At 39.4% G+C, this 71,377-nt stretch overlaps 4 protein-coding genes and 1 long non-coding RNA gene across 7 annotated transcripts; 2 read left to right on the forward strand and 3 right to left on the reverse strand.

Moving 5' to 3' along the window:
• Positions 1-2,724: 2,724 nt before the first annotated feature.
• LOC124858937 (follistatin-related protein 1-like) lies at positions 2,725-17,946 on the forward strand. 3 transcript variants are annotated; one of them, XM_047351279.1, is made up of 11 exons: positions 2,725-2,866; positions 3,018-3,089; positions 6,451-6,540; positions 10,056-10,185; positions 10,289-10,318; positions 10,433-10,473; positions 11,490-11,608; positions 11,720-11,832; positions 11,937-12,047; positions 12,131-12,225; positions 17,493-17,946. In XM_047351279.1, exons 2-11 carry the CDS (start codon positions 3,018-3,020, stop codon positions 17,514-17,516), a joined length of 825 nt encoding a protein of 274 aa, XP_047207235.1. In that variant the 5' UTR covers positions 2,725-2,866; the 3' UTR covers positions 17,517-17,946. The 3 variants fall into 3 exon arrangements, with proteins under 3 accessions (XP_047207235.1, XP_047207233.1, XP_047207234.1); XM_047351277.1 differs by having other exon boundaries at positions 10,433-10,572; positions 17,493-17,943; XM_047351278.1 differs by lacking the exon at positions 12,131-12,225 and having other exon boundaries at positions 10,433-10,572; positions 17,493-17,601.
• LOC124858939 (runt-related transcription factor 3-like) lies at positions 17,947-28,709 on the reverse strand. The gene is made up of 6 exons (XM_047351280.1): positions 26,087-28,709; positions 20,382-20,575; positions 20,089-20,248; positions 19,596-19,700; positions 19,429-19,500; positions 17,947-18,297 (listed from the first exon to the last, which is right to left on the reverse strand). The coding sequence occupies exons 1-6, from the start codon at positions 26,166-26,168 to the stop codon at positions 17,951-17,953; spliced, it is 960 nt and encodes a 319-aa protein (XP_047207236.1). The 5' UTR covers positions 26,169-28,709; the 3' UTR covers positions 17,947-17,950.
• On the forward strand, positions 22,257-34,939 carry supt3h (SPT3 homolog, SAGA and STAGA complex component). Its single transcript, XM_047351276.1, has 12 exons — positions 22,257-22,329; positions 25,933-26,029; positions 28,716-28,800; positions 28,904-28,990; positions 29,079-29,175; positions 29,263-29,399; positions 29,523-29,598; positions 30,261-30,373; positions 30,460-30,564; positions 32,232-32,357; positions 32,505-32,594; positions 34,826-34,939. The coding sequence occupies exons 2-12, from the start codon at positions 25,938-25,940 to the stop codon at positions 34,865-34,867; spliced, it is 1,050 nt and encodes a 349-aa protein (XP_047207232.1). The 5' UTR covers positions 22,257-22,329; positions 25,933-25,937; the 3' UTR covers positions 34,868-34,939.
• Positions 34,940-34,960: 21 nt separating this feature from the next.
• cdc5l (CDC5 cell division cycle 5-like (S. pombe)) lies at positions 34,961-48,693 on the reverse strand. Its single transcript, XM_047351275.1, has 19 exons — positions 48,479-48,693; positions 45,103-45,206; positions 44,813-44,974; positions 44,541-44,668; positions 44,253-44,352; positions 44,005-44,131; positions 43,805-43,896; positions 43,562-43,706; positions 42,863-43,054; positions 42,043-42,191; positions 40,028-40,190; positions 38,512-38,676; positions 38,311-38,391; positions 37,954-38,205; positions 37,715-37,822; positions 37,524-37,613; positions 37,285-37,416; positions 36,455-36,535; positions 34,961-35,328 (listed from the first exon to the last, which is right to left on the reverse strand). Exons 1-19 carry the CDS (start codon positions 48,521-48,523, stop codon positions 35,215-35,217), a joined length of 2,430 nt encoding a protein of 809 aa, XP_047207231.1. The 5' UTR covers positions 48,524-48,693; the 3' UTR covers positions 34,961-35,214.
• Positions 48,694-64,209: 15,516 nt separating this feature from the next.
• Positions 64,210-67,404, reverse strand: LOC124859352. The gene is made up of 3 exons (XR_007036071.1): positions 67,270-67,404; positions 65,038-65,276; positions 64,210-64,936 (listed from the first exon to the last, which is right to left on the reverse strand). It is a non-coding gene; the product is annotated as an uncharacterized LOC124859352 (long non-coding RNA).
• Positions 67,405-71,377: the final 3,973 nt, after the last annotated feature.

A 71,377-nucleotide genomic window follows, 5' to 3' on the forward strand; every position in this document is an offset into this window, starting at 1 on the left:
TTTCATATATCGGTATATAATACGTATTTGTTTGAAACAGTCATCATCATTTACAATAGTGTTGTTTGGCCCCCTGCTGCTCACATCATGATACTGCATTAAAATGTCTACAGCAGAAGAGAAAAGTGATAATCCTCATTGATGGGAGTAAAATCAATGGATCAAATTTAAAGTATCTTGTATTTTGTTTTGTTGTGTTTGTATTGAATACTATCAATGGGAGTGGAAAACCAGTTAGAAAGATATATTAATAAGGGTGGTTTAATACCCCTAACAGTACTACAACTACTATTAAAGAACATTTTGACAGTGCACATCGTGATGAAGGTGATGTCAATAGAAATAAATGTGCATACCATACAGGTGGACTCTGTTCACTAATTAGGTGACATCTAAATGCAGCTGCTTGGCTTTTATTTAGGGATGTCAGAGTAAAAAGGCCTCAATAAAATTGTTGAAAAAACAAAACTAATTGACAGACATGTATAATTTTCATTCCATTGCACAACTATGTGCTACTTTGTGTTGGTCCTCCACATAAAATCCCTAAAAAATGATAATAATGATAAATTATTTATTTATTTAAGAAGCACATTTAAAAACAGCTAATTTGCCAAAGTGTTGTGTACATACTAAAATAAATAAATAAAAGATAAAGCAAGACATCCAACAGACATTTAAAACACATAAAATACAATCGATACAATAGAACAGTTAACTCACAACTGGTCAAATGCTATTGAGAAAAGATGTTTTTAAAAGAGACTTAAAAAAAGGAATCCAAGGATTCCTGTCTGATGTTTAAAGGAAGCACATTCCAAAGTTTGGGAGCCACAACAGAAAAGGCTCGATCTCCACTGAATTTCTGCCTAGTTTTTGGGACAACTAAAAGCAGCTGGTCGGCTGATCTAAGCTCCCTCGAAGGAAGATAAGGCTGAAGTAGATCCGAAAGGAACAGAGGAGCAAGACCATTCAAGCATTTATAAGCTAAAAATAACGTTTTAAAATTAATTCTGTAATGCACAGGGACCCAGTGAAGAGAGGCAGGACAGGTGAGATGTGTTCATATGTCAGCATGCCAGTAAGAAGATGGGGAGCAGCATATTGAACAAGCTGAAGACGTGATAGAGATGCTTGAGTGACACCAGCATGAAGATCATTGCAGTGGTCAAGACGAGTTGAGATAAAAGCATGTATCATTTTCTCCAGGTCAAGCCTTGATAAAACTGGCTTAAGCTTTGCTACTTGTCTTAACTGAAAAAACATTTTTGCAAAACAGATCTGATTTGTTTATCAAATTTAAAATCTGAGTCCATAATTATTCCCAGATTTGTTACATGCTGTCTGAGATATGACTCAAGGAAACCAACTTTAATAGGCAGGTTGCGTGAGGTACTGTTAGGCCAGAACAAAATAATTTCTGTTTTGTGTTCATTGAAGTTTAAAACGTTCAGTGCCATCCGAGCTTTGACCACTTCAAGGCACTCACACAGGGGTTGGATGGAACATGGATTTTCAGGTGTTAGAGGTGGGTATATCTGGCAGTTATCTGCATAGCAATGAAGGAAGAGGCCATGATTTCTAAACATAGAGCCCAAGGGGAGCAGGTACAAAGAAAAGGTCCTGGAACTGAGCCCTGAGGAACCCCATAAGAAAGAGGGCAGAAGCAGACAGAAAATACTAACACCGAACCTTCTCTCATTCAAAAAGGAATGAAGCCAATCCAGTGCTGTACCTTTTATACCAACCCAGTGGTCCAAAAGGGAGAATGGGAACGGGAAGAATAGTGTGGCCCACAGTATCAAACACTGCTGTAAGATCTAAAAGCACAAGAATCACAGAGCTGCCAGAGTCATTTGCTAAAAGGATGTCATTAAAAATCCTTATCATCACTGTTTCCATGCAATGTAAATGTTTTAAACCAGACAGGAAAATCTCCCCAGAGTCATTAGTGCACACTAAAGCATTCAGTTAGGTAAAAACTATTTTCTCCAATATTTTTGAAACGAATGGAAGTTTTGAGATTGGTCTAAAGTGTTAACAGACTGATGGGTCAAGGCCAAGTTGTTTTTTGTTTTTTGTTTGTTTTTATTAAAAACATCAGGGACCACACTGGAAATGATGCTGCTATTTATAATAGCAAGAACTGAGGGTCCAATTAAGGGAAACATCTCTTTAAAAAGAGATGGAGGCTTAGCATCAGCAGGAGAACCTGAACGTTCTATTTATAAACCTCTTTTAGAAATGTCAACGAAACAGGTTCAAACTGATTTAGGACAGCCGAGCCAGGAATAAAAACTGACGGGTCATGAGTTGTGGTGATATCGCTGACTCAACTTTGTTGACAAAGAAACAAGGAAAATCATTACAAATGTCAGTAGAGGCTGTCAGGATGGCAGACCATCTTTGAACGCAAAGGGAACAAACAATGGAATCTGACATATCAAAGACAAATAAAACTGTTTTCAAAATATTCAGATATTTAGTTAATAAACTCCAGTTTATAATTAAAATTCAGGTTTCAAGTTGAAGTTGTGTTTTTTGTTCTTGAGTCATATAAGTGTCATTTTAAAACTGTCTGAACATGTCCGCCAGCTGTTTGCTTTAACATTCAGTCAGAAGATGGCTACATGTGTTGAAGGGGTGGGGGCAGCCTAACTCAGGACAGCTGCTCCTCTTTCTGTTCCTGAATCCCTCCTCCTCCATTCTTTTCTTTTACTCCATCTCAGATGTAGTTCATCTGCAAAGCCAGCAGCTTCACAGATCGCTGTCTGGGTAGGAATCCTCCATACACGGAAATCCACACAGATGGTTATTGGGTGTTGCTTACAGCCTCTTATATGTGTGTTTATAGTCCAGATTTAAGGTTTGTTATGATTTTTGTTAAAAATATTGATATTCACTTAAATTATTTACCAATAGCAGAGCTGATAATTGTGGTCATACTTTCATTGTTGTTAGTGATTTTGTAACTTTGATCATGTCTGATTAACATTTAGATGTTTTTTCTTTTCCAGATGAGAAGCATCTCTGCACTTGTGCTGCTTTTGATCCTCTTTTCCCCTACATCTTCATCTCCTCTTGCAAAGGTAAACATCAACTGTGAATGGCTGGACTTTTCTCAGTCTGATCAAACAGTGTAAATATTGGAACTATTATCACAATGAAATCCTGCAATAAACAGAGTGTTAATGATGACCACAGTGATTTGCTGAAATAGTTTACAGTGTTCAAAGACAGAGTTTTAGCAAGAAGGCAGAATTTCTCCGAGGTTATGTTAGTTGATTAGGTATTACCATGAGCTGTGCTTCATTAATATTTCAAGTCTAGATTTGAATAAGTCTGCAGTATTTCAAGTGCCTGTTCTCATAAGAAACACAATTTAAGAACGTGTTGACATGTAAAACACTGGTTTAATAGATATATTTTCTTCTGTTTGTATGTTACTGTTTTGGAAATAAACTAAAAATCTTTTCACAAACAAAGGAAACATTCAAAGACCATAAGTGGGTCCTTGGGTACGAATGTGAGATGCGTTTTCGGCAGTTATGAGGATTTAGCTCTGCGGCTGTAACTGTGGTTAATGTGCACTCTGCTTTGTACTCGCTACAAGCAACGCTTTCAACATAACACAGTGAGGCTTTTTTTTATATATACGTGTTGATTCGGACAAACGTTTTAGATCATTATCCTGCTGAAAGATCTAAAGACAAACTATTTTTAGTTTCCTGGTGAAGTCCTCCAGATTTTTATTTAAAGTCTTTTGGTTCTGGTAGAGTTCATGATACGGGGACTCTAACAAGGTTTACAGGGCTTTTGGAAGAGAAACAGGCCCAGATAATTACAGAGCTTTCACCATGCTTATTAGTGGGCATGATGATGCTTTCCATCTTAGTGAAAAATCTTAATGATCACAAGATGCCTCGCTCTGCACTAGTTCTCTAATTTGATTTAATTCAAATTCAATTCAAAAATACTTTATTAATCCCATAGGAAAATTAAATGTTGCTGTAGCTCATATTATGCAGGTTTCTTCGAAGATGCTGATGGCTGTGGGCAGGAAGGATCTCCTGTAGTGGTCTGTGAGATCTTTTGAGATTTTTTTTCTCCCCTTTTACACTCACATTCATAGTGAGTGGTGGCAAGATAAATATATTCTCTGTTCAGCTTAGGGGCCTGTGGCTAAAAGAAATGGGCATCTGTGTTAGGTCATATTTATTCCCCAGGGAAACAAAGTTATAGATTACTATTGCTATTTAAAAGTTCTCGAAGCTCTGAATAACTTTAAAAATAAACATTTTAATTGTATTTATTTTAAAAGGACTGTTTGTGGTACCAGTAACGTTAGCATTGGTGATTTTGTTAAAAACTAATATTTCTCATAAATTAATCCAAATTAAAGGTTGGGTGTTCCTAAATTATAGCTAAGTGCCTTGAGACAACATGTGTTGTGAATTGGCGCTATATAAATAAAACTGAATTGAATTGAATTGAAAAAATTGTGTAGTGTGAGATTATTCTGCTGTAGTAGAAGATACATTTATATTAGGGGCTATTTACACATCTATATCAGAAGTGTAAAAAAATTTGTCCACATCTGTACATAAATAAACAAAACAATTCATGAAACAAACTCTTTTAAAATACTCAACAACCGTGCACCTTTCAGTAAAAAGTTGATAATATGAACATTTCTGCAGGTGTTGAAGCAAGCAGGGTGTCATCTTGTCTTCTCTTCATCCTCCTTTCTTTCCTCCATTCTATTCTCCTTCTCTAACCTTTTCCTTTTTGCCCCCCTTTCTCTCTTTCGTGCTTCTTTTTTTTTCCTTTTCATTTCTGTCTTTGTGTCCGTAACAACTGAAATAATCCCAAAGCAGTTTCTAATAAAGTTTCTTTTTATAAATATCAAGCAGAGCTTTAAAGCGTTAGCTGTAATGTTCCACTTGTGAAAGTAAATCTGTTGGGCTTTTTCTTTTCACTCAGACAACAATTCTGAGCACTACTCTGACGGACAGGACACAGTTAAAAAAAAAAAAAAAACTCAACAAAATAACAATAATTTACATAAAATCTGTGAAAAATATTATTTAATGGATTTTTTGTTGTTGTTTGTTTTTTGAGCAAACCCCATTAATAAGGTAAGAAATTTGCTTTGTGTCAAAATGAAATAATGACTTATCTTTTTAATATTTTACTACAAGTAAAGGGGAAACAGCAAAAAAAAGTGCAGTATGAGGAGAACGAATATTTTTACAGCGACATAAAGGTAAGATATGAAGTAATAATTACAGCTGAAACTCGGCAGCAGTGTTGTGAGTCTGCTGGCTGATAACAGCAGGTCTTCAGCACAGCAGATGTCAGCTGGACAGCCACCAGCGACAGCTGTGTGTATTGTCTCAGTGTGTTTGAGTCAGATGCGGGATCTCTGCAAGGGAGGACATTAAAAAGACCATAAAGGTGACATAATTCTTTCTGCTCTTTTTTGAAGACCTTCACAATAGTTAGAGACCAAGCAGCACTCAGGGTCCTCAAGTAAAAGGGTGCGGCAGAGTTGGAGGTTTTATGGATGGCTCTAATTTAAATCTTGAGTGAGTTGTATATTGTACTAACAGCAGCCACTGTATTACCTCACTTAAATTCCTGAGAGCACTAATCTCTGAGAGCAAATAGAAATTCCAGCATCATCTCCTCATCCAATCCAGATTAAGGATTCATCACTGCATCTCACTTTCATCCAATCACCAACAGTCCATCGCCAACCCATTTTGGTTGTACTTGTTGCAGATTTCACACTGGAAACCAACCAACATCTTTTACCAGACCCAGTGTAGATTTACCTTCTTTTCCATTGTTACATGTAACAATCCTATTGTCGGGGTCATTTTTCAGGCACATACAAGTCAGCAAGCACAGTCTTTTAGCTGCATAACCATTTGCTGAATTGGGCTTGTCCAAGTGTTTGTTTTAGAAACACAAATTTCAGGCTGATTCCACAAATTTTTCTCAACTTGCAAAACATTTGCTATTATTATGGTTTTTTAATTTTGTTAGTATTTTGTAAATATGTTTTAAAAAGCCTTTAAATATGTTTTAAAAACCGCCTTTTAGCTGCATAACCAAATATATCCAGTACAAGTTGGTGGAGGACAAATAATATTTTTTTATATTCTCTATTCCCGACTATATTCTTCTATGCCTGACTTCGTTCTGATTTGGAGGTGTTTAAAAGCAACAAAGGAAAAGCGTAAATTAGACAGAATATTTTAATTAGCACTGCACCGCTATGCAGCTGTTTCTGTTGGAATTTGTCATTCTGTCATTCATGTGGGAGGTTAAAGGTCACCATCTGGAGAGTAAAAGAGAGTGAACCTCCCCCCCACACACACTCAAACACACTTTGAATTTCTTTGTACTGCTATGGAAATGTGTCTGTGTGTTTGCGTGCACTAGGATCGGTCTGTGTGTGCCAGGACTTTCTGTGGAGCAGGAAGAGAGTGTGTAGCGACAGACAGAGGACAACCAGAGTGTCATTGTTTACAGGTTGTGTTTTTATCAGCTTCTCGTCGTTTACTGATTCTATTCAGATCACTGACACAAGTCTTGTGTCCTACAGACTGCAACATTTATACGGGTTGGACAATGAAACTGAAACACCTGTCATTTTAGTGTGGGAGGTTTCATGGCTAAATTGGACCAGTCTGGTAGCCAGTCTTCATTGATTGCACATTGCACCAGTAAGAGCAGAGTGTGAAGGTTCAAGTAGCAGGGTAAGAGCACAGTTTTGCTCAAAATATTGAAATGCACACAACATTATGGGTGACATACCAGAGTTCAAAAGAGGACAAATTGTTGGTGCACGTCTTGCTGGCACATCCGTGACCAAGACAGCAAGTCTTTGTGATGTATCAAGAGCCACGGTATCCAGGGTAATGTCAGCATACCACCAAGAAGGACGAACCACATCCAACAGGATTAACTGTGGACGCAAGAGGAAGCTGTCTGAAAGGGATGTTCAGGTGCTAACCCGGATTGTATCCAAAAAACATAAAACCAGGGCAGCCCAAATCACGGCAGAATTAAATGTGCACCTCAACTCTCCTGTTTCTACCAGAACTGTCCGTCGGGAGCTCCACAGGGTCAATATACACGGCTGGGCTGCTATAGCCAAACCTTTGGTCACTCATGCCAATGCCAAACGTCAGTTTCAATGGTGTAAGGAGCGCAAATCTTGGGCTGTAGACAATGTGAAACATGTATTGTTCTCTGATGAGTCCACCTTTACTGTTTTCCCTACATCCGGGAGAGTTACGGTGTGGAGAAGCCCCAAAGAAGCGTACCACCCAGACTGTTGCATGCCCAGAGTGAAGCATGGAGGTAGATCAGTGATGGCTTGGGCTGCCATATCATGGCATTCCCTTGGCCCAATACTTGTGCTAGATGGGCGCGTCACTGCCAAGGACTACCGAACCATTCTTGAGGACCATGTGCATCCAATGGTTCAAACATTGTATCCTGAAGGCGGTGCCGTGTATCAGGATGACAATGCACCAATACACACAGCAAGACTGGTGAAAGATTGGTTTGATGAACATGAAAGTGAAGTTGAACATCTCCCATGGCCTGCACAGTCACCAGATCTAAATATTATTGAGCCACTTTGGGGTGTTTTGGAGGAGTGAGTCAGGAAACGTTTTCCTCCACCAGTATCACGTAGTGACCTGGCCTCTATCCTGCAAGAAGAATTGCTTAAAATCCCTCTGACCACTGTGCAGGACTTGTATATGTCATTCCCAAGACGAATTGACGCTGTATTGGCCGCAAAAGGAAGCTCTACACCATACAAATAAATTATTGTGGTCTAAAACTAGGTGTTTCAGTTTCATTGTCCAACCCCACCATCGTCATTTGTCATTAGGTTTTCTTTACTTCCTTTAAAGTATCATCATGTAATGCAACATCAAAACAGACTAAGAGAAATATGAACATATATTTATAAATTAGAACAAATACATTTAAGTAATAGAAAACCACATTTTTGGGCTATATTTTCTATTTCCTGTTATTGTTTTTATTAATATATATATATATATATATATATATATACAGGGGTTTGACAATGCAACTGAAACACCTGGTTTTAGACCACAATAATTTCGGATGTGGGGAAAACAGTAAAGGTGGACTCATCAGAGAACAATACATGTTTCACATTGTCCACAGCCCAAGATTTGCGCTCCTTGCACCATTGAAACCAACGTTTGGCATTGGCATGAGTGACCAAAGGTTCGGCTATAGCTCCCCGGCCGTGTATATTGACCCTGTGGAGCTCCCGACGGACAGTTCTGGTGGAAACAGGAGAGTTGAGGTGCACATTTAATTCTGCTGTGATTTGGACAGCCGTGGTTTTATGTTTTTTGGATACAATCTGGGTTAGCACCCGAACATCCCTTTCAGACAGCTTCCTCTTGCGTCCACAGTTAATCCTGTTGGATGTGGTTCGTCCTTCTTGGTGGTATGCTGACATTACCCTGGATACCGTGGCTCTTGATACATCACAAAGACTTGCTGTCTTGGTCACGGATGCGCCAGCAAGACGTGCACCAACAATTTGTCCTCTTTTGAACTCTGGTATGTCACCCATAATGTTGTGTGCATTTCAATATTTTGACCAAAACTGTGCTCTTACCCTGCTAATTGAACCTTCACACTGTGCTCTTACTGGTGCAATGTGCAATCAATGAAGACTGGCTACCAGGCGGGTCCAATTTAGCCATGAAACCTCCCACACTAAAATGACAGGTGTTTCAGTTTCATTGTCCAACCCTTGTATATATATATATATATATATATATATATGAACTAAGCACAAAAAAGGAGAAAATATGTTTGGTTAATTTTTTCTTTGTTGTAGCAATGCTTCTTGGCAATCAGTCTTATACAGTTGGAAGCTTGTTCATTTCCCCTTAAATGGTGCCACAGTTGCAAGGAAAATCCTGTCTACCGATACCAAACTACTTCTGGTGGAGGCAGTATAATGGTGTGTGGTAGCATCTTCCTCACTGGATGAATAAGGCTTGTCTTTACTGGAGGCAATTTCAATGCACAGAGATAACAAGATGAGATTCTGCAATCAGTGGGAGCTCTATATCACCACTCCTAGAAACTGAAAAAATGATTTTCTTTACAACTTTGCTACTATTTAAAGGGAAAGAAATAGGCTTTCCCTGGTATAAGATTTATCACCAAGAAACTTTGTTACAACAAAGAAATTATTAGAAATTAACCAAGCGCAAATTTTCTTACTTTTTCGTGCAAAGTTTGTGTATTGCAGTGCTAATGTATTGAAACATTCCTAATGTATTTAATTTTCGTTTCAATCAGACTTATTTGTAATCTTTTAAAATGATTATGATCAATATTTCTCTAGGTTTTCTGGAGGAGGCCTTATAAAATGTTGTACTGTTACTGTGTGGATAAGGACCAGCATGATACGCCATTATTACCAGATTGTTCAGTGTACAGTCTGGTTATCAGGCTCAAGTTCTTCACGTATCAGGGTTGGTCTCCAGTGTTCTAGATTTACCTTACTTGGTCTCGCAGCCACCTGCCTGCATCTCCACTCAGTGACCAACCTGTCCACCTTCCAGTGTGATCTTATGTACAGTGTGTGGTTGAGCCTGCGGTACTTGACAAAAAATAAGTAAAAAAGTAACAAAATTCTTAAGAAAAACTTTAAAGTCTCTTAGGAAATCTGAAAACTGTTAATCAATACTACTACAAAGAAAGGGCTGGTTGATTTCAAAATTGTAAATAAGGAAGGGCTTGATTAGGACTTTTACTCTGGATCAGTTCTTTTTCCTCATTTATGTGTGGTGTACCCCCAACAAGACATGCTGATTCGGCTCAGTCTGCATTGCTATGATGAGGTCTTGTTTATGTTCTTTAGAGATAAAATGTTTAACAATATAATATTTTGAAAATAACATATATTTTAGCTGCTTTTGTACATACTTCAGTTGATTATGTTTTTTTGACATTAGTCTTGTTGTTTGCAGCATTGTGGGGAATCTGAACACTGGGTGTGTGGCAGTAACAACAAATCTTACAGGAATCACTGTGAGCTGCACAGAGATGCTTGCATCACCAAGACTAAAATACATGTGGCTCACAGAGGACAGTGCGTGGGTAAGTACACACATTTATAAAATGCTGTTGTCACTCTGTACATGACATAAATTGTGACGTTATTTGGCTTGTTTATTTCTTTCTCTTGTCTTTTGCCTTGCAGGGAATCTGGGAAAGACAGATGTCGGCCCCAGTAAGTGTGACTATCATAACAGATTTAAAACGTGCATATCAAGCCATTTATGTTGTAAATTATGGTTTCAGATCTCATGTTGCATGTGGATATGTCTGCCTCTGCTGTTTTTAGTTGTGTGTTTCCTGTCTGAGCGTGATCGGCTGAGAGAGCAGGTGATCCAGTGGATTTACTCAGAGATGGCACAGGATCATCGGGCTTCAAATGCATCATCATCATTATCATCCAGTGATGTCTTGCAAATGTATTTTCAGGTCATACCATGTCTAAACATCTTAAAAACAGCACCTCAAACTTGTTTATGATCGATCATTTTGGCAAGAAAAAGAATAAGAAAAAGATTTTACAAGAAAATGATGCAGTGATCTGGTATCAAATTGACAAAGTTTGTAGATCACAAACTACTTTGTGGTTAGATCCATTGCTGAAATGAAAAAATGGTGACTATGTTGTAATATTAATAGGTATAAATTAGCAAAATACTGGTGAAACCAGATATTTACGCACACTGTTTGAAAAAGAGATGTAATCCTTGTATTCTCACTGTCTGACATTAAATCAGAGTACATGTTTCCATATTTAGGTCAGTTAGGATAAAAAAAATCAATTTGCTAAACCCAAATGAGGGAAATAAGATTTTAGAGAATTGTAATTTTCTTCAAATCTTAAAGTGACTGTTATAATTCCCTTTTAAACGGTATGTATCAGGTCAGATGTTTCGAGTATTCTTTCACTAACCTTCTCACAGTGGTTTGCAGAATTATGGCCCAATCCTCCTGACAGAACTGGTATAACTGAGTCAGGTTTGTAGACCCCTTTGCTTGCACACAGCTTTTTAGCTGTCAGCAAATTTTAAATGGGAGTAGGAGCAGGACTTTGTGATGGCCTCTCCAAAACATTAACTTTGTTATTCGTAAGCTATTTACAGTGTACTTATTTTTCTAAGATTGTATTATTGCTAAGAATAAATTCAACCAGTAAACATTTTTGGCACAGTATTTGACCAGCTGATGTTTTTGAATTGCACCAGTTCAGCAGTATGGCAAAAAAGGCTTCAGCTAGTCTACTAGGTTCATCAATCCTTTATAAATGATTAAACTGTTTCACATTGGTGCGATTACATATAATGACTCGAAGCGTCTGCTTGCTATTATTGTATTTTTTATTACAGACCTATGATGACGGTGATTCCCAGCTGGATTCCAAAGAGTTCCTGCGCTTCCTGAATCACAACGAGAGCGCTCTGAACCTCACATACTCCGATACTGAGGGGACTAACCAGCTACTAAGGTTTTTATTTTACTGATACTTCAGCTATACCCCAAACCCTGAACAGTGTTTTGTCCCCAACAATTGTAGTTGAAAAAAATGCAATTCCAGAAAATCCTTTGTCTCACTCAGGTCTTTTTGTGTTGATGCTTTAATCGAGCTGTCAGATGAAAATTTCGACTGGAAGCTAAGTGTAACTGAGTTTATCAACTGTCTGACCCCCACCTACAACCCACAGGAGAGAAGTAGGGAATAAATGAAAATTTTTAGAGTAGATGTTTAGATACTGTAGAAATAGTGGAAGATGTGTTGTTTAACTTGTTGCTCTTGTTTGTATTTCACTGTGCAGAGTGTGCATTGGAGGATGAAGTGTTTGAAGATGGAGCTAAAACCCAGAGAGGATGCAACAAGTGTGTGTGCGCCTGTGGAAATTGGGTGTGCACTGCTCTAACATGCAACGGTGAGACCGAACAAGGGCACATTTTTTTGGTTATGTTCAAATGCGCTGCAGTCTAGAAGGGCTTTATGTACATTGCCTTTCAGGGGGGCATCAGCTGAAAAAGCATGACCAAGAAGGAGAAGAAGAAATGACAGAATATGAGTGGAGGAGGACAGTGGCTGAACTCAACTCTTTACAGGTTTCATTCTTTTAAAGCTGCATTTATTATCTCGATTTAAATTGTAATTAGGTCACTTTAAATCCATCCATCCATTGTCTGCCCATCCTTGCAGGGTTGGGTGGGGGAGGGTGGCCATTAGGCAACAAGCAGGGTACACCCTGGAGAGGTCACCAGTCTATCACAGGGCAACATAGACATACAGGTCCTTCTCAAAATATTAGCATATTGTGATAAAGTTCATTATTTTCCATAATGTCATGATGAAAATTTAACATTAATATATTTTAGATTCATTGCACACTAACTGAAATATTTCAGGTCTTTTATTGTCTTAATATGGATGATTTTGGCATACAGCTCATGAAAACCCAAAATTCCTGTCTCACACAATCAGCATATTTCATCCGACCAATAAAAGAAAAGTGTTTTTAATACAAAAAACGTCAACCTTCAAATAATCATGTATTATGCACTCAATACTTGGTCGGGAATCCTTTGGCAGAAATGACTGCTTCAACTGCTGAGGTCTTATGGAGGCCCAGGGTGCTTCGATAGCGGCCTTTAGCTCATCCAGAGTGTTGGGTCTTGAGTCTCTCAACGTTCTCTTCACAATATCCCACAGATTCTCTATGGGGTTCAGGTCAGGAGAGTTGGCAGGCCAATTGAGCACAGTGATACCATGGTCAGTAAACCATTTACCAGTGGTTTTGGCACTGTGAGCAGGTGCCAGGTCGTGCTGAAAAATGAAATCTTCATCTCCATAAAGCTTTTCAGCAGATGGAAGCATGAAGTGCTCCAAAATCTCCTGATAGCTAGCTGCATTGACCCTGCCCTTGATAAAACACAGTGGACCAACACCAGCAGCTGACACGGCACCCCAGACCATCACTGACTGTGGGTACTTGACACTGGACTTCTGGCATTTTGGCATTTCTTTCTCCCCAGTCTTCCTCCAGACTCTGGCACCTTGATTTCCGAATGACATGCAGAATTTGCTTTCATCCGAAAAAAGTACTTTGGACCACTGAGCAACAGTCCAGTGCTGCTTCTCTGTAGCCCAGGTCAGGCGCTTCTGCCGCTGTTTCTGGTTCAAAAGTGGCTTGACCTGGGGAATGCGGCACCTGTAGCCCATTTCCTGCACATGCCTGTGCACGGTGGCTCTGGATGTTTCTACTCCAGACTCAGTCCACTGCTTCCGCAGGTCCCCCAAGGTCTGGAATCGGCCCTTCTCCACAATCTTCCTCAGGGTCCGGTCACCTCTTCTCGTTGTGCAGCGTTTTCTGCCACACTTTTTCCTTCCCACAGACTTCCCACTGAGGTGCCTTGATACAGCACTCTGGGAACAGCCTATTTGTTCAGAAATTTCTTTCTGTGTCTTACCCTCTTACTTGAGGGTGTCAATAGTGGCCTTCTGGACAGCAGTCAGGTCGGCAGTCTTACCCATGATTGGGGTTTTGAGTGATGAACCAGGCTGGGAGTTTTAAAGGCCTCAGGAATCTTTTGCAGGTGTTTAGAGTTAACTCGTTGATTCAGATGATTAGGTTCATAGCTCGTTTAGAGACCCTTTTAATGATATGCTAATTTTGTGAGATAGGAATTTTGGGTTTTCATGAGCTGTATGCCAAAATCATCCATATTAAGACAATAAAAGACCTGAAATATTTCAGTTAGTGTGCAATGAATCTAAAATATATGAATGTTAAATTTTCATCATGACATTATGGAAAATAATGAACTTTATCACAATATGCTAATATTTTGAGAAGGACCTGTAGAAGACGAATCATCATGCTCCCACACACACAATCATACTTAAGGGCAATTTAGAGTAACCCAGAGGTTCCCAAAGTGGGGGGCGCGCCCCCTAGGGGGGGCTCAGCGTCATTGCCGGGGGGGGGGGGGGGGGGGGGGGGGGGTCAGTATAAATAACTGAAAAAAAGAATGCTTGGACACTGTTAGCATAATGGACAGGTTTCTGGCGGGACTCCCACAAAAACGTAAAAAAGAAGATGAAGAATCACCAAATTTGCTTCCAAAACAACATTCTTCAAAGCCAAAGGTTAGAAAATATGACAAATCATATCTTGCCTTGGGATTCACCTACACAATGGTGGGTAATGAGGAGAGACCGCAGTGTGTTGTCTGTCTTAAAGTGCTTACTTGTGACAGTTTGAAGCCTAACAAGCTCAGATGCCACTTGGAGACAAAACATCCAGAGCACAAAGATAAGGCAGTTGATTTTTTTTCGACAAAAACTCGTAAACTGCTGTGCCCAGCAATGTCTCTTTACTAAAGCTGCATATGTACCGGCAAACGCTCAACTCAGCTCATATAAAGTTGCTTACCGGGTGGCAAAGTGTAAAAAGCCGCACACAATCGCGGAGGAATTAATACTTCCTTGTGCTATGGACATAGTTTCGACTATAATTGATGACACAGCAGCCAGCAAACTACGGGCTATTCCTCTGTCTAATAATACTATCGGTAGGCGCATTAATGACATTTCAAAGGACATAGAGGAGCAACTTAATGACAAGGTGCGTGACAGCCGCTTTGCTCTGCAGATGGATGAAGCCATTGATGGTAACAAAGACTGCTTACTGATAACTTACGTCAGATTCATAGATGGAGATGACATGAGGGAGGAGTTGCTTTTCTGCAAACAAGTTCCCGGCAGAGGAACTGTTTAAAATCATTGACTCATACTTGAAAGAGGCCAATCTGAAATGGGAGGACTGTGTGGGGATCTGCACAGTCGCCACAGTCAACTACATCAAAACACGACCTGTCAAAGCCCGGATTTTGTCGGCACTGTGTGAGGAAATGGACTCTGAGCACAAAGCCGTGTTGTTTCACAGTGAGTCCCGATGGTTGTCACGTGGGAAGGTGTTGTCCACGGTCTTTGATCTGCGAGATGAGATTCGCATCTTTTTGAAGGAAGAAGGCTGTGGACCTGCCCACAAATGTCCCTGTAACAAGTTCCTGATGAAACTTGCATACCTCAGTGACATATTTTTAAAAGTGGATGAACTGAATTTGCAGATGCATGGCACAAACACACAACTCCCACATCTGGCAGATAAAATCACATAATTCATCAGAAAACTTGAGATTTGGCAGCAGCGACTGAAAAACGATAACGTGGACTCATTTGAGAACTTGAAATTATTCATTGAAGACAACAAGCTGCAGAACAGTCATCTCATGCATGCAAGCACACATCTCTGCCCTTCAGAAACATTTCCTGAGATATTTCCTGGTGCAGGATTCCAAAGAATATGACTGGATCTGTGATTCCTTCAGTGTAAAACTACCTACAAACTTCAGCACATCAGAGGAGGAACAGTTCATTGATGTCACCTCTAATTCAACAATGCGGCTACAGTTTAAGTCAAAGACACTGGCTGCATTTTGGATTGGAGTGGAGAAAGATTATTCACTGCTAGGTAAGAGAGCCCTGGCCATACTTCTCCCTTTTGCCACATCCTACCTTTGTGAGACAGGTTTTTCTGCTTTGGCCTCAATCAAGACAAAATACAGATCAAAGCTGGACATTGAAAACGAACTTCGAGTGGCAATCTCACATCTGCAACCCAGATTTGAGAAGATCTGCAGCAACAAGCAGGCTCACACCAGTCACTAAAAATATATGTAAGATGCTGTTTTCACAAGAAACCTTATTTTTCCTCTCAGAGAGTTGTTTGTGTTTTACACCAATTTTTCACATTTTTGAAAAACGTGTTAATAGCAATGTTGAATATTGTTATACTGTAAAAAATTTTACATTTGAAATATTTACACTGTAAAAGGTAAAATGGTTTGTTGTTTTGTTACTTGAATGACTCTAGTTTATTTTATTGCAACCTGTAATTTACTGCAGTTTACTGAGTTGTAAAATAAATTGCAATAGAGTTTGTAAACAAAATACGTGTGTCTGGTTGGAGGGTCAATGTGTGCTGGGCTGGGGAGCAGCAAAATTTGCCTATAAATCAAAGGGGGGCCCAGGACAAAAAGTTTGGGAACCACTGGAGTAACCGATTACACATGTTCCTACAACGGTGGGAGGAAGTCGGAGTACCCAGAGAGAACCCACGCATGCATGGGGCAAACATGTTAAAACACTCCAGGCTGAGATTTTACACTCAATACCTGCTTGGTGTAATGCAACAGTTCTAAAAACTGCACCACTGTGTAGTTTACGATAGATATAAGAGGAGCTATGTACACAAAGTCAGGACAACAGAGGCAACTTTAATCTGAATATCACAGTCATTTCTTTTTCATGTGTGTCATTTGTCTTTAATTGTCATGAACACAGAATTGTATTTAGAAATGTTTTTAACCTCAGTGAAACACTGTAACTGCTCTAAAATGCTCTAGTAACTATGGCAAGCTTGTATGTAGCACTGTAACATTGTCATATATACAAAAAAACACATTAAAAATGGAGAAGACGGCATGAAGCATGCACACAAAGAGGATGTGCTGACAAACTTGGTCAAGGATTAAGTAAAAATTGTGGCTATGGCATAGTTGTTTTTAAAGTTGTCTATCAGTTATTCACACAATAAAGGAGGACATTTTAAATTAATTTTCACTTTACAATATGTCTCAGAAACGTTTTTTTGGGCAAACTAAAATATCTTTTCCATATGAACTTTTGCTTATTTGCACAACACTGTTATTGTTATATAACTGAGTGGTTGAGATTCTGTTGCCATTATTGCCATTATTCAGTTTTTACTTCACCTTTCTGTTTAATTAATTACATGTAAAGTCATTAATGAAGGTCCTGCTTTGTGAGCTGGAAGTGAAATTCAGAGCATTCTCATCAAGGAGTTGCAAACATTTGCTTTGGAAATAAGACAAACTGTTGACACAGGCAACTGTATTTAAATTCAAACTTAAGACTTCATTAATACAACAATAACATTAATTATTATTTTATTTTAACAATTATTAATTAATAAATAGGCTAATTAATAGAAGTAACTAACATCATGGAGGCACTTCTTTTGCTCAGCTTGAACATGTTTAAATAATTTAGCACATGGCTCATCAAAATAACATACTTTCTATTTAAAACAAGCGAAAAATAAATATTTAGTTAAACAAGGTAATTAAATTTGATCCTTTAGCTTTTTAAAATAAGCAAATGACTTTTTTTGACAGTGATTTAAAGGCTCTATGAGTCTACAGCTCATCTTAATGTAGTTTAAAATCCATCTCTTTCCTTCAAGTGTGCTTGATCAATAATATGTGAATATTCTTCCCATTTTCTTCAGGAGATCTCCACTGCTGGGAGCTAAGGTCACATCACGGAAACAAATGGAGCAGTTAATATCTGACACATTCCCAAATTGGACTTTGTTTTGTTGCGCTCTCAAATGGTGTATTTGGTTTGGCTTGGCTTTTTCACAGTTTTTGTTTGAGATCATTCAATTGTTTTAGGGGTTCAGATTCTCACAAGATGATTTGGGATTACATATTCCCGTGACAGTAGATTGTTACTTCTTCTTTAATGAGTAAACCTGTTTGCAGTTACTACTCTGCTAAAATATGTACATTAGCAACATGTGGGGATTATTACCTCATGTTTGACCAAATTTAAATGAAGAATCACAGAACAAACCAAAAAGTGTTCATGTAAAATAATAGAAGAAACAAAAAACAAGACAATACGTATGTAAAAGTGAAATAAAACAAATGGTTAAATGTCTTTACTGGTTTAACCACATTGTCATCAGTAAGGTCTCCAGACAGGCTCCTCACTTCTCATGGTAAGATATGACCCTTCTATGTAATTGAACATAGGTGCAACAATGTTGCGGTCCTCCCCTGTGTTTTGGAGTGGTTGGTTTGATCCGTAGTAGAAACTGCCTGCCTGGAATGGACCACTATGGCTCCTCAGAGGGGGAACATGAGGAGCAGAGGACAAGTAGGAGTTATATGGAGGAGACTGGGTGGAGAAGGGCACAGTGGGCAGATGATGCAGTCTAGGAGCTGGAGTGAAGGAGGATGTCAGAGATGTCACCTGACCAAGAAGTGATGGCTCATTGGTCCACAAAGAGGAGGAAAAGGATCTGCAGTCTGAGAATAAAAAACGACAAGCCAAACAAATCTGACTTCAGAGAGCCTTCAACTGTCCATTCTGTTACTTCAAATCATGTTTTAAAAAACAGATAATTCAGCAACTGCTTTGCAAATGTTTCCATTACACCTGCATTTTGACATTGCTGATGAGATGTTTTGATCAGTCGCTATGCAGATGATAGTCTGATCAACATAAACAAAGGCCCATTTCCACCAAGAGCACTATGTGCGACAGATTAAAAAAAGGAGTCTTCTAATTTATGTCTTCGGACCCAGTGATACTCTTGGCTACACTTGGAAAGATTTGGAAAGCTTGAGGCTGACAGAAATTATCACCTAAACAAAACTGTACAAGTTAGGAGTTTTTATCCAGTACGAAAGTTGTTTTTTGCCATTATGTTATTGTTTTTATATATTTCATTTCTTTTTATCTTTTAATTATATCTTGCACTGGTATTTGGTTCTCCTCTATCTTATATACAACCCTTTGGTGAGTGGCATTTGTTTTAAATGTGCTTCATTAATAAATTTCTTGTCCCGTAGTAGGTGAACAAAGAACATCTTTTGAAATTTTTGATATTTGTAAAGAAGTAATTACCATTAAAACAACACCTTTGTAAACACTTTGACACTAGTAGTATCTTGTTCTTTTAATGTGTCCTGATCTATTTAATTGTTTTACATTGCTATTGATCACTTAGAGAAAAGGAATTATTTCCTTTAATTTCACAACTGATAAAACAACAAGATGTAAAATTTTATCTTTCTCCTCAACAATCTGTTTCATCAAGTTATTGATTTTACAAGAATGTTTCAACTGACTACACCCCCTAGCATATTTGGCATATTATACAAGAGGGCAAATTTATGGAGAAAATAAAAGGTCTTCCTGCTACTTGGAGAATTATTCTTTTGGCCCCCAACTTAGGCACCTTCAGAATTTCATCAGGAAAGACAATGAACTTCTTTCTTGCTCCAGATATCCTAATTTGTGTGTTATTGGTGTGGAACACTTACCATTTAAGTCACTTGATATTTTATTACAGTGCATTTCAGATTAAAAACATGTGACTATGATTTTGCATACATTTTGAATGAGATCAAGATTATTATTTAAACATCCCATACCTAATGGGGTAGTACTGCTGATGCTGCTGGGAGTCCGGAATATTCCTGATTTCAGCTCTTTCTGTCTCTGACCTAATAAAGTAAGAAAAAGCATGAATTCAAACTGAAGGAAAGCTTTGTTAATGTAAAATTAAACCTTTGGATATTTCTTCCCAGGGTTTACTAACGTCTTGGCAGTCGAGGTCCATCCACAGTAATCTTAATGGCTCTGTGTACCGTGGCTACTTGAGGAGGTGAGGTCAGAACATTAATTGACAGGGTAAAGGTTTTACCTAAAAAGAAAAAACCCATTGAGGTATACCAGAAGATCAGAGGCAACATGGGGAAATTTTCAGAAACATTATTCTGTTTTGGCACTTTTTTTGTGTCCCATTGTAAAATGTGAAATACCATTACAATAAAAGCAAAAACATTTAAGAATATAATTTTTTTTCTAAGTATAGTTTGGGATGTCAGGAAACTGCAATGACTTCTTCATGCTGGTGAGCATTAGAATTAACCAAAAACAGTATGCGTCTATTACAATAGCTGCAAGTTTTATTTTACAGATAAACATGACTGAGATAATAGTGGTATTAGGTAATACTGATGCTCAAAAGGCTATTGCCAGTCTTCATCTTAAAAAATAACATAAATAATATAATGAGGCAACTGTTGTACCTCTTCCACTGCGACCTATGAAGCGGAGATCGTTGAAATGGGCATAACCTTGCTTCATTGTTGCTGTGGCATTGCGTAGCTCGGCGCTGCAATTGTCATCATTGCCAGCCATCACTGTCACAACCACACCGTCTGGCACATCATTACCCAGTGCGACTACCTGCAAAATGCAAAAACACCAAATCCCAGATTCTTGAAATCTGAACTCTGGTAAACGTACTTCTAAGCTCTTTAATGACATTTGACACTGAACTAAAGCAGAAACAGAGAGGATTGATAGACTGGTTGCTCACTGTGAAAGCTCTTGGCAGGGTTTTGTTACATCTCCAATGCCGCGGCAGAATGCTGCAGAGGAAGTTTGGGCTGTCGGTGGGTACTAGGCCTCTTTGGGATGCGGTGTCGTGTTGCTGCAATGGAATACTCCCTTCCTGCTCATCCGGTTGTTGAAGTTTAGGGGACGGAACCTGCCGACATTTCCCCACAGTTCCTGAAAAAAACCAGAGTTATAGAAAGTTGACTTTTTTATCCTTTCTGTTCTTTTATCCAAGAACTTAGAAATATGCTGAATGTTTTAGCATCCTGTGCTTAATTTAAATTTGCATCCGAATTGCATGTTGGTTTCAAAACCTTGAAAGTGTAATTTAGTTCATGCAATAAAAGGAGCCTAACAGATTATTCCAACTCATCAGCTTCGTGCAGTATAGTGGACTAGTGGCTTTGCGGTCTGCCTGTCTCCACCCCATGATGAAGTGGACCACTTTCTGGGTCCGGGTGCTGGTTGCCCCTCTGGGATATCTGTACCTGGACCTGGGAGTATAGAGTGTGTATATAATTCCAAAGCAGTTTCAAATAAAGTTTTAGTAAACATATCAAGCAAAGCATTATAGCAATAGCTGTAATGTTTCACTTGTGAAATTAAATCTGTTGGGCTTCTTCTTGGCACTCAGACAACAATTCTGAGTGCTACTTTCATAATCCAACCAAACAGCTATTCAACCAATAAACTGAGCAACCAACTATTTATTCATCCAAACAGGCACCCAACCAACAAAGTATCCAATCATATAAGCAGCATATTATAGGGGCTTCATAAATTACTATTGCACTTAAATACTAACATAAGCCAATTTAGTATCACTAAATAAAACCCAGCTTCTCTTCACTGAAAAATTCCACAACTCATTCATTTACTTTACCTACAACCAATTAACCAAACTTTTGGTCCAACAAATCATTTATTCAATTAATTAATCATTCATTCATTCATCCAACCAACAAACTGACTAATGATTAATTTAATTAGAAACAAACTAGGTAATCACCTATTCATTCAAGGCACCAATCAAGTAATCCTAACCAACCAACAAAAAAACAGACAAATTATTTATTGAACCAACCATTCATCTAACCGGCCAACTAGCAAACCACCCAACCATTTAGTAAGCCAACAAACCAACCAAATAACTATGCATGCAACCAACTACACATTAATTCTAATAACACACCAACAAACTAACCATCCATGCAACAAATTGTTTGATCATCCAACTAACCAGCTATCCATTCATTCTAGGGAAATGTTAGGGTTTATTTTTGGATAAAGTAGAACAATAGTTTACTCTCTTACTCAAACAACCACACACCTATTCATTTTTAATATAAGCCAATCAACCAACCAACAAACTCTTCATTAATTTAACCAACTAACACACCACCAAACTACTTTCTGAACCAAGCATCCAATTTTTCATTGACCCAGCTAATCAACTAGCTAATTATGTATTAACTGAACCAAGCCTTTAACAAAAAAACAAAAACTTTCATTGAACCAACCAACTAAAATATTCCACCAAGTAACTCACAAACCAGCTTTTAAATATTTATTAATCTTATCCACAATTAATTTTGTCAATCATCCAGCTATTTTAAAAGGGCTAAACTGTTCTTTTTCTATTCTTTCTACTATTGAAAGCAATAGCAAACTATAGGTGAATAACCATAAGCTGCTTACTGCAACCCAAGGTCTCACAGTATAATGTGGAATACATCGACATAATTGTTGCATTGTAGATTTTCTCTAGTCTTTGTTACAATCGACACTGTATGGTAAATATGAACAAAACTACATTTCCCATAACCCCGTAGTCCCTGGGACACTACGTCATCACCTCGCGTCAAAATATACCTGGATCAGGAAAATCAACAAGCGCATCTTCAGTTGAGTGTTTCTGCTTGATTCCGGTGAGACTTTTCTCTTCTTTGTCCTTTATTCTTCTTGTCCGTAGCCCCCGTTCCCTCCTCCTGTCCACTTTGGTTTCTTTATTGTGTTCAGCTCACCGCAGTGTTTGAATAGGAGGGAACTGCGCCGCATTATTATTCAGATTGAACTGCCGGGGGGAAGTTAGTGCGGTCGGGGCACCTGTCCCACTGTCTGGCTGCCTGCCTTTGCTCTGTTTGTGTGTTTATTCGCCTCACAACCTTTCTGCTATCTTGTTGTTTTAGGCTTTTGTCTCAGCCAGCGTTCTTTTCACAGGAAAAGTGATCCTAAATACGAAAACCAAACTTGAACAACAATACAGGGGAAAGCAGGCTTCAGGTCTACAGGAGGAATTCAGGAGATCAGAGACCGGAATGTATGATTACTCTGTTTGTGAAAACACAAAAGGGTCATTTCAATGTTTTTTTTTATACTAAGGTGGTCAGCACCCCAGAAATATCATTGGACTCATCATTTTTGTTCGTTTTCACCATTAGAACATGTTCCCAAATCAGTGACCAATCATAAATCATTTGTATTCAGATTAGAACAGTTCTGTCCATGTAGTGCATTTCTAAGCAGGACCCCTTCAAAAGTGACATAAAGGCCAAACAAAGAAGTGAAATCAGTCTTTTTTCGGGGGGAACACAATTTGAAAAACGATTTAACAAATAATAATCTGTGTTTCAAAATTTGGATTGGTATAGAATAGAAATTATGACTAAAAACATTTGTTTCTCTAGATTTTATTCAATTTGTCACTTTATTCTAAAAAATAAACATGCAATTCAGCAAAATAGAGTGCCTAAGGTTGTCATAAATGTTTTTGGTTCTCGGTAGGTTACATTTTTTTTCATAATCGATGCTTCCTGCTGGTCTTTACTACTTACAAATAAATAAGACCCGACCAATGGAGATTTGAGTCTAGAAAAATCTAGAATTTTGAAACAAAATAATTTACTTCTTCACTTCACTAAAACTATTTTATTCGAACATCTTTGTTCGTTCGTTTGTTCGTCGTCTTCCGCTTATCCAGGACCGGGTCGCGGGGGCAGCAGACTCAGCAGAGACGCCCAGACGTCCCTCTCTCCAGATACCTCCTCCAGCTCCTCAAGGGGGAGCCCAAGGCGTTCCCAGGCCAGCCGAGAGACATAGTCCCTCCAGCGTGTCCTGGGCCGTCCCCTGGGCCTCCTCCCGGTGGGACGTGCCTGGAACACCTCCCGAGGAAGGCGTCCAGGAGGCATTCGGTATAGATGCCCGAGCCACCTCAACTGGCTCCTCTCGATGTGGAGGAGCAGCGGCTCTACTCCGAGCTCCTCCCGGATGGCCGAGCTCCTCACCCTATCTCTAAGGGAGTGCCCGGCCACCCTACAAAGGAAGCTCATTTCAGCCGCTTGTATCCGTGATCTCGTTCTTTCGGTCATGACCCAAAGTTCATGGCCATAGGTGAGGGTAGGAACGTAGACCGACCAGTAAATTGAGAGCTTTGCTTTTCGGCTCAGCTCTCTCTTCACCACAATGGACCGGCACAGCGCCCCCATTACTGTGGCAGCCGCACCGATCCGTCTGTCGATCTCCCGCTCCATTCTTCCCTCACTCGTGAACAAGACCCCGAGATACTTAAACTCCTCCACTTGAGGCAGGAACTCCCCTCCAACCTGAAGAGGACAAGCCACCCTTTTCCGGTCGAGTACCATGGCCTCGGACTTGGAGGAGCTGATCCTCATCCCAGCCGCTTCACACTCGGCTGCGAACCGCCACAGCGCATGCTGTAGGTCTTGGCTAGAGGGGGCCAGCAGGACCACGTCATCCGCAAAAAGAAGAGACGAAATCCACTGGTCCCCAAACCAGACCCCCTCCGGCCCTTGGCTGCGTCTAGAAATCCTGTCCATAAAAGTTATGAACAGGACCGGCGACAAAGGGCAGCCCTGCCGGAGTCCAACATGCACTGGGAACAGGTCCGACTTAGTGCCGGCAATGTGGACCAAACTCCTGCTCCGCTCGTACAGGGACCGGATGGCCCCTAATAAAGAGCCCCCGATTCCATACTCCTGGAGCACCCCCCACAGGGCATCACGAGGGACACAGTCGAATGCCTTCTCCAGGTCCACAAAACACATGTGAACCGGTTGGGCAAACTCCCATGAACCCTCGAGTACCCTGTAGAGGGTATAGAGCTGGTCCAGTGTTCCACGGCCGGGACGAAAACCACACTGCTCCTCCTGAAGCCGAGGTTCGACTATCGGTCGGACTCTCCTCTCCAATACCCTGGCGTAGGCCTTACCAGGGAGGCTGAGGAGTGTGATCCCCCTGTAGTTGGAACACACCCTCCGGTCCCCCTTCTTATAAAGGGGGACCACCACCCCAGTCTGCCAGTCCAGAGGCACTGTCCCCGACCGCCACGCAATGTTGAAGAGGCGTGTCAACCATGACAGCCATACAACATCCAGACACTTGAGGTACTCAGGGCGGATCTCATCCACCCCCGAAGCCTTGCCACCGCGGAGCTTTTTAACCACCTCGGTGACTTCAGCCTGGGTGATGAAAGAGTCCAACCCCGAGTCCCCAGCCTCTGTTTCCACCACGGAATGCACATCTTTGTTTGTAGTAATAAAAGTCAAACACTTGAGGTTAAAGTTGAAGAATATCCATTAAATCACGCATTACTTTGTTCTAATTATATCGCAGATCACTGTTAAATGTCTAAAACATAACTAGTTCAGGTTTTTTTATCTTTGGATTTAGCAGATGTCGTCCTCTCTTTCCTGAAAAAGGTGGGTGCAAAGAAAAAAAAAGGCTGCTCGATATTAGGAAATCTTATAACAAATACTTTACGCTCTCCATGTTTTTCTGCTAACGGTTTGTCGCAGACATAGACCCCAGATAGTAAGTAGTTTATCGAGCTTCTGGGAGAAAATGAAATACTTTTTTTCCATCTCAAAAACATGGTTTTAATAAAATAAAGTTACATCTGGCTACATATCCTATTTCGGTAATGAAGCAACTTGGTTGCAATTTGTTTAACTTTGCCTGAACACATCCTAAAATATATTTGACTGAACTAAAACAAAAAGCATCGCTTACTATGTTTCTGGTGTAGAGAGTAGCAGATAATTAGCCAATGTTGATTGCAGTATTTTGCAATCTAGACGTTGCATACAGTGATGTTATGATAACCAGATATTTGCTAAAAATTGGGCAGCTTTTGGGGGGTAAAAAAGAGAAGACCGCAGAAACCCAGTAAGATACCTGCCAGATACCAGCTCTCTGTTACAGTAGTGTATAGTTTTAAACACCTCACTGATACTGAAGGTGGTTAACCAGAAGACCTTCACTTACAGCTCGCACAGAAAGCTGCGACTGATTTCAGTCATGCTGCTGTTTTCTAATGAAAGTCCTAAAAATTAACCTCAATTTGAAAGGATGCTTAAATATAATGTATATGTTTATCTGTCATAGTCATGCAGTTTACCAAAGCAGGAAAGAAAAGTACAAATGTGGTCACTTTCTTCATGGTGGGAAGCTTGGAGTTGTTTCTCACTAAATTCTGCTTCTTTGAGTTCATCTCTTTGTTTCTGTGTCATCAGTGGTTATGAGCAGTTCCATGGCGGGGTCGGCTACCTCCAGTTCTAAAGAGCGCTCAGCCTCCAGGACCAGCTTCATCCCAGAGCTGCAGAGCATGTTGTATGAGACACACACACACACACACACACACACGAAGACTGAAATAAAACTTCTCACCCCGGTACAGTATGGGGCTGGTGCTGCTGAACAGACTGTTTGAAGCCATGAGAACCTGTTGAACAAATAAAAAAAGCAACATTAATCAAACTGGGCGACATTCTGGTTAATGCTATCACAGATCTAAACACTTTGATACATGATGCGATAGTAGTGTTGGTTATCTGGTGTTTAAGTCACAGCTTTGTGTAAATCAATATAAACGGGGAAACCCAAGATCAGTGATGGTTCTGTTCTTACTAGACTTTTCCTTTTCTCACTGTTACACTAACAGAAGTTACGGATTCAACTAATACAGGTGTTACAAGTGATCACGCAACAGTTTGGAAGTATAACATTTATTCCAATAATAATATGTTTTGTCAAAAAGCAGGTGGACAGATTAGCCACGACTTTGATAGTAAACTCATTTGTTTTGGGTTAAAAGTTACAAAAGACATCAAATGTTCATTTTGGGAACTTTGGGGATTGTTTTTAAATTTTCCAGATAAAGTGAATTAATGTGTTTATCTTTTACCATTACTTTACAAGTGCAGGTAATGAGGGAAAAGTAAATCCATCTTTTTTGCAGAATCTGATATTGTTTAGCCCAGAAAGTGATGAGTAAACAAAAGAAAAACTAAAATATAGATTATACAATTTATTAGACTTGTTCTGTTGGAAAAGATGAGAGATTTAGTTTGTTCTTTTTAAAATTTTTATAACTCACATCAGTTCAGATTTGCTTAATTCACACTTTTTATATTTGCTCAACTTGTGCAAATTAAACAAATTGATTGTTTTCGCTTTTCAGTTAAAAAAATAAATGTTTTAAATATTATTTTGTTTGCATTGAGGCTACCACCTTCTTTTTGATGAATATGAGTGAGTGCATGTGCAGGTACTCACCTTGTGTTTGGTGCGTGCTGCAGACTGGTGTTGGTGGCGGTCAGAGAGGCTGAAACCCAAATAAACCCCAAAACCTAAAACCGTCACTCTGCCTGAAACCAACGTCTGAAGCTGAGGACAGACCTGTCCGCAACCCCAAACCAGAACTCTCTTCACCTGTGTGACTGACCAGTGCAGCCAGCCAATCAGAGAATAGATAGAGGTGTAGGAAGGGGGTTGATGGTCAGGTGTTTAAGTGATTGGGGGGGTCTAAAGGAGAGATGAGGAGAAGACATGGGAGAAGGAAAGAGGTTCAGGATGTGGCTTCAGGTTGGTTTTTCAGTATGGAAGTGGTATATGTCGATGCAAATTTAGGTTTGACCAAATTGTGGTCAAACTGTGTGTGTGTGTGTGTGTGTGTGTGTATTGTGGTCAAACTGCGTGTGTGTCGTGTAACCTTTCGACCCTGGGTGTGTGTGGGAACATTTGCAAACTCTGTTTTTATCCAAGCTGAGACTCTGAGGAGAATCCATTGTTGCTCTTTTTAATTTGTTTGTACATGCAAATGGTGCTGTGAACATAATTCAATCAAAACTGCCGGGACTGAGAGGAAAACAACCCATCTGAGTAGCAAAATCTCATCGGAGAGCTTTTCAACAATTTTTTAACCCTTTAATATTTTAACACAAATATCCACAAAATAACTTTACCGTCCGCAATCATTATAAAAACTTATTCTGAAATAAAAACTGTTCAATAATTACTTTTTTTTGCCAAACACAAGTACAAATGAAATCATTTTGTTGACTGATTCACTTCATTTCAAGTAAAATGAAAACAATTAAATCTACCAACAACATTTTAAAAACTGGCTTTCGAACATTCAACAACAGGGCAAAGTGTATAAAATATCCTAAAAACATCAGAGTGGAAGATTCCACCATCAGGTCTTGACCTGGGAACCGGCGAGTGTATGCTTCAATCAAATATGAGACAATCACTTACTATAGGTTTATTCTTAAAGGCATGGATGGGTCATAGGTCACCCTATTTCAAAACTATGCAGCCTGTCCAGGTGGCAGAAGATCCCTGACTGTATAATGTTAAGACCTAAAAATGTTAATTATTGAAAAAAAATGTTTTTTTCAATAATTAAAAAAAAATAATAATTTACAAACTATAAACTGTAAGAGGTTATTTAGTCTTGGCCTTAAACAGTGCCTTGAAAAAATATTCACACCCCTTAAACATCTTTGTTTTTGTCATGTTAAGGTTGCAAAACTCTAAATTAAGTTATTAGGATTTTATATGATAGACTGAAACAAGGTTGCTTGAAATTGAGTTCAAACTGGAACTTGTTGGAACATGATCTGTGTGGCAGAAAAAGCAGCATCGCACACAACTATGAACACACCATCTCCAGGGTGAAGCATAGTTTAGTGGGCATAATGCTGTGGGATGCTTTTGTTAGCAGGTATCAAGAGACTGGTCAGAGTTGATGGGAAGATGGATGGAGGCAGCAAAAGATTTGAGACTGGGGTGGAGGTTTACCTTCGAGAAGGACAAAGACCATAAGATACAGCCAGAGCTGCAGTGGTTGGTTTAGATCAGAGAGCTAACTCTCCAGTCCTTGAGATGTCCCGTCCTGTCCTGTCCTGGGCAGCCATCACTATCATCTACATCAAGAACCACCACTGTTTATTGGAGGTTCTTTTTGGTTCTGTTTCAGGGAGCTGATGCCTTCTGTCACTTTGTGTTTCAGGTTTGCTCTGGGAGATGCTCGCAGGCCTCTGTATGAAACTGCTGCACTGGTAGAGGACATTGTTCACACACAGCTCATTAATATGGTAACGAGTGCATCAATTCAGATTTATTGTCATTAGACATCCATCAAAAGTGTCTAATCCTAATTTGGTATTATTTATCTTTTGGTGTTACTTCATTGAACAGCTGCATCAGGCCTGTGAGGGTGCAGCACTTCGTGGTTCAAGGGTCATTTCAGCGGAGGACATCCTGTTTCTGATGAGGAGAGACAAGGTAGTGTTCTTTGACAGTGAACTAGTTGGTTTGCACCTTTTGAATTAAGTTCATATTTCTTTTATTGTTTTTTTTGTCTGTTGACCAGAGGAAACTGGCACGATTATTAAAATATCTTCAGTTTAGAGATTACAAATCCAAACTACTAAAAACTGTAGAGGAAGAAGACATGCAGCAGGAGCCAGGTAAACACATGGACAGTGATACATGTCTAATCGTTAACAAATATCAGAGTACTATCTTTGATTTGTTCTGCTGTGTTTACTGGTCAGGTGGTCCAACTGCTGGTGGAAATCAGCGCAGGCAGCGTCTGGCCCAGGACTTCCTGGCATGGATGGATCAAACTGGTGAATTCCTTTCATTGGCTGAGAGACAGGAAGTTGACCCAGTCAAACAGGAGAGGATGGAGGTCAGAGGTCACCATGATGAGATCAGTGCATGTTAAAGTGCGGACAACACTGCACTGTGTTGACGCATAAAGGACGCTGAAGGTGATGATGTTAACTGTGCTTCTGTGTGTCTGAATATTCAGCGTTTGGAGCGACACACTCGAAACATGGATCCAGCTCAGTACACAGAGTTCTGCGAGAGTCGACAGCTCAGCTTCGGTGAGAATTAAAACTCCTAATTAATGTTTTTCTGTCTGTCCTCAGAAAGCTACAGTATAATTTAAGATTTTAAGATTTTAGAGTACAGCAACATACCCTACCAGTCACCAGATGACCACAGTGCATTATAGTCACCGAGTCGTTTGGTGAACGGGTCGAATCCCCTCGATCTTACAGCAGAAAATGCTAAAATTATTTTTTTTGGACCAAAAACTGCCGGGTTAAAGAGGACTAAGAGACTGAAAACAGTAGTGGATGTCTGAATTTTATCAGCCAGATTAAAAGCAGCAAGTTAAAGAGTTAGATGAAAAAGGGACAAAAGCAATAAATATATTTTCTAAAGCTATGTATATAAATGTTCTGTTTACCTTTTAATGTTCTTCTTTTACCTCATGCAGCTTTTGAGTTTTACAGCCAGAGAGATCATAGAACAGCATGTTGTGTTTTACCTCATAAAGACAATAAACCAATCATCAAACCCTTTGGTTAATTTTACTGTCTCCCTTAAATATTGAATTCATTTAAGACAAATGGTTTTATTTCTAAGTTGTTGGATCTTTTAAAGAATCATGTCACACTGAGCGGTTAATGCTCAGTTTTTACTCTTGCTTGTTGTGTATATGTAGTACTATGCCTACTGTTTCACATTAATGTTATCACAGCCAAAAAAGCATCAAAGTTTCGGGACTGGCTGGACTGCAGCAGCCTAGAGCTCAAACCCAACAGTATCGCCACAGAGGTCCTCTCATACCTGGCCTATGAGACAGTTGCACAGGTAAAACGTAAAATCTACTGTCTAGAAAGAGCTGGACAACTTGTTGACAGATGTGTTGTAAAGTCATTCTCTTCTTTCCTCCCCAGATTGTAGATTTATCTCTATTAGTGAAGCAGGAGATGACTGTGAAGACTAATCCTATCAGCCGTGTGATCTCCGCCAGCTACATCCAATACAACACACCCACTGAGGTACACATGATCTCATCCCATTCACTTGTGTCAGTCATGAAATCTAGCATTTATTTCAAATACAGGTCCTTCTCAAAACATTAGCATATTGTGATAAAGTTCATTATTTTCCATAATGTCATGATGAAAATTTAACATTCATATATTTTAGATTCATTGCACACTAACTGAAATATTTCAGGTCTTTTATTGTCTTAATACGGATGATTTTGGCAAACAGCTCATGAAAACCCAAAATTCCTATCTCACAAAATTAGCATATTTCATCCGACCAATAAAAGAAAAGTGTTTTTAATACAAAAAACGTCAACCTTCAAATAATCATGTACAGTTATGCACTCAATACTTGGTCGGGAATCCTTTTGCAGAAATGACTGCTTCAATGCGGCGTGGCATGGAGGCAATCAGCCTGTGGCACTGCTGAGGTCTTATGGAGGCCCAGGATGCTTCGATAGCGGCCTTTAGCTCATCCAGAGTGTTGGGTCTTGAGTCTCTCAACGTTTTCTTCACAATATCCCACAGATTCTCTATGGGGTTCAGGTCAGGAGAGTTGGCAGGCCAATTGAGCACAGTGATACCATGGTCAGTAAACCATTTACCAGTGGTTTTGGCACTGTGAGCAGGTGCCAGGTCGTGCTGAAAAATGAAATCTTCATCTCCATAAAGCTTTTCAGCAGATGGAAGCATGAAGTGCTCCAAAATCTCCTGATAGCTAGCTGCATTGACCCTGCCCTTGATAAAACACAGTGGACCAACACCAGCAGCTGACACGGCACCCCAGACCATCACTGACTGTGGGTACTTGACACTGGACTTCTGGCATTTTGGCATTTCTTTCTCCCCAGTCTTCCTCCAGACTCTGGCACCTTGATTTCCAAATGACATGCAGAATTTGCTTTCATCCGAAAAAAGTACTTTGGACCATTGAGCAACAGTCCAGTGCTGCTTCTCTGTAGCCCAGGTCAGGCGCTTCTGCCGCTGTTTCTGGTTCAAAAGTGGCTTGACCTGGGGAATGCGGCACCTGTAGCCCATTTCCTGCACACGCCTGTGCACGGTGGCTCTGGATGTTTCTACTCCAGACTCAGTCCACTGCTTCGGCAGGTCCCCCAAGGTCTGGAATTGGCCCTTCTCCACAATTGCACAGTTGTGCAGCGTTTTCTGCCACACTTTTTCCTTCCCACAGACTTCCCACTGAGGTACCTTGATACAGCACTCTGGGAACAGCCTATTTGTTCAGAAATTTCTTTCTGTGTCTTACCCTCTTGCTTGAGGGTGTCAATAGTGGCCTTCTGGACAGCAGTCAGGTCGGCAGTCTTACCCATGATTGGGGTTTTGAGTGATGAACCAGGCTGGGAGTTTTAAAGGCCTCAGGAATCTTTTGCAGGTGTTTAGAGTTAACTCGTTGATTCAGATGATTAGGTTCATAGCTCGTTTAGAGACCCTTTTAATGATATGCTAATTCTGTGAGATAGGAATTTTGGGTTTTCATGAGCTGTATGCCAAAATCATCCATATTAAGACAATAAAAGACCTGAAATATTTCAGTTAGTGTGCAATGAATCTAAAATATATGAATGTAAAATTTTCATCATGACATTATGGAAAATAATGAACTTTATCACAATATGCTAATATTTTGAGAAGGACCTGTAAATGTGTGGTTGCAGGTAAAGAAGGATCCAGATTCACCTGAAGCCACACCCCCGTCAACTCCAGGCTCCTCCCACTCATCAAAGTCCCTCCAGGGGAACGGAAGCACCGACAGCAGAGCCAGACAGAGGAAGCGGAAAAAGGTGTCAGGCTTTTTTTGTCAGCATCTCTTGATTATTAAGTGGTAAATTAAATTTTGTTGGACGGCTAAGATGAATCCACAAAGTTGTGTTCACAATTCTTCAAAGCAGCTTTGCTGTATGAAGGTAACACTCAGCTGTGTGTTTCAGAGCTCTCCAGCCACAGTGGAGCCTCCTAGTGGAGCCATCCAGCCATGTCACATCAGAGAGGCCATCAGAAGATACAACTACAGACACACAGTGGGTACACAGGCAGGAAATCACACGCTTTTGCATGATTGAAGATTAAACCTTTGTGTATGATTTTAAAAACTTGTACTGGATTCCAGTTTAGGACAGTTCATTTTAATGGTGATATAGTGGGGATAGTGATCAACAGGATTTTCAAACTGCAGAGACTCCACTCATTTCATCTGACTATCACGTCTGACATCATTAAAAAGGTTTGGGCCAGACTGTTTAGGTATTAAATTCAATAATAGTTTATTTAACCTCAAGGGAAAATTAAATGTTGTTGTAACTCATACAAATTTGTTTAGAGTTGCTGTGGATGGTGTTGACTGTATACAGGAAAGATCTCCTATAGGGGTCTACTGGGCTATATACTGGTATATTCCAAGTAATAGCAGTCCAACCTGACCCATCGCTGTTTTCAGGAGGATGGTATTTCTACAAATAATTTACCTGAAAGTGTAATAGAGTAATAAAAACGACAGAGCCTACAGTCATCAGTGATGAGATGCATGGTGCTAATTCTGTGTAACTGAATGGGACATGACCAAAATGTTGAAAACTACCAACAAATGGATCAATGACTATCCAGAATGGCAAAGTAATTGGCTCCAGGGTCAAACAAGGCCCACAGTTACATTATGCTGATTTTCTCTACTTTGTTCTACTCTGCTGGCTCCATGTCAGTCAGCCCTTTTTGCGACAACCTCCATTACTGGCTTCTCCGGCCCGGTACTGGATTTCTTGGTACCTACTTATCAGCAGGTCCCATCAGGGCTGAGGTGAACAGACTGCTGTTCACTGATTGGCCATGAGCAAGGTCAGCCATATATCAGAGACATGAGAAAGTGTTCACTGACGTAGCGGAGAGACTAACAAGCCACGGATTTTACACACACTGCTGTGCTGGGAAAAGCTAAAAGAAAACCCTGAAGAACGATTACAAAAATATTTAGCACTACAATGGCGGTAGCGGGTCAAACCGAAAGCTGTGGCGGATGATTCGAAATCATGGACGCCATGATGTTGGTCTGGATTCCACAACCTCACTGTTTTCAAAAGACATGATGTTTGACAATGAGTTTATTTTACGTAGCAGAGCACATGGCGCTCACAGCTGGAGCTTCAATGGAAACCCAACAGGTCTCGTACCGAGGAGAGTGGCGTGGAGCTGTGCGGTTTCTAAAACATTCGCTAAATAACACATTGGCTTGAAGAAAAATGTTACAACATTTTACTGCTTGGTATAAACAAGCTTGTGCTTGTTGGGTCAGTGGGCCGCAGACAGTTTGTCTCACAGTCCTAGAACACTGGATTCAAGCCACAGTATCTGTGAAGGATGGTGGCAAAGGCATCATGCTATGGGGATGTTCCTCATACCATGGTGTCGGACTTATTTTTGGCGTACCAGGGAATATTCATCAGTTTGAACACATCAAAAATACTTAAACATGTAGAGCTTTGTTATGGTGAACAGGAAATGCCCTTAAAATGAAAGTTTCAGTAAAAACCCCAAACACACCAGTTAGCCAGCAGACATCACGATAGGTGATCATTAGCCACGGAGTTTCTGAGGGAAAACCAGGAAAGGCAGAGGAACATGTGGAAAGTAGTTTGATCGCCCTGGGTTGGAACATCAGTTCACATCTGCCAGAAGTTGGTGAAACACAGGTATGAAGCAGTGGTTATACAACTAATTAGATCAGTTTTTCCCACAAAAGCTAATTATTTTAGCCTTTTTTCTACTTATACAGTAATATTTTGAATTTATAAGGCAAAATGCTGGCAGAACTTTTTTTCCTTTCTGTATATTAATTACAAAAATCATATTTTTCTTCATGTTTTGATGTGGAATAAAATAAGTGGGGTCCTCAATGCATTTGTGTGTGAGGAAAAATGAAAGCTTATACTCACTATAAAAATTTGTGTTGCCTTACTTCAACACAAATTCTGATATCACTGGGTCAAACTACTAAAAATGATTTTCATTCCAACAAATATGAAAGCTTGGTTAACAGAGTACCAGAGTGCTGCTACTTAGAGCTGCTCACAATCACTAAAGTAGTTCTTTAAAAACAGCCAATAAACAACATGAAACATTAAATGTCGTAGGGTTTAACTTAATCTGTCAGTCATGATTATGAAAATGTAATATTAACATAAACCTTCTAACCTTAGACCTATTCTGATTTGGAAGCAATACTTTGACCCTGTACTGACCCACACCCTTTCTCTTTCAGAGTGGATACAGGAAGAGTGGAATGGCATTCCTTGCCTGCTGATGCAACACTATACCCATTTTCTTGTACGTTGTTTGGTTCATTTTAAAGTAATAAACACTTCTCAAACATGTACACAAGGACTTGCATTTCCGGTTGTCATTGATGGAAAATTTTATTGGTCAATAGTACAGAAACAAGGTCTATTAAGCAGGCTCAAAACACAGCTTGTGGCATTCACAGCAACATCAGCACATAGAGGCAGAGCATCGTAGAAGTTAGAAGTAATGATCGGGAAAAAAAAAACATCGATCAATACGATCTATCTGGAAGGTTACTGGGCAGTAAACGTTGCAGCTGTCAGCTGGATATCAGAGTTTCTCTGATTTGTTTCAGAATGAATGTGTTGCTTAAAATTTCTGAGTACTGCTGAGCAGAGACTCCCTCTCCATCATCAGCTCTCCATATCTCTGCTGAAGTTCCTTCTCCCTCTCCATCTGCCTGTCCACATCCTCCCGCAGAGCCTGAAACAAAAACCAGCAAACATGCCAATATTTAGCTTTTTAATTTATCATCGACATACAACAAAAACCAGGTCTGAAGTATTAGAGTAGAAGTTTCCATTAATCAGTGAGTATATGCATGAACCATCATTACCACACAATAATTGGGTCAATCTTGTCATACTGGGTTTTGATCTCCAGAAAAAAAAAATGTAATCTTAATGAATTACATCAAAGGAAAAAAGTATCTTCTGGTTGAGTAAAATACTTGCATTTAAAAATGTCCTTTAATTTTGATGAGATGGCAACTTTATCCACAACCTGCTCAACAAAACTAGGTGGGATCTTAGACCACTTAGTTGCGTTCTGTGAAAAGATCGATGCAGGGAGGAGGGGTAGAGGTCAGCCAGCCTGATACTCCCAACTCACCAAGGGAGGTAGTCACAGGCCTGCCTTGGCTGACATGTACAAAAGCAGGGCGGCTTTGGGGGTCAATGGAGTGATGTATGGTTTGTACCAACAAGCCAGCAGCAGGCTCAAATCCTTTTGCATGAGAATAGTCAAAGTGCTATAAATAGAATTGAAATTTAAAGCGTTTGATCGCCAACAACAGGATTGCTACACTGAATTCATCCACCATTATTGCTTTGAAAAGAACTCTTATCTGCTGACTTGCACTGCTGGTGTCAATGTCACAGGTTTATGACGAAAATGTTTTATGAAAGAGGCTCAAGTTTCTACATTAAGTGTAGAAATAAGATGGTAAGTGTCCATTATAATAGAGAACCCTCTTCATGAGACTGTCCTACAACAACAGAGTGTCTTCAGTCAGAGGCTTCTTCAGATCTGCTGTAAGACGGAGCGCTACAGGAGATCCTTCCTGCCCACAGCCATCAGCATCTACAACGACTCTTTGAAGAAATCTGCATAATATGAGCTACAGCAACATTTAATTTCCTTTTGGGATTAATAAAGTATTTTAGAATTGAATTGAATTCTCAAAATGTTGCCATTTTTATTCGTCTTACAAATTGCTTAAATTTGTTCCTCCGACAAGCTGAAACCTTTACCTTCCAAATTATGGAACTAATTGGCAAAATCTTAATGAGCTAGTGAAACAAGCTGTAACAAGAGTTTAATGTATTACCGCTTGTCTCCTGGGAATGGCCATGTCCTCCTGTTGCTTCAGCTGATTGAAAGTCTGCAGCTCAGTGGCTGCTTGCTCCACCTGGTGGACAACACAGACATAACGTTACTGCAACCACCATATTCAGGTTTTTTCAAAGAACATTTGAATCCTGAAAAGACAAGTAAATCTTAGATTGTCCATTCACTGATCATTAAGACCATATGAACATGAAGTTATTAAATGATTATGTTGCCTTTTACAGCTAAACTATTCAACACAACAATAAATACTAGCCTGGAAATAGTCTAAAGAGTCGGGGTTTCTCTACGTGTCAGTAATTTACACTTAATCAAATCTAAGGTAAATTTAGGATCTTATTAAGACCATTCTGGTTTAAATTTAAAATCTCCATTAAGGGTTAGGGTGAGGGATGAAGGAAGTGGTGAATGGTGCTTCAGTTACTGACAGCAGGTTTTGGCCAAGTAGCAGAAACTCTGTGAAGTGTTCACAGGGGGAGATGAAGATCTGGGGCTTGTAGTTTTGTTTCAGTGTAGTAAAACCACAATTCCTCAACCAAAACTAAAACACCAAGCATGAACAAATGCTGCCCATGCAACCATTGATTAAAGAAGCCATTTATTAATGCAGAAACTTAACTAAATAAAACCTGGACTTTTTCAACGTGAGTGTAATATATTAAAGACCTCTGGTGATTTCAACCCTGGAGACCATACTTATTGTGGAAGCACAGACATAAAAGTTAAAAAACAAGCTAATCTTAAATTATACGCAACAGTTTCTTCTTGCTGGTATCAATCCTGGCAGTTCAACTAAAATACACTTGGTACCTGTTCCCAGAGTTCATTGTGTTGCTTCAGGAGCCCCAGCGCTCTGGACTGGAAACCTCCCAGCAGAATTTTAAGTTTCTTCTCCAGTTTAGCTGCTCTCCGGGCCTCTGCTGTCATGTGGCCACGGTTCAGCTGGTGAGTTCACAGATACAGGGCTGTCAGTGTTTGGATCAGAACCCCCATGTAGCAGCACTGTAAAAAATAAGCCAAACAAACTCCTTGAACTGTTCTCTCCTTACCTCTAGTTTCTTCTCCAGACTTTCGATTCGATCCTTCTTTGATGCCAGATTAGCTCGTGTGTACCTGTTCTGACCCGCTAGATACAGCACCTGTGCAGCAAGATAGACATATTTTACTGCAATTAAGAGAAAAAAAAATCCAGTTTTATATCACCAACATTTGTTCTGAAGTCAGGGGAGTGGATTCTTACCTGTCCGTAGCATTCCTCCCACACCTGGGTGTAGGCCTCCATGCTGAGATCTCCATGGCCCATTCCCACCTTAACCACCTCCATTTCTGCTGTCAGTATTGTCTTCGCCTGTTAATCGACATGCCACAATCACAACCACTTTTTACACATCCATCTATGTCACAACGTTTTACACGTGCACAGAACAGTTTAGGTGAGCTTGAAGTGATCCTGATTGCAGAACTAACTACGGTGGTGACCTGGTGCATCTCCTCCGTGCTGACTGGCTTGTAGGGGTGCGTTTCCAGGTAAGAGATGTGTGAGGCGTTGTTGGACGTAGACGTGGGACCTTTAGTTTTGAGGCGCTGCAGCTGATTGGTTGCGTTAGCTGAGGGATGGTGCATGCAGTCGTGATGCAACATAGTGATCATTTCCTGTTTGATGAGCTCCTCAGCTATTTGGAGGTCAGTGAGCGGCTCCATGGAGGCAGGGCGCAGCACTGACTCATTTACCTGCACGGACAATAACGAATCAATATTCACAAACCAATAAATATAATACTAAACCATAGCTAATCAAGGATCTGCTATATTTATATGGTGGCAATCAAACTGTACCTCAGTAGGTCTGGGAAGATTCCTCTGAACAGCTGTGTGTCGAAGTTTCAGCTCCTTCTCCCTTTCTGTATCCCGTTGAGTCTGATAAAACATATTCATATTTGACCAAGTTTTTCAATCTTTAAACTCACTGCATTAAAAAAATAGTTTTTAACATATTCTTGAAAGGAAACGTATCCTTTGTGTCTTTATGTGGCTTACCTGTTTGCGTGCCTCTATGTCTGCAGAGTCCTCTATGAATCCACTCTCCATCTCCGTCTCTTCCAGTTCTTTCTCTGCGTTTTCAGGAAGAACAATCTCAAAGTCGTTCTTAGGGACAGGAAGTGACATTAGGCCTTGTCTCAGCTGCTGCAGGCTTTCCTTTTGCTGTAATGAGCAAATATACAAATTATTTTCTTTATGTTGTAACTTTTTTTTTTTTACAAGCATGCTTCTTACTGTTGCCATATTAAATCTATGACTGAGAACTGTGAAAATGTGTTTCTTGTGACATGTGAACATTACAGCATGCAGAAGTATTAACACCCCTAGAACTTGTTCACATTTTGTAATGTTGCAATCACAAATGTCCGTCTTTTGTCGAGATCATAGGCGACAGGCCAAAATAAAGTAGAGCAAAACTATAAATAGAAAATGTGATTTTCAAAATCTGAAAAGTGTGGCATAAACTTGTGTACAGACCCATTTACTCTAATACCCTTGAATGAAGTCCTGTGTGTAATTTAATCTAAGAATAAATCTAGATATTCTGTTAGGGCCTCAGATTTCTGCTAGAACATTAGTGAACAAACAGACATTGGACATGTTAAGCAGGGTAAAGCTATAAAACAATATCTCATAGGAAACTTTTCAATCCATCATCTGAAAATGGAAAGAGCATGGCACCATCGGCTAACCCAGCAAGACATGGCTGTCCACCCAAAGTGGCAGCCCAGGTAGGAGAATCTTTCAGTAGTCAAGGACTCTAAAAATCTGGACTTTATGGGAGAGTGACACGAAGAAAGCCATTGTTTAAAGCCTCAAAATGATCTGTTTACCACATGCCATGAAGGAGACACAGCAAGCATATCAGAGAGGTGTTCTGGTTGAGTTAAACCAAAACTTCCGGTTTCAACCTACATGTTAAAGGTTTTGTGTGACTGAAAACTAACACGGCATACAACCCTGAATTTGCCTTCTTCACTATAAAGCATGGTGGTGGCAGCCTCATGGTGTGGGAATGCTTTTCTTCAGCAAGGACAAGGATGCTGGTCAGAGTGGATGGGAAAATGGATTGAGCTAAATACAGGACAACATGGAAGAAACATGTTGGAGGCTGGAAAAGCCTTGAGACTGGGACAGAGGGGCCCTCTCCAGCAGGACAACACTAAAACTGGATTTTAACAGAGCTTGAGGGATTCTCATAGGAATGGGTGAAAATGTCAGTCTACATGTGCAAAGCTGATACAAACACACCCTAAAAGACCTCTTCCTGTGCTGGCAGTGAAACGTGTATCTATAAAGTAATGACACAAGTTGGGATGAATACAAATGTAGACATACTTGTCAGATTTTTTGTTGTAATAAGGTCTGGTATAATTATTGGCCCAACTCTGTTTTTGTTTGTCACAAATAAATCCCAATAATATGCATTGAGGTTTATGGTAAGGGGAATCGATCATTTTATAAGTTATTGTATATTAAGTAAAATGCATGGCTCAATTATTTTCTTTTTTACCACATGTTTGGCATACGCAGGGTCAGCCAGCTGGTCTTCTGTGTTAATGTTCAGTTTGTCCCTCAGTGGCGTGCGCCCAGGGGTCAACCCTGGAGTACCACGAGGGGTCATTCCGCCTGCTAGAGGTGTCATCCCATCTGAGGCCTGACCTGGTCCAGGACTTCTGCAGGAGAAAATGTTGAATTTATGAAACAAACACAATTCACCTCTTGTTTATGTTGTAAGAAAAGTGGTGCTCTGTTGTTTCAGGCAAGCTTTGGTGACAAACAAGAAGAAACACCTAAGGCATTACTTTTTTACAAAACTATGCAAAATGTTTTGAGTCATCACATTTATAATCTCCCTCAGAAAGTGCTGAATCTCCTATAACCTTTTAAATGGCTCTTTGTTAATAATTCTTCTGGCTTTCTGACTGTTTTTAAATGTGTTGTACTAGAGAATTAAAGCCAATCCTTTTCAAACTCAAATATAAATGTAAATATACAAGAGCTGGAAAAAGATAATCAGCAAGAGCATACCTTTGAGGGAATATTTGACAATAAATTATGAGTATCAAATACCAGAAACACCAATGGTGAAACATAAAGCAATATTTAAAGAGAAATCAAGCTCCCTATGCAATGAAATACCTTCATAGCAGTCATTTCCCACTCAGTTGAGAAGTATTTCTAGTTCTGATATAACTAAAGCTACAAGTATTAATATTATTATTCCCTGAAAAGTCTATAAAGTATACGATCTCAATAAGACTGAGGAGGTACAAACCTTCCTATTACAGCGTAGCAGTTTGTTCACTTTAAGTTACAACCTTCATCCAAAATGGATCATGGTTATTTTTCCCTCAAAACTCTGCAGGCAACACATTATAACAGCTAGAATTTCTTCTCCTTTTTGTAAATACATTAAAAATAAAACACTAATAAATCCCATGTACGTGATTATTTACAGGGTTTGCTCAACACCTTGTTGATCCACCTTTGGCAGCCACTACAGCCTCCCGTCTTCTTGGCTGCGTGTGGCACACTTATGTTTGGTCAGTTTCACCCATTCCTCTTTGCAGAACCTCCCGAGCTCCATCAGGCTGGATGGGAAAGGTCGGCGAACAGCAATCCGTCTCGGTTCTGGCTGGGCCACTCACATTTACAAAGTTTTCCTGAAGTCGTTCCTTTGATATCTTTGCTGTTTGCTAGACGTCATTGCCTGACTGAAAGATGAACTGTCGCCCCAGTCTGAGGTCTTGAACGCTTTGGAGCAGGTGTTCCTCCAGGATGTCTCTGTACATTGCCTCAATCATATTTCCCTCTAAAACGACTAGTCTCACAGTTTCTCCCGCTGATCAAGATCCCTACAGCATGATGTTGTCACCACAATGCTTCAATGTAGGGATGGCATTGGCCATGTGATGAGGGGTGCCTGCCAAACCTGATATTCATACCAAAGAGTTCAATCTTTGTCTCATCAGACCAGAGGATTTTATTTGTCATGGTCTGAGGGTCCTTTAGGCGCAATCTGTCAAACTCCAAGCAGGCCACAACGGGCTTCCTCATTCCACAGAGCTACACTGGAGCTCTGACAGAGGGACCATCAGGGTCATGGTCACCACCCTGACTAAGGCCCTTCTCCCCAATCCTGTAGTTTAGGGATGATGGAGGCCACTGTGTGTACTGGGACCTCTGAAGCAGCAGAAACGTTTCTGTACTCTTCCCCAGATTTGTCCCTTTAGAGAATCCTGTCTTAGAGGTCTACAAAAGACATTTCCTTTGCGCTTGGTTTTAACCAATTACTGCACTTGGTTTTAAAGCAGCACATCTATGAGTCATTTGAGACCATACGATTAAAACAGTAAAAGGTCTTGTTCCTGAAACATCCACATTTTTTAACTATTTCATAAATGTGTCAATAGGACCCTTGTTTTGATTGACTCTTAATTCATAAGAGGATAAAACAAACATAATTTGGAAGTTGTGTGTAAAACATCAGGTAGGAGCAACTAGTGTGTGCTCATTTGATTTTACCTGAACGGTGTACTGAGAACAGTGTTGGGAGTCTGAATCTGCTGCCGCTGAGGAGTCACTCCACTGAAGTCGCTCTCGTGCAGCGGGGTGTTGAGGCCTCCTTTCAGGGGCGTGTCGATGTTGGTCAGAGCCATCAGGTTCTGTGCTTCCTACAATCACAAATACAGAAAAACACTGTATCATGTGGTTGGTAAAAAAAAAAAACAAGCAACTAAGATGATATACAAGCCCAACAAGTTTAAACATATTGATTAAACTGGATCAACTAGAATAGAATTAAAGAAATCTTTACCGGCCATCTCATTTTTAAGGCAATATTATTGCCTCCACTAACTAGTGACATTCTATTAAATCAAAAAACTCAAATTTAAACTTTATCAAATAATTGAGATTATTAAATAAATAAAAATTAAGTTAGTTTTGATATCAACACATTCAAACAAGTTTTACAACCCCTGCCACCATTACATTTTACCACCAACATCAACAAATGTCCAAAAATGTTTTCCAGTTTGGCTTTTATTCATTACATCAGCCCTTATTGATAAGGGATAGTTTCTTTAACAACAAGACGAGGCCCACAAACTAAAATGTCAGGAACCAACAGCTAAGTAACGAATGGTTAGCCTCAAAGCATAATATCCTATGTCCTATTTGAACGTTTTTGGAAAACAAGGAATAACACATTTTTCAGCGAGCACATTATATTTTTTGTTGATATTGTAACATGAAGCCAAAATATGGCAATTATGCTATGAGGCCAACGATGTGTCATAATAAAGACCTGACATGATCCAGCTGTGAGTGTTTCATGAGTCACCTGCAGTATCCTGTCCTGGGCAGCAGGAGTGCGTGGAGTCCTCAGTCCTGTTGTCATGTTGTTGGTGACGCTGTACTCAGACAGCAGGGTTGAAGAGGCCAAGTTACCACCTTCACTCTCCTCAGCTGCTTGACGAGCGACCTCGCTGGCCACGCCCATTTTGACCACTTCCTCTAACTCAGCATCACTGATCTAAGAGCACAGTCAGAATAAACAACAAAGAAAGAGTTTGTTTCCAATAGGAACATGGTAAATCATTAGTGCTTTATTTACTGGGAAAATAATCCAGCTGTCTGATTAGAATTAGGGTTCAATTCAATTTCTCATGTCCAAATTCCATGTTTCCAGACTCCAGACAGATATTTCTATAGATGTCAGGCCTTAAATTGAATTACGTATGCACGCAAATGTGTCTATGTAACGACTGAACAAATCTTTTGATGAATGGATAAGTAGGCAGGCGGGCAGACAGCTGGATGGATGGATGAACAGATGGAAAATATAGACAGGGAAGCCTGGAATTAAAACGTTTTCCATTAACAGATGGAAAATATAGACAGGGAAGCCTGGAATTAAAACGTTTTCCATAGTCTATTTACTTTTTTCCTGCTTATCCAAACCTGGAACATACAAAAACCAATTTTATGCTTTTCCAGACTGTGTAGGAACCTTGTAAGTAGTAGAATACACAGCAGTTACCTGTGGTGCAGGTAAGACCAGTTTGGAGCGTTTCTTGGTGAACTCGGCCACTCCGCTGGTCTGCAGGATGGCGGACGGGAGATCGCTCTCTTTCTTCTTCTTAATCTTCTGTTTATCCTTCTTCCTATCCCTCTCCTCGCGCTCACTACAAACAATACATACAAAACAAAATCAAAACAACAATAATAAAAACATATTTCTTGGATGCTTTCTGGTGGAAACCCAAACCAGAGTGTTACTAACCTGCGGAGTTCTCCATCCAGGTGCTGCTGTCTGAGCCGTTTGAAGTTTGGTTCCAGAGCATCATACTGCTCCATGCTGGTGTCATAGAAACCCTTCATGTAAACAAAAATTAATAATCCTTGAAATTACATCAGTGAAGCCCCTCTCTCCTATTTGCTGCATTCTGAATCAACATGGTTTTACTATATATTAACAAATACCGCTGCAGGTTTCTTTTCAAAGGGGATTTCAGCATTGTAGTCCACTCCTCTCTTCTTCTTCCTCTTCTTCTGCACATCGATTCCTGCAGCTCTGAGCTCTCTGCGTTTCTGCAGAGCAGCCAATCGCCTGCCATTGAAGATCAAAGAGCAAAACATGTTATTTTTTCCTTAACATGCAACAACAGCGTTTCATGCATTCTCCTCAAGCTAAAAAGAAAGAAAACAGTGAATGCATAAAATGTTTGAACCTGGCTTCCTCCAGCTGTTTCTCTCTGGCTTTTCTCTTGGCTTTTTTGCCCTGTGTGTTGGCCAAACGAGCTCTGGCTTCTGACAGCATCTCCAACTCATCTACACATAGAAATACAGACGAACAAACAGTTATTATGCCGACCCTGCAAACAATGCTGCAAATATAGAATGTTTAACAAAACAGATCCTTGGGGTGATCAACAGCATGACCTGCTGCAGACTTTGTTCAGACAACGTTCCAACGTAACATCATCTGTTTCTATCTCAGTAATAATTGCGTACTACACCTTCATCCATGTCCACAGGGTCGGGCCTGGCAGGTTTAGTCTCAGGATTAGGATCAATCTCTCCTGGTTTTAACTTCCTGGGATCATCTCCCACCTCTTCCTCATTTTCTCTCTGGGCTGCTTTGTCTCTAAACAAACACAAAAAGACATATATTAACAAGATTCAGAGTGACATGATCCCGATTGTGAAGGAAGCAATCTTTCACATTCCTGTGGAGTATGCCTTTGATTGAATTTACTCTAAAAATGTATCTAAAGGCAAAAACTCGTACAGTAGGTATTCATAATGCTCCAGACACTGGGCAGCAGTACGCCCAATGATCGGAGCGATGGTTCTCCACTGAGTGGGCATCAGCTTGGCCAAGTGAAGAAGTTTCTCCTCCTCCTCTCTGGACCATTCTGTCTTTTTGATACTGGGATCCAGCCACTCATACCTACAGGTACAAGCAAAGTCAGGGATTATGATTCGGTTTAAAACAGAAGCTCCACTGAAATATGTCTACAGTAAAATGTGATCAAATTACATCTTTTGAGTAATTTATGTGTCTGTATCAGGACTTACCATCGGGCTTTGCACTGTTTGGCAGACTTGCGATGGAGCAGGGAGGCGATACGTGACCACTGATTTTTCCCATATTTCATCACCGCCGCCTTGAGGATCTCATCCTACAAACAGAAAGGCAAATAATCTAAAAATGGATCTGCAATCTGATGCTATCTACATAGTCTTGGACAAAGGGATTGTTTTGTATTTTGGGGTGGGTGTCTTATTGATTTAAAGTAATTATTAACATTAACTCCTCCTGCCAAAGTGCTGGCCACATTTATTGACAGCCCTCGTAAAGAGATGTATAAATCCTTACAATAAACTCATATTTTATTGCAGTAACAACTGTGTTTTAAACTAAAACTTTTAACTTTGAACTCCTTTAGGTGAAAGAAGATTCAATATTAAGCAACACAGTCCGTTTAAATAATAAAAGTAAAGCTGAAATAGTTTTTTTCCTTTTACAAAATTGCTGTATTTCCCCTGTAGTTATACTGGAGTGGCGCCCCACCCCTCCAACGACCCCCTCTGCTCTCCTAGACGGTCAAGTTAATAAGTATATCAAATTTGTTCCTTAAATAACATGGATCCCAGCTGAAGTAATTTAGGGTTACATTTCCTATGGTATACGTTTGATCTTATGTTATTTTCATAACACTATGTCATTTCTACCTCTCAATGTTCTGCTCTCTGTGACCCTTGTTGCAGTGTTCTGCACTGATGCAAAGACATGCGCGCTAACAAGTGAGCACACACTACCACCAGCAGACACAGAGCATGTCAGAACAGACGTCACAACTACCTGCAAAACAAGCTAAAATACCTGTGTTTTTAAACGCCCCCAAAACTGGAGGATATCAGCACTCAGTCTCTTGCGAGGAGCAACCTCTTCTACTCCTACTGTTTTTGACCATTTTCATTAGAGGCAGCTAGCACCATATTGATGCAAAGTCAATCAAAAAGGGCTGAGCTTTTGACATTTGTTAGAACTTGTTTAGCTGCAGATGTGTCTTTTGCAACGAATGCTAAGTGAACACAAAAGATATGCTTGGTTATTACTTTTTAAGCAATTAAATGTTGATTAAAAAACAGGAATTAGGTTATTTTTTACTTGCATTTTCTCTTTCATATAAACACTATATTGCCAAAAGTATTTATTTTTCCACTTTTACATGTACATGAACTTTGATGACATCCTATTCTTAATGTAAAGTTTTAATTCTTAAAACGTCCAATTTGTTGATGGACCCACCATTGCCAGTAATAGAAACTTTAACTACTCTGTAAACATCTTTAGGAGTGGGTTCATAGCTAGATGAGGAAACCAGAACTGCAGCCTCTGCTCCAATTCATCCCAAAGGTGTTCAAGAAGGTTAAGGTCCAGGACTCTGTGCAGGCAAGTCAAGTTTCTCCACACCAGACTTTATACGCTTGCAGCAATGGAGTTGACTGGAACACCATAATCCATTGATTTGGTTGTGTGACACAATACTTTTGGCAATATAGTGTTTTTTTTTTCTTCTATTCTATTCAATTATTTCTATAATTAGTCCACTGGGGCCGTGTGCTTTGGTCACATTTCAATTCAATTCAGTTTTATTTATATAGCGCCAATTTACAACACGTCATCTCAAGGCACTTCACAACAGTCAGGTTCATACATTCCAATTAATCGTAACCATTGAACAATGCAGTCAGATTCAGTTATTTATTCAAATTGGATAAAAAGTTTTTCTATCTAAGGAAACCCAGCAGATTGCATCCAGTCAGTGACTTGCAGCATTCACTCCTCCCGGATGAGCATGTAGAGACAGTGGACAGTCACTGGCGTTGACTTTACAGCAATCCCTCATACTGAGCATGCATGTAGCGACAGTGGAGAGGAAAAACTCCCTTTTAACAGGAAGAAACCTCCAGCAGAACCAGGCTCAGTGTGAGCGGCCATCTGCCACAACCGACTGGGGGTTTGAGAGAACAGAGCAGAGACACACAAAGAATACAGAAGCACTGATCCAGGAGTCCTTTCTATGGGAAGGAAAAGTAAATGTTAATGGATGTAGCTCCTTTAGTCGTTTCATCTAGAAAGAAAGAACAGATAAACTCTGAGCCAGATTTCAAGGTTAGAGTCTGAAATAGATCACATAGTTAGTCACAGTAAAGGCTCCGTCAATTGTTATATCTAGGAGAGAGAAATGATGATCATAGTTCCAAAATACAAACACCCCAAAAGTGATCACTTTGTCCGGTCACATCTTATAAGTCAATCTGCCGGGATCATGGCTTTTGTGTGCTCACAGCTGGAATTAACCTAGCTGCAACTCTCAGCTTTCACCTGATCAATATTTGTAACATATTTGGGAGTAATGTCCCTTGGATCTGACTGAGCTCTGTGCCTCTGACCTCATGCAGGCTGCCCAAATGCATTCAGGCCTTTAAATATAATAAAATTAGTAATGTGGTATCCTCAGCATGTTGTTATCTGCATCAGATTTTGCTAATCAGCATGTTACTCAGGATCTTCTGGTAGCTCTGCTCTGTTCACACCTGAGGACTGTGCCTTGACCACCATTTTTTTTGTCACACTTGTCCAACAATTCCACATATCCTGTTACATAGACGTTACAGTTTTTACTACCTCCTAATGAGGATCAGGAGGTGTAATATTGGTTTCTTGACTTCAATTCCCCATTCTGTATTGGGAACTTTCAGTTGATCATGATGAGTAAAACACTCATTGAGTTGGGTTAGTATGATTTGAAAGGGATTTAACATAGAGCACTCCAAATGGGTATGATGTGAAACAAATGACCCATATAACGAAAAGCTCCTTTTGTGCACTGAGTATTGCTCACGCAATTTTAAAAAAATCAACCATTTAAACGTGAAATTATGTCAGGGGAACTAATAAAGGGAATCGAACAGAATGCTGAAAAAAATCCAGTTTTTTTACAAAGTTCAATGCTGAATCTGAAGGGTTGCAATTTAACTCTATAAATCATCCCAAGTGTTTGGTTTATGATGGATAACTTAAAAATTAAAAGTATACACAAAACATCTGTTTTTTATACCTATTTATAATGCTATTTCTTCTATGGTATTTAAATATATTCCTCCTCGTGAGGAACAAGTGCGGAGTCGTGAAGGCTACATTTTCTTTTACTAATGACGTTATCGCTTTTAACCACATAAACAACTAAAAACTACCTGGTCAGTAGCCGACGCACTACTTCTCTCAAGTAAGTAAACTGTTTAAGAGTAAAATTCAAACGACCCATAAAAAACTAAATGTGCTATTTGAGCTGAATCCCGTTAAGTTACGTACTGCTGCATGCTAACTTTAGCCATTCAGTGTTACAGGAGTTAGCATCAGGCTAACCATGTAAACACGTACCTCAGTGTTCCGCCAAACGCCTCCTTTTATCATAATTCGTGGCATCTTGACGAGGTGCTGGTTTTCTCCCTTTCAACAAAAGCAATAAACAACCCTCCTGACAATTATTATGCCGTGGAGCGTGAACTTTATATTCAAAAAATTAAAAGCCAACTGAACGCGAAATGCTAGGGGGAAAAAAACACCATGCACCGGAAGTGTCGCAGTATTCTCGAACGTGTTCATGGGAGGAAGGTCCGGGTGTTCCGTTCAAATTTTTCACCGCTGCCAAAGGTTCTTTGGCAACAGGACAGAAGCTTAGGCAGCCAAATAAAGTCCTTTAAAAAAACATTTTTTCTGAACAAAAAGGAAAACACGCTTTACTGTTTCAAATTGATTGATTGACATGTAAACTGATTTCCTAGGCTGCCAGCAGTCATTTAATTCACAAAACAGGACAGGTCCAGACTGCAACGAACAATCAGGTCTGCAGAGAGAATCATCAAGGCTGACCTTCCCTCTGTCCATGACTTATACAGATCTAGGGTCAGGAAAAGGCCAGCTAAAATCTCTGCAGACCCCACACACCCTGCACACAAACTGTTTAGACTTTTACCTTCAGGTTGTGCGAGAAAAAGTCAAATAACAAGAGAAAAAGAGAGAACTTTGGCACAAGAAATTGATTAATTACATACAAAAACGTCCCTATCCGATTCAGATCAAACATCATTACTAAATCTCCAGTCTAGATTAGACAAGATATACTATATCTATATATAAGTATATGCTTATATCTCTTTGGAGATATAAGCATATACTTAGAGCCCGTGGACCCTTTGTAAGGTCAAGAGCCAAATGGATAGAGGAGGGTGAAAAGAACACAACCTATTTTTATGGACTAGAAAAAAGAAGGTAAGAGAGGAATGCAATAAATTATCTTATGATTAATAACATTGAATGTACCAATCCTGATTTTATCTCTAAAAAAGTCTACTTATTTTACAGAGACCTATACTCATCTTCCTAATCTATGAATGAATGTGATACATTCTTCAGAAATATTGAACCCCACATCCCAAAAATAACATCAGACTTTAAAGAAGATTGTGATTCTGATATAGAAATGTATGAATTGGACGTTGTGGTTAAACAATTATCTCCAGGAAAAGCTCCAGGTCAGGACGGCTTAACGGCAAACTTTTACAAATTTTTTCTGGGAAGACATTAAGGATCTGTTTTTCTGCGCAATTCAAACATGTTTTTCAAATAAAAGTTTAATGCCGACAATGAAGCAAGGTTTAATAACTCTCATTCCCAAACCTGGTAAGAACAAGAAATACAGTAAATACTATACTTAATATAGACTATAACATTTTTGCTCAAATAGTTGCGAATCGACTAAAAAAAGGTATTTCACAAATTATTAGTGAAACTCAATCTGGTTTTCTAAAAGGACGCTCCATCCACAACAATATTAGATTAGTATTATATTTATTGGATTATAGTGACATAGTTCAAGATAATGATTTCATACAATTCTTAGATTTTTGTAAGGCCTTTGATAAAATTGAACATCCTTTTATTGCTAAATCTTTAGAACTCTTTGGATTTGGGAACCATTTCTTTGAAATGATCAACGTGTTCTATAAGGATATTAGTAGCTCTGTTCTGCTGTCCTGGGGAAGCTGCAGTAGATTTGATATCAAGAGAGGCATTCGTCAGGGGTGTCCAGCTTCCCCCTCCTCTTCATCATGGCTGCAGAGATGTTAGCAATTAAAATAAAACACTGTGATGATATACAACAACTAAATATTATGGGAAAACAACTAGTTATAAGTCAGCTTGCTGACGACACCACCTTATTCCTCAAAAACCAGGAACAAATACCTAAAGCTTTAAATGCTATTTCCCTGTTCTCTAAGGCTTCAGGGTTTCATCTAAATCTAGACAAATGTGAACGTATGGCTCTACGTGATCACCCTCTAACATCTATTCATGGAATACCTCTAAAAAATTAGGTCAAATATCTAGGGATCACTGTTTCCAAAGATGTAACTTTTAGATCCACTGCGATCTTAGACAATATTTTATTAAAAAATAAAACTATTTTAAATACATGGTTACAAAGAGATCTTTCAATATTTGGAAGAATATTACTCTCAAAAATGGAAAGTCTTTCAAGACTCATTTATCCGACTTATTTCTTAGAAATTCCCAATAATATAATTAAGAAAGTTAATCAAAATAATTTTAATTTAGATTGGAAGAACAAACACCATTACATTAGAAGAGCTGACATTATAAAATCGTTGGAAGAAGGAGGCTTCAATGCCATTGATTTTGACTTAATAAACAGTTGGTTAATCTTAGATGGTTACAAAACTTTCTTAAACATTATGAAAACTTTTGGTTTAGCCTCCTTGCAAAACTCTTTTTAGACTTCGGTGCAATAGAATTCCTCTTAAAATGTGACTTTGAAATTATCAAACTTCCAGTTAAACTCTCTAAATTTCACCAACAAGTGCTTCATTATTGGAAATGAATCTTTAAGCATAACGTGTCCCCCCATAATACCCCCATTTGGAATAATAGCTGTATCTTAATAAAGAAGAAATCCTTTTATTTTGAAGAATGGATAAATCCATACTGACATTAATTGATTATATTATGTTTTCCTATACATTTCTCTAATCTATTATTGAAGAGATTATTTGTTCTTACACATATTAACAATATCTATTAATTCTACCTCAGTTACTCCAGACTAAAACATTGTCTTTTAATTTATTTATATGGATGAATTATCCAATTTATTGCTTATACTTTTGGGATTTTATCTGCCAAGTCTGGCCCAACATTTACAAATACATTATTGAAACTATATTCTAATTTTCTAATTTTATTCATATTATATATTCTTATCACTAAAGTAGTCTGGGTATGTCATATTTTTTGTATTCCCTTTAGTAACAGTATTTAATATTCCCAGACCTTCTTAGTGTTATTGTTATAATTATTTAAAAGATTGGTGTAATCTAAGTTCTTATGTCATAATATTGTCATAATATCTGTCAAATTGTTTTTATATATTTTATATCTATGTTCAGATTCTTTGTTCTTTAATCTGATGAATTGTCTAGAAAAAGTATTTTTCTTCTTACAAGTATTTTGTAAACCATTATTTAACCATGCACATTTTATACCTGTGTTGTTTTTACTAAACTGACGAATTGGACAGGTTTTATTGCATGTTAAACTAAAACTTAAATTTAATTTTAATGTTAATTTATCAAAAGCACAATCCACCTCTTTCTCTATATATATGGTATTCCAGTCTTGTCCTGTTAAGTCGTGACAAATTGAGTTAATTGCATCTTCAGTTCTTACTCGTTTATATATGGGTTTTCGGGGTGCTTTATGGTAATAACAATTATCATCATAAAATGTAAAGACAGGCAGATGGTCAGTTATATCACAGACTATTAGGGCACTGACATTTGTAGACTCCATATTATTTCTGAAAATGTTGTCAATAAGAGTAGCAATGTGTAATGTAATTATACAGGGTTTTGTAATAGATATTGACTCAAACTGTACATCTTATTGATATATTCTTCAGTTGTTTTATGTTTATTTGGATTTATCAAATCAATATTATAATCCCCACAGATAAATATTTTTTGTTGCCTATTCTTGAAAATGTTTTTTCCACCCACTCTGTAAATAATTCCAAACAGGAGCCCGGTGACCTGTATAAACAACTCACCATAATGTTTTCTTTTTTTCATTGAGTATTTCTATTGTTATGCATTCTACTACACCATTAATTGTTAATGTCATATTTTCAATTACTTTAAATCTGTATTTTTTCATGAACATATATAGCAACTCCTCCACCCATTTTATTTGCTCTATTTTTATAATTCAAATCATAACCATCTAACTCATAATTAATTCTGTTATATTCATAGAACCAAGTTTCTGATAATGCTATAATACTAAATGGCTGTACAAATTTTTGTAAATATTCTTTGATAGTATTAATGTTTGAGTACATGCTTCTACTTTTGAAATGAATAATTGAGATTTTCCGTTCTGATTTAACAGAATTATTATAATCATCTTCAGTGTAGTAGTTGCGATCATTATTGTTAGTTGCTAAAAACCTATTATCAGGGTCCAGTTCATCTTCTATGTCGAATGCATTGTGCTCAGTGTACTCAATCGATTTCAGTTCCCATTGCTTCTAGTTCAGGATCCTTTGATGCATCTCAATATCATTAGTTGAAATATGACTGGTTGCCATCGTAAACAGATACCTTTTTCCTCATTAATATGTGACATTCCTAATTGTTTTATTTTGCTACACAAGACATTAGTGAATTTGTTTGTTTAATTTGCTTTCAGTTAATGCTTTTATTTTGATAAACAGCATTTATACTACCTTAACAACCTTATCTGTATTTGTCTAAGTATTTGAGTTCTTTAACAATCATAACTCTTGTTTCGTCCTTGGGTCGTATGATCACCTTACAATTTCTGCTCCATGTTGCTGTAATTTTGTTTTGTTTCTTAAGAATATGTGCTTGTTTGGCAATTTCTACATTCTTCAAGTCATGTGCTCATTTAAGTACACCTCAGTACTCTTAAGTTTTTTTGCCTGTTTAAGTAGCTCAGTTTTATGCTTCCTGTTCCAGAACCTGACAATTTTAACAAGTCTTGCCTTGTCATCCTTTTTTGGAAGGGTGTGACGGGCTTCGATGTAACTACTCCGGATGGCCATGTTCCTACTCTCGAAAAAACTTTATAATTTTCTGTTCTAGTGTTTCTAATTTTTCAGCTGTTGCATACTTTCCCTCCTCCCTATCAGCTGATACAGCTCTTGCAAATGTTCTGTGTTTTGTTTCAAGTCTTTGTATGATTATTTCATTCACTCTTGAATATTGTTCCAAATCAATTTTTTTTCAAAACTTTCATGTTTTTTTACTTTTTCTTTGACCATGTTCTCTAGTTTACTCACTTTTTCCATTGAATTCAAAAGTTTTTCTTTTTCCAATGCTACTTTAGTTATTTTACCAGACATGAAGTTTAGTGATTTTTTTCTTTCTTCCAACTCCTTCTCAAATCCAGTGTTCTTTTTAAGGTGGCATTTTGCAATCTTATAAAGAGTTTGACATTAGCAATACCACAATGCCTCACCAGTTACTCAGCAGCCGCAATATTAATAACAATAGCAGCAGCAAAATCAGCAGTGCCTCGCCGGCTTCAAAGCATCAGCATCAGCATCAGTAGCAGCTACAGAGGCTGTTAGTTGTACCTCCTGGGCATGGTGGCTGTAGCTCCTGGGATCTCCTGGGTCGCTCCGATATTCCATTGTAAAGTCAATTGTGCATATATGTACATTTTAAAAGATATTCTTTATTACTGAGAGCCAAGTGTACCAGAGTCAAATTCCTTGTTTATCTGTACATACCTGGCAATAAAACTGATTCTGATTAATTAAGATGGCCACTGCAAGATGTATTGCCACATGCCACTGAAAACTGGCAATATCTGTCAGCATCATTTCAGATCTTCTTAGTGGCACGTCAACCATTTCCACATACATTACTGATACTGACCATGTTCTGAATGTTCCACATGTTTTCAGGGCCTAAGCTTGAGAGGCATCTAGGTTCTTGCAAAATTAAGAGTCAGCAGCTGACATCCCAGGGTTCTTGTCATCCTGTGTTCATAAACGCCTAACGAGTGACTTGATTTCTGACTTATTTCATGGAATTTGAATGGCCTACTCAACTCCTTCTCTTCTATCGGCTGTAAAGCAAATGAATTGCTAGCAGTTCAACAGAATGAGACAAACAAAATATCAAAACAACAAAATATCAATATAGAAATTAAATCGGACCAAAACGTTCCTGTAAATTTCGTCTACGGAAAGACCGTCATAAGACTACACTTCAGACCGGTGATATCACAACGTAGCCTGAGATAAATTTTATTTGTATAAACTATTCCAGAGATATGTATATAACCTCTAAGACTGCTTGGTTATCATTCATATTACCCTGGTCCTTCAACACTGCATCAAGCAGGCAAGAGAGAACATGGCACAGCTAAGTCTGAGACGTGATCCAAATCGCTTTGTAAATTACTATGTAAGTCAATCAGGCGGTAATCTGCCAGGGTTTTATGGGGCCCCGGTCATGTACGGACGCGGAATTGGATCATTATTTTCAAAATTATTCCGCTTTGTATCCCCTTAGGTTAAAAAAGGATTTGCAATTGCAAAACCCCATCTTAAAACGGCTGCATCAAATATCGCTTCGGATGTCATCGGTAGAGCCGTGAGTAAAATGAGTGGTTCTACACACACCGAAGGTCAAGAAGGTTCAGGAATTATGGTTTTATCCAAAAGACCCAGAACAAGACCCCCTGGTGATCGTTTAAGGATGATTAAAAAACAACAACAAACACAAAAATGGAGATCAGTCGCAGCTGACAAACGAAGAGGAAGGAAGTCTTCCGCAAGTTTTGATATATTTAAATAATGGCTCTTTTACATAACAAATCATCAGAGTGCACGCTGGCAGAGTTGGACTTATTTTCTGCCCCGATGATGCAGCTATCGATCGAAGATAAAATTTACACCGAGATCCAGCCTTTATCAGCAATCACTGATGGAGGGCCGATCGAGTTTTTCATTCCGGGAGACGGAGAAAAGTATCTGGATCTCAACGATACGCTGTTGCATCTCAGAGTGAAAATTATTAACGAGAATGGAACAAACCTGCCAGATGATGCACCTGTAGGGCTCATCAACTACCCGTTAAACACCATCTTCAGTCAGTGTGACGTCACTCTCGGAGATTGATTGATTTCACAATCCAGCGCCACACATCCATATAGAGCCATGATTGAGACATTGTTAAACTTTTCTGAGGATTCTTTAAAAACCCAGTTTAGCTCTGGTCGTTTTTATAAAGACACTGCAGGTGCTCTGAACTCTATTGTTACAACTAACGGCCCTAACCAAGGTCTTAACAGCAGAGCAGGCTTTACGGCAAATTCCAGGGAGGTACATCTCCTAGGCCCCCTGCATACAGACATATTTTTCTGCGAGAGACTTCTTTTAAACTCTGTTGACCTTAAAATTAAACTTACAAGAGCCAACGATGCCTTTTGTCTCATGGCAGCAAGAGACTCCACTTACAAACTCAGGATATTAGGAGCATCTCTTTTTATCAAAAAAGTTACTGTCTCTCCAGCTGTACGACTGGGGCACGCTTCAGCTTTAATGAAGGCAAATGCTCTGTATCCACTTTCACGTGTGAATGTAAAAACTTATTCCATCCCTGAAAATTCAAGGGTATGCAACCAAGAGAATCTTTTCTTAGGTATCTTTCCCAAGTATGTGGTGATTGCATTACTGGATCATGACGCTTTTACAGGAACACGCAATCTCAATCCGTTTGACTTTAATCATTTTGATATGGAATATTTAGCTTTGTGTTAGGACGGCAGACAAATTCCTGCTAAAGCCTTCCAGCCCAATTTTAACCAAGGTCATTCAGTGAGAGAGTATTACAACTTGTTTACGGCTACAGGACGACATCTAAAAGATCTTCCGCTGAGTATAACACGTCAGGAATTTAATCAAGGATACTCTCTATTCACATTTAATCTTAACCCGGGCGAGGACACAGATGCTCTATCTCCAGTTTCCAGTGGGAATTTAAGATTGGAAATGCGCTTCAGAAACCCGTTGCCATATACCACCACGCTGATCATCTACGCTTGTTATGATTCTATTTTAGAGATTGATTCAAAGAGGCGTGTGCTGGTGGATTATTATTAATCTAATCAGGCATGAATAATCATGAAATTGAGAGCCTGATGCGTCATCTGCTGGGAGATTTGTTTTGTGGTGTGTGGCCGTGCGACCAGCTGCCGCTGCTAGCTGACAAATTCCCAGGGCCGGCCTACTTTATTGTGAACACACATCCTTCACATATGCCTGGAGAACACTGGTTAGCTCTGACTTTGGATGAGAATGGTCAATCCAGCTTTTTTGACTCTTATGGATTCTCTCCGGATTTCGAGTTCTACCCGTCAAGCATCGTAACATTTTTAGAAGACAGATCCTCAAAAATATTGTATCATAATAATCAGCTTCAAAACACTGTCCACTGTGTGCGGTCACCATTGCATTTTTTATCTATGTCATAGAGCGTGCGGATTATCACTGCAGCAAGTGTTGTCGAAATACACCGGAGATGTGATTAAGAATGATTTAATGGTATCTAACTTTGTGAAAAAATATCAGAAATGTGTCATTAATCAAAGTTGTACATTTTATACTCACGGAACATGCTCTTTGGAGATGTTTCTGGATTGTTATGGAATTTAAAGTGTCTTATTTTTTTTTTCATTGTTTGTTTTTTCTTATGATTTAATATTTGTGTAATGACATCATATGTTAGTGTGTGAAGTAGAGACCGAAGCTAGACTTGAAAATATAATCAATAAATATTTTATTGAATAAAAGAAATAGGCTACATGTTTCATTTTCTTATAACGGTTTATGGTGAAAATGTAATCCATCGGGGTGGTGGTGTCGTCTTACGAAGAGACATTTTTGACCTCCCATCAGCATTTTTTGGATCTTCCAGCTCGGATCTCGACCAGTAGGGAGAATGAGTTATCTGCCTTCTTCTTCTTTTTCTTCTCTGCTTAACGCTGGGGGGTGTACCCTCTCCCTCTGTTTTGAACCGTCTATATTCATCACGAGCATAAGGGTTAATGACTGAAGATATGGGGATGTTTACCTCTGACAAGGTGTGTAGAAAGTCTGGCCATCCTCGGGGTAGCCATGCTCCAGATTTTTTAAACGGTAGCATGAGATTTTTCAACAAGTCAATCATGTGGGACCCCTTTACAACATTTCCTTCAAATACAAATTCACCTCGCAAAGTCCAACTCTCACTTCTTTTGGATAATTTCTTCAAAATGTACTCAGCATTTTTACGGTTATGCTTCGGTAGGCTTTTCAGTAATTCCGTAACAACCTGATCCTTAGGGGCCTCGTTTTTCTTGGGACCGCTCATGTTCAGGAACCTCTGTGTCACGCTGCAGCGTCAAACTCACCCGCTGTTCTTCTTTCACACCTTGCTTGAGTAGAGTCAGATACCTTTGCAAAAGGGCATCGTATTTCTTGATTTTTTCATAAGTCAAACTGGGCTCGTTTAATATCGCTCTCATTTCAGCATCCAAATTCTCCTCCGCTGTCTGTCTGATGGATGTTTCTGATTGGGTCAGATGCTTGAATTGATGAGGGGAAATGAGAAGCATCTTCTGCGATGTTCTGAGAGACATTATCTCCTGATGATTCCACCCACTAGATCACCGATCAAGGGTGCAAGAGCCGTTAAGATGGGGAGAATAAAACCACCTCCTTGACTCTTGAGTGCCAGCTGCTTCTTTTTAAGACCAGTTCTTTTATCACCCAACAATCTGATGATTTTTCTTTGTTTCTTCAATTGTCGGTGTTGAGAGGGCGATAGTTTAATGTTACCTTTTAAAATATTCAGAGCAATCTCACACAGAGCCTGAAGAAAGTCGGGAGAGCAGTGTGCGAGAATATCTTTACGTTTCTGTGGACAGGCCTGGTACAAAGCTCTGAATAATGGTAAATTCCTTTTTATACGCGCAGACATGATGACTTACTTTGTTCTGGGCACGTACACAGCAGGCCACTGCTGAGGAAGTATCCCCGTTCTCAGTCTGAAATGTTCTGGGCAGGTAGGCGTGAAATCGATGATTAAATATCCATGAGCTTCTCTTGTCGCATCTTCAAAACTCTCCAAGAAGAGACCCTTTTGAGATGGAAACATTTGGCGGGCCAGTATATTCAGCTGGAGTTTATCTCTCGGCTTTTTAAACAACACCATATAATTAGCGTTCAGGCTGATGGTGCGACTGTACTTTCCCTGATGAAATACATTCTGAGTCAACATCATGACGCTCATATTACGATGGTGACGAAACTGGGTAAAGACCTTCATCACGTTTTCATCATCTGAGGCTTGAGCAATAACATCGTCTAGAATGATCAAATGATTCTGATCAGGAGGAAACAGGTTTTCATCTTCAAAAGAATGAGGCAATCCTTCCACAAAGGTAATATTTTTATTCATCTTCTGCAATTCAGCATACATGGGTTGAAAAGATGTGTAAATCCATACAATATTTTCTGGAACAATATCCATGACATGATTACAGTTTTGTAAAATACTTTTTACAAAGAAAGTTTTCCCGCAGCCGCTGGGTCCAACAATCATACATGAGAAAGGTGCTCTAAATCTAGGATCAAAATCAATCTCCTGTAAATCCATGTGACTTTTTATTTTATTTCTTCTTCAACTCTAATAACCGAAAGGCAGAGTTGTCCCGTCAGAAAAAAGACGTCTCTTATCATACACCAGTCGAAACTTTTTAAGAAATGTTGCGTTTGTCAAACGGAATCTCTTTTTATCCCTCCTGATCGTGTGTTGAGGGATTTCAATGACACCCTCACTTGACCCCTGTAAGTAGCCCTCGACCAGCCCTTTGATGCTGTCAAAATTGACCCTCTCGCGGCATTCATGCAACTGAGTGATGCCTTTAGCACGTATCACTACGTTTTTACGGTTTTTGGTCTGGTATGCATAACTCTTGGGTCCTGTCGAGGCAAACTCCGAAATGCTGTCAACATCTAACTCGTCTGTTAAATCACCCAGATAATTCCCCAATTCCAAAGAAGTTTCACCACTTTTTGTCACATAAATCAAACTGTCCGTGTCAATATAAATCAATCTGTCCTGTAACTTCTCCATGCTGCTGAGAAGTTTTAAACGTGCATAAGCGGTGGTGAATGCTGCAATAAACACATTGTTTGTCTTACTTGGTGGATATATGACACGTTTGCTGTAGTTCCACTGCACTACACACATTTCAGGGTTGAAAAAATGAAAATAGTTAACCCTATATTTACTCGAGAACACCAGTTTACCTTGGGATGTTCTGTAAGGTAAAACAGGGAAAAAGAGACCTCGTGGGGGGTAGACCACAGCTTTGATTATACCGAAGTAGCTGCTGGGGTCATCAAAATCTTTGCATATGATGGTGGGGTGACCGAGGGGAAAGACACAGCTAGCATTTACATAAGGGTACAGAGATGTGTAATCCACATAATGTACAGTTTCACCCGGCCCCGCTGTGCACCTCAACCTCATAGGGCAGGTGCATCCACCATACAGAGCATCCCGCGGTGATAACGGTTCGGGTGCATTAACTTTCTCAAGAAAGCTGATCACCCCCGGGTGGGTTTTTTTCATTTCAGTCCACTCATGCTCCCAGATGACCTCGAGACGAAGGCCATACACAGTTTGGAGTACCTTGCTTCTCTCAACAGTGGCTGCGTAAAACTGTTCAAATGCGACCCCTCTCAACGGACATTTGTCATGAGGCATGTAACACTTTTTACAGCCGTGGAAAAAACAGCCGTAAAATTCAAACGCAACTTTGACACCGTTAATCTCTGCATACCCATCCACAGAATATGGACCAATTTTCTTTTCACCCCTATTTAATGCATGCTCGATAAATATGGTTCTGCTGTCTGCAATCCAGCCAAGCCATTGAATGGATGCACTGGAGAACGTTTTACTGCTACGTCTGTAATCCAGAGGTAATGGAATGAAATTTGGAGGAAGGAAATTGGTTACAAAAACCTTCATGCACGCAGATGCTATCGTGATGCATTTAAATGGATCCACACTTGTCTCCTTAAAGAACTCGTCTCTGAATTTTAAGCATCCTTGAGAAAGAATTTCAACGTCATTTTTACAATAACAAATAGCTTATTTCTTAAAGTCAAAGACCTCTTTGCTCGCTTCTCTGTACCAGCTGTTAAACACCTGTTGTTCTTGAAGACTCATGCGTTCTACAGCGTAGCAGGATGGAGCAGGATATGACCCCACGTACCGGAGGCGCTTTTTGGAGGAGAATAGGTGGGGGAAAAAACCCTTGCTTTGATCAGTAAAGCCTAACGCTTTCGGCATTGCACTAAGCTTCATGCACGTGAAGGACAGACAATCAATGTATTTTAACCTGTAATCAGGGTCGGTTAAACAGAGAACTTTACTTCCTAGCATGATGAGATGAGGTTTAATACCTAACTGCAGCATAGCTGTGAGAATCAGGTAGCTGTCATACCCACGCACGTTGTGCACTATTAAGGTGAAGACTCTATACATCGGCCTCCTTAAATGGAGAAGAAATTTTTGGGTGCAGTCTAACCCATAAGCGTGCTGTTAGATATTATTTAGTCAACTCAGAGGTAAGAACGATACAGTCAGTTTTACTTGTAACAAGGGTAGCCCACTTTGCAGTGCAAACTACAAAGTTTTGACACCCTATCTCTTTATTTATATGCTGTGGTCCAAACACAGTTCAACAGACAGTTCAGACAGGGTGTGTGTGTGTGAGAGGCTGAAAGGAGGCTGGTTCTCACGGGCCTCTGTGTGTGTGTGTGTGTGTGTGTGTGTGTGTGTGTGTGTGTGTGTGTGTGTGTGTGTGTGTGTGTGTGTGTGTGTGTGTGTGTACAAATAGATAACGGAATCCCACACACACAGGGAGAGCTGCATACCAGAGCATGATACAGAGCAGAGTGCAGGTGCCTTGCAGCACAAAGTTTTTACATGAGTCCTTACCCCCATGCTGATCAGCATTGTGTGATGTTGAAGGATTTTGATGACTGTCAGGTGGAGACGTTGTATTTAAATTTTCATGAATCTGGTCTAATAAGTTTAAATTTTGGTCAGGTGGTAATGGTCTGCTTATTTCTTCTAGAACCTGATCGATTAAGTTTAAAAAGTCACCGTGCTGATCTTCATTGTGGTTGTCAACAAGACATGCATCATCCTCTAAAACATGTGCAGCTATAGGGATTTCGTTAAGATCAGTTACTAAATTTTTTATTTCATCCAGGGCAAGTCTGATCCGGTTATCCATTTATATGAGCATAAGAAAAATCAGACAAACCAACAGAAAAAAAACCACAAAACAAAACATAGTGATCAGTTCAGTTTAAAATCACCTTGACGTCACCAAACTGCTTCTGTAACAGAATCTGACATGCAGCCAGAAGCGTTAACGAAGAGGCCTTATTCCGACGGTCCCGTGCTGCTGCTTGAGAGGCCTTCTTGCTGCGACGTTCCTGTCCGGATCTGGATCGGATCTGTCCTACCATTAACGTTACCTCTGTAAAAAAGAATGAACAACAAAACAAATATATATATATTGAAATAAACAAATTAAAGCTGAAAACAAAAAAGGGGAATTCAAATTAATTCAGTAGGTAAGAATTAAATGTACCGCTCATTAAGGCTCTCACAAGCGTTGCTCTGGTATGCAGAGCAGAGAGTCGCAGCGTTTTGGCTGGGGTTAAATATTCTGTAAAATCAAAAGAAAATAAAGTTACGCAGCACAGCGCTCATCAATAAATGATAATAATAGTTTTAAAATAAACGAGTTTTTTTTTTTTTTAAGGGAGGAAGTGAATTCCTATAACTTTATTACATGTAGGTTTATAAACGAATTTTGAAATACTATAACTTATTCCATGGACGGTTCTGTGCGATGAAAGCTCCAGATTTCGCTTCTTGTTGTACGGGACTGATGCGCTTGTGTGAAACGCTGCCTTGATCTTTGAAAAGCGACCTTCTGGTGGGCGGCTTCAGTGTCGCATCTTTGGATGCATCTGTAAACAGATTTATATGATATTTTATTGAACTATGCTTAAAATACATTATATATATATATATATATATATAAACAATATTAGAGAACATTCACATACATTTAATGATTTCTTAAAGATGAATACCTACTTCTAAAGATGACATTGTACTTCTGAGAATCGTTAGAAGCAGATTCAACAATTTCTTCGTTTCCTGAAATATGTACCGACATACTTTTTTTGTCAGTACTGGTATTTTCAATGTAACAAGTTTTAAACTATAGTTCTACTAGTATTTTTCAGTGTAACAAGTTTAAACCTTTTTTTAGCTGTAGCAGACTTGACGCTGATGAGGATGTAGGCAACTCTGAGGTCTCTGGGACTACTGTGAAACTAAACCTCTTTTTATTGCCAACACACTGAAATGCAAAAAAAAGAGGTCCAATTACCATATTGGCTATTCATTACACTGTTTCTTGTGGACATAACTCAGTGAGCTCTGACATGGGGAAGCTGTGTCTATAAACTTTACCAAAATCAAAAACAAGAATTTCCTTTTAGAAGCACGTATTAGCAATGAGAAACCAACAAACTTTGAAATACATCAGGCCCTTGGGGTCTCACCTGTTCATGAACCTATGTATTGACTCTTTTGGAGCGGGGGGGGGGGGGGTTCAGAGAGTACACACTTGGTCAGGAAATTGAATCAGAAGGCTGAGGATGATGTTGACTGGGAGTTCAGTTACAGAATAACATTTGCTCTAAGATGAAAAACAAAGAAAATGTTTTAGAAAAGCTACAGGTAACTAAAATTATCATTCCTTTTCCTAAAATGGAGTCTCTCATGATTCAAAACAAACACATAATTGCTAGAGTCAATTTATAACTTGGAAACAGTATACAGAGGGATCGTAAAGTTTTTCTATTAATTTCATATTTATCTTACCTCTTTCTCCTCGTTTCCAGTCTGTTGACGCAGAAGTGGAAGGTTTGCTCGTTCTAACAATGTAGTGAAGCACAATCTTTATTTACTTTTTAGGTCTTTTTCTATTTTGAACTGATTTAGACTGGCTCATATATTCAGCAAATAGGTCCTGCTGTAAAGCAAAATGAACGTACAATTCTGTCAGGTTACACAGTTCATTTATTAGGATTTCATGTGACAGACGAGCATTAAGTTGAGTATACCTTTAAAAATATAAAAGGATGCATGTCTTTTTTAGATGTATTAACAACTGAAAAACATTCAGATTATTAACAACACCCTTAAACACACCCCTGTATTATTATTGGTTCATTTAAGGTTTCGCCCCCAATGACCACAACCAATCAGCATCCACGATTACGCCCATTGGACACACCCCTCACACCACCTGTTCTCAATCCCCCATGACCCCCTTTAAGGTCAAAGGTCACTTGTCAAAAGGTTTGATTGAAGGGTGTATTTTACTCTCTGGCACATCACCCATTTCCACCTGCCTTGCCGATACTGACCATGTTCTGAATGTTCCACCACATGTTTTCAGGGCCTAAGATTGCAAGGCATCTAGGTTTTTGCAAAATTAAGAGTCAGCAGCTGACATATGAGCAACACATCCATAATCCAGCACGGATCTCAGGAGTACCAAACCTATTTTGGAGAGAGAACCTGCTTACACATCACTTCTGTCCTGCCAACCAGCCAAGTACATGAATCATATTTTTTTTACATTGATCAAAAAGTGTTTCAACATGTATGGTCAAGTGATCATCACTGTTATCGAAAAACAGGCCGGGCAGGAAAATTGGAAGCGTGAAGATCGCCCAGTGAAAAGAAGGAGCATTCCCTCGGCCAGGTGGATGAGGACTTCTGCCGCTGTCAGCCTTTTTTCTGAGAGGAGAAACTACTCAGCTCATCAGGTCACACCAAAACTAATAGTCAGTGTAAGATGGAAAGCAATTAAATGTCTTTTATTGAAAAATGACAACCTCAAGCAACATTTCAGGATCAGAAACAGAAAAAAAAAGGAGTAGTGTTTCACACGTACAAGGAATTTGCTTTGGTGGTAAGGTGCTAGACATAGACACACATACAGTTGACATAAATACATCTGGAAATATATAGTTAAAAAGCAAAAACAAGTTGTATAGGAATGTCATGAGAATACAATAACAATATAAAATTGAATAAAATAGTATTGACATGTGCTGAGATATTCGTATTATTTGCAAGGGGGAAGTGTCAGTGGAGGACCGGGGCCTTGTTAATGAGGCTAGCTGCAGAGGGAAAGAAGGTATTTCTGTCGCGAGAGGTTTTAGTCTTGATGGACTTCATTACCACAGAGGGCAGGGTGATGGGTCTGAAGTCATTTAGTCCTGTGGTCCTTGGTTTCTTGGAGACAGGGATGATGGTGGATGCTTTAAAGCAGGCAGGTACATTGCATGTCTCCAGTGAGGTGTTAAAAATGTCTGCGAACACCGGAGACAGCCGATCAGCACAGCGCTTCAGGGCGGATGGGGAGACATAGTCCGGCTCAGCTGCTTTACAGGGTTCCTGCCACTGAAACAGTCTATTGACTTCCTTCTCTGACACGGAGAAGGTAGTGGGTGGAGTGAAGTGCAGCTGAGGGCGAGCATGTGAGCAGAAACAGGATGCGATTGGTCTATGTACACTCTGTGACATCCAGCCTCTTCTGCTGCTGCTGTACAGTTCTGGCCAAATTCTGTAAAGAATAAATAAATAATAGGAAGAAGAAAACAGTAAAGTTAGCGTTGAATAGGGGTGGGTAGGGGGGTAGAAGATGCTACACAATATAAGTCTCACATCAGCTGCTCAGAGGATTCTGCTGCTCGTAGGCTGAGAGGTTGGCAGGTCTGTTAGGATCCTCTTACGGTTGCCGTTCGGACTGTAGACAATGCGTGTTGTTGGCACCAAACAACATCAATCCTTTTACTTTCCTCATCTGTACCTGGATCAGGAGATAACGTGGCTTCAGCCGGAGGTACGGATGCTTCAGCAGCTACGCAACAGAGCTCCTCTCTCTGGGGTTTCCTACCAAGCACCTGGGATAAAAACAGAGAATAAAAATGACCATTAAGACTGGCTGTATACTGGCAGCGTGATGCATGCTTTGAGAGCAGACAATGTTATGGTTTATTTCACCTAGATGCATCCCACGAGTGTCCCAGTTTGATCTCAAGAGGTATGTCAACTACAGTCCTGGCATGTTACCTATTATTTTCTTGATGAAAAACACACAATCTGAAAGATTGGACAGCAGTCCTTTGAAGGAGATGACAGAGAAAGTGCACCGGCGATTTCTCCATTTTTCCTTCTCAGGAAAAAAAATGACACACGGTGTGTAAGCTAAAGGAGTCCAAGCTTTGAGTCTTATAAAGGCAACCGTGTTTTAAAGCCATGTGGAACTGCTACACATCTACATGTAGCTGCAATGTATGGGAATTGAAATAATAAATGATGTAGATAAAGTATTACAAGTGTCAGTTCTTGTTTAAACCCTGTGACAATGTGCTATTTTTCCTGAAGGTTATGAAAGTTTGAGAATGTGACGACCTATGCTTAGACATGACGATTTGAAGTGGGGGGGGGGAGCAAAATTTCGGCATAATGAAGCAGAAATGCATACAGTAAAGGAAAAAGAGAGAGGAGATAATGTAAAAAGAACAAACGCATGTTTAAGGAAAAGGAAAAACAAAATATATAAATTTCTGCTTTTATTTTTGTCAGGATCGTCCCTCCATACCGGCAGGCTGTAGCTGCCACCGGAACTGCCAGTTCTGCCTGTCACTGCCACAAATTGAGCTCGGCCCTGCTGAAGATTGGACAGCAGTCCTTTGAACGAGATGACAGAGAAAGTACACCGGCGATTTGTCCTCAGGAAAAATTACAGTCAACGTAAATGAAAGAAATGTCCTGTAAAGTTGGAATTTCAAAAGTTGGTATTTCAAATGTTACTTAAAATAAAACAGGTTATCTACGCTTTTGATAATTAACAACTATGTACAAGAAAAAGAGATTTTCAGCTGTTGGTGCTTATATACCCAAAGGTCTAAAGCTGTTAAAAATAATAATTGAGAATATTGATAAGAAAATATCTTGAGCTATATTAGGTACATTTTAGGTGCTACTATTAAAAGAAAATGACGGTTTGAATTGAGGGAAAAAACATTGTCCCCTCCGAGGCGGAGTTGAACCAGCGAGTCCCACGAGTATCAGCTTCAGCTCTACAACGGAGCTGGCGTGCCCAGCGACTCCAGCTCGGTTCTAACGTTGGCTTGTCGGACTGAATTTGAAACCGAAAAGCCAAGGTTTCTGTGACTGGCGTTGAGCCGGGGTCGAACCACCGACCCAAGGCTTTCAGTACTGCTTAATAAAGCTCTCCGCGCTAGCGTCAAGCTATCGAAGGGGAACCCGTCCGAACTTGGCGAATCGGGCTTTTAACATGGCTGAAACCCGAACTCACGCCTCGGCTGTTTTCTGGCATTTGTGGGTATATTACTGGCTTCTGGAAATGTTACTCCCATTACATAGTAGGTCAGCTCACCACTAAGCTTTAGCCTATAAATAACATCACATTTACAAAAGTACGGGAATAAAACTGGCCCATTTCTATTTTCCAGTGAATTTAGCTAACAGTGCGTCCTATGAAACACAATAATTAGCCGTGAACTTCCCGCCTTTTCTCAAAGTTTCACATAAGATCATTTTGCGAGCCTTTATCATCATGGTGTGAGTGAGAAAACTCATCTATAAGTAATAAGTTATTCCTTACAGGTTAGACCCCCTACAGACGGGTAGTTGTGCTGGGTCCATGCCGAAATAAACCGGCCTAAAGCAAAGCTGCATAACCACCTAACTCCTGTTTAATTTAAGCCCTACGTGTAGCTTCATCCCATCGTCAAAACAACATTTACTCTCAGATTATAACAAAGTTACCTGAAGCCTGTTTGACTAACCGAGTTTAGATGGAAAACACATGAATGCGTTTAAAACGGTGTGAATGTGGGAGTTAAAGCCGGTCAGGCAGCAACTCACCATGTTTTCTCGGACCGGAAGCCAAAGCTGCTGCGTGTCTTCGTCTCCTTTTTGAACGGGAGCTGCAGCCCACAGACAGCTTCTTCTTCTTCTGTGTTATTTTTTGCCAGTTGGCAAATAACGTTATGATGTGCATTACCGCCACCGACTGGTATGGAGTGTGGTTCTTCATGGTTTTAAATCTTATTTACTATTACAACAATCAAATTCTATTTATTCATTTAGTGCTTTTGAAAAATCTAATTATAATTTGAATATGCTTGCTACCTAAACTTCTTTGCAAAGTATCTCTCAAAATAAAATTTTCTTTAATACCTACAAATTCTCTCCTTAAAATTGTTCTTTCTTGTTCATATTTCTGACACTTCAATATTACATGTTCTATTGTTTCCTCCTCTCCACAATGATCACATTTTCCTGTATTATGTTTCTTTATCTTGAACAATGTAGAATTAAGTCCTGTATGTCCTATTCTTAATCTTGTAATTAATCTTTCCTCTTTTCTGCTCCTTCTTCCTGTTCTTACTTCTCCTACTATCTTGTTGATTCTGTAAAACCATCTTCCTTTCTTTTCTTCATCCCACCTTTTTTGCCACTCTTTCCTGATTCTCTGTTTAATTATATTTCTTGCCTCTGACCTACTAATATTTATTATAAAGCTAATGTTCTTTTGTGTTGCCTTCTTTGCCATCCTGTCCGCCTTCCCATTCCCTCCAACTCCTACATGTGCTGGTACCCATAAAAACACTAATATTAATCCCATTCTTTGTATTCTAAATAAAGTATGTTTTATTTCCAACAAAATGTCTGGTCTACCCTCTGAATGATTATGTTTTAAACTTAATAATGCTGAACTTGAGTCTGAACAAATGATTGTTTTTAATGGTTTTATATCCTCCACCCACTGCACTGCTAACAATTTTGCTAATAATTCTCCTGAATATACTGACAATCCATCTGTAATTCTTTTTCCTACTTTTATTTTAAATTCTGGTATTACAAATGCTACTCCTATTTTTTCATCTGTTTTTGATGCGTCTGTGTAAATCTGGACATAATGATAGTAATTGTTTATATATTCTTGTATTATACTTGAATCTAAACTACATTTCGTATCCTTTTTCTTTTCCATCAATGCCCACAGACAGCTGCAGTAAAGGGGCCTTCAAGTAGCCACCATCGTTGGTGTTCTTCGTTTTCTTCTTCTGTCCATCGGCGGCTGGCAGACTAGTTTAAGGGTGCAATACTGCCATCAAGTGAGCTTGGACTGCAGGACAGAAGTTTATTCAGCCAAATAAAGTCTTTTAAAAAACATTTCATTCTCAGATAAAAAGGAAAACATGCTTTACTGTTTCAAACCGATTGATTGCATTTGTTCTTCTTCTGATGGTTTCAGGGCAACGACAATTTTAAGGTGCATACTGCCACCTCCTATATCAGAGTATGTAGCATGAACTATGTTCAATGGAATTGCTTTATTTCACAAAAAAAAAAAAAAAAAAAAGTCCTATAATATATCCCTATATTTTTCAGATATGGTATAACAGCGTTATGTGTTTCATTTACCCCCTCTCCTGCTGTTCCCAACAGTCCTTCAAGGTTCCAGTTCCTTCCTGCCTGACTTATCTTTTGATTTAGTTTCATCCTCTCATCCTTATATATAGAGTGAAAATGAATGATGAGAGTACAGTTCCCTGTGGTGCTCCTGTGCTGCTGACTACCTGGTTAGACACATACTCCTTCATTGTCACAAACTGTGGTCTGTTTGTCAGGTAGTCTACAGGAGGCCTCCACCTGAGTCTTCTGTAGTTTCTAATGTTGCCAATGTTCCTGCAGGGCCTAAGACAGGCTCAAACATGCCTTTTAAAGGATAGGTTGTTTGCATTAGAGGAAATAATTACACCGTTGAGTGTAAAATGTGTGTACTGTGCCTTTAAAATGAAGGTAACAAACACTCAGGAATAAAGTTAAAGATAACTGTTGCTTTAACATATTGGATGCAAATCACCACTTCCTCCCTAATGGTCAACTCAGAATGATCTGTATAAACGAGCAGAGGATGTTGAGCACAACCAGGCCTCATTCAAAGCAGCTAGCTGAATTCTGGAGATAAGGAAGCTGCACCAGAAACTGGCTTCCTAGGAATCATACAAACTGTCACGCAGACACTTTATGCAGTCAGTAACCAACCTGGAAACTTCTCTGGCTCCCTAAGAGGACCCTGAGATATTTTAACAAAATATTGACACCCAATGAGGTTTTCTTTCTTCAGCTACAAACAGTCTGGAGTCACAGCAAGTTGTTTTAAGTAGATGGAAGTTGACTAATTCTTCACAGGTAAGAGGAGGAAGAACTTTTTTAGTACAAGTTGGAATTAGATTTCTTTAATGGCACCCTAAAACTAAATCATCAAATTTTAGCTGTTTAAATTAAGAGGCTTATTAAGTGATTGATATATTGTAAATGTTTTCATTTTCCAATGATAATAAAACATGCATAATTTAAGTAAATGTGCCTACATGTTTCAGCCTGTCTTCATCCAATTTAATTTGATGTTTTACAGAAGCTGGATTGTATTGCTCATTCTAAGCAGGAAATTTGCAGCAAGTACATCTGGTAAAGCTTCCTTTCACTACCTGTCTATTGCACAAGGTAGCAGTAGAGCATAGAGTTAAAGTTTATTCGGTTAGGCAAAAATTTTGTATTTAGACTATTTTCTCAAAATGTTCACGTCAAACAAATCAATTTTTGTCATGCGATAATGAATAAAATCAGGCTATAGTTTGAGAGCAGAATAAAACTGTTTGATTAGTTGTTTATGTTCAAAATAAAACATGATGCTAAACCTAAAAATAAGTGAGTTCAAATGAATAACCCAAAAGTCAGTATCAACAGATTCACAAATAAACTTCCCTGCCTGGCAAAGCTAATATCTCATCTCTGAACTTACTAAATAGTTTTCTCTCTCTCCCAACTAAATAGTTTTCCTCTTAGAAGTTGGACAACCAGTACGATTCATGAACAAGTATGTTCAGTGACTATTATTAGTAGTTTATAAATACGGATAAATTTGTATTTTTAGTTTCAAACACTGAAGTAATATCGTCTCTCTTGAACGTTCTTCAAAAGTGTCAATATTTCTTTTACTATGGCAGTCACTTACTTGCCTATGCAAGGAAGCCATATTGGATTTTGAGATTGTAACTGACAAGAAACTTCTAACTTTCCCACTTCAAATCCTGATTAAGGAAATCTCTTTGTTAACTTTCCTGGAACTTGGAAATCTAAGCTTCTGAGTAAAAGGAACGTTTAATTAGTTGCATCAATTAAGCAATTATACAGAACCAAAAGGATACAAATGTTTTTGTTCTGCTCTTTGTTATATCCCCATCACATAATAAACAATTGTAAATCAGCTGGAAATTTGTATGGCACTTTGAAAATTGTGTGTGTAATGAGGTAGTAATTTTTAAATATTTGAAAATGAGTGGTTTAGTGAAGCATTTTTATGTTTTAGAGTGGCCCAGTCAAAGTTGAGACCTAAATTCAATTGGGAATCTGTCAGTCATTTTCTACCGCTTATTCCATAGTGGGTCACGGGGGAGCTGGTGCCTATCTCCAGCAGTCTATGGGCGAGAGGCGGGGTACACCCTGGACAGGTCGCCAGTCCATCGCAGGGCAACACACATACAACCATACACACACTCATTCATACCCCTAAGGGCAATTTATAGTGACCGGTTAACCTAACAGGTATGTCTTTGGACTGTGGGAGGAAGCCGGAGTACCCGGTGAGAACCCACGCATGCACAGGGAGAACATGCAAACTCCATGCAGAAAGACCCCCGGCCAGGAATCGAACCCAGGACCTTCTTGCTGCAAGGCAACAGTGCTACCAACTGTGCCACCGTGCAGCCCCCAATTGGGAATCTAAAATGAGGTAAAATGTCCAAGGGGTCTGAATACTTTTAAATTACATTGTAATTGTCTTCATTAAAGCCATACCCCTAAACTAAACCTTCTTTGAAAAAGTTTCACATCCTCATTTCAGAGGATCTTCCTGACCTCCTGCTGTTCATGATATCAGCTGAGAAACATCTTCACAGGA

Source organism: Girardinichthys multiradiatus, chromosome 22 (assembly GCF_021462225.1).
Source record: "Girardinichthys multiradiatus isolate DD_20200921_A chromosome 22, DD_fGirMul_XY1, whole genome shotgun sequence".
Classification (NCBI taxonomy): Eukaryota; Metazoa; Chordata; class Actinopteri; order Cyprinodontiformes; family Goodeidae; genus Girardinichthys; species Girardinichthys multiradiatus.

Bases quoted from the DNA above. Each gene is read 5' to 3' on its own strand.
- LOC124858937 (XM_047351277.1), top strand. From the start codon at position 3,018: ATGAGAAGCATCTCTGCACTTGTGCTGCTTTTGATCCTCTTTTCCCCT. The intron at 3,090-6,450 runs GTAAACATCAAC...TGCGTGCACTAG, and splicing joins CTTCATCTCCTCTTGCAAAG to GATCGGTCTGTGTGTGCCAG. The intron at 11,833-11,936 runs GTAGGGAATAAA...TTCACTGTGCAG, and splicing joins CTACAACCCACAGGAGAGAA to AGTGTGCATTGGAGGATGAA.
- supt3h (XM_047351276.1), top strand. From the start codon at position 25,938: ATGAGCAGTTCCATGGCGGGGTCGGCTACCTCCAGTTCTAAAGAGCGC. The intron at 26,030-28,715 runs GTATGAGACACA...TTTGTGTTTCAG, and splicing joins CCAGAGCTGCAGAGCATGTT to GTTTGCTCTGGGAGATGCTC. The intron at 28,801-28,903 runs GTAACGAGTGCA...TTCATTGAACAG, and splicing joins ACACACAGCTCATTAATATG to CTGCATCAGGCCTGTGAGGG.
- LOC124858939 (XM_047351280.1), bottom strand. From the start codon at position 26,168: ATGTTGCTTTTTTTATTTGTTCAACAGGTTCTCATGGCTTCAAACAGT. The intron at 20,576-26,086 runs GTGAGAAGTTTT...GGTTTTTTTCAG, and splicing joins CAGCCCCATACTGTACCGGG to GAACTGTGGGGAAATGTCGG. The intron at 18,298-19,428 runs GTATGGGATGTT...TTTTATTCTCAG, and splicing joins CAGCAGTACTACCCCATTAG to ACTGCAGATCCTTTTCCTCC.
- cdc5l (XM_047351275.1), bottom strand. From the start codon at position 48,523: ATGCCACGAATTATGATAAAAGGAGGCGTTTGGCGGAACACTGAG. The intron at 45,207-48,478 runs GTACGTGTTTAC...TTCTGTTTGTAG, and splicing joins GCGTTTGGCGGAACACTGAG to GATGAGATCCTCAAGGCGGC. The intron at 40,191-42,042 runs GTAAAATCAAAT...TTTCTCCTGCAG, and splicing joins GTTCTCAGTACACCGTTCAG to AAGTCCTGGACCAGGTCAGG.